General features: G+C 36.3%; 1 protein-coding gene across 1 annotated transcript; it reads right to left on the reverse strand.

Moving 5' to 3' along the window:
• Positions 1–28,487: 28,487 nt before the first annotated feature.
• Positions 28,488–49,114, reverse strand: TMEM167A (transmembrane protein 167A; the record flags this gene model as incomplete). The annotated part of the gene is made up of 5 exons (XM_080706664.1): positions 28,488–28,558; positions 34,507–34,541; positions 38,080–38,189; positions 45,171–45,186; positions 49,011–49,114. 5 exons carry the CDS (start codon positions 49,112–49,114, stop codon positions 28,488–28,490), a joined length of 336 nt encoding a protein of 111 aa, XP_080562790.1.
• Positions 49,115–65,502: the final 16,388 nt, after the last annotated feature.

Genomic DNA, 65,502 nt, shown 5'->3' on the forward strand with positions numbered 1-65,502 from the left:
AACAACTTAGTGAAACCCTATTTACAAATATGAAATAAAAAAAAAAATAGGACCAGAGGTATGGCTTAGAGGTAGAACGCCACTGGGTTCAATCCCCAGTATTACAAAAAGAAAAAAAAAAAATAGAAGGTGTTCAAGAGAGTATATGTTGCTCATTTATTCCAAGGAAATTTTATTACAAAGTTCTTTTTTTTTTTTTTTGGCGGGTCTGGGGATGGAACCCAGAGGCATTTGACCTCCGAGCTACGCCCCCTGCCCAATTTTTTATTCTTTATTTTGAAACAGGGTCACACTGAGTTGCAGAGGGCCTCACTAAGTAGCTGAGGCTGTCTGCGAACCGCGATCCTCTGGTCTCAGCCTCCCAAATGCTGGGATTACAAGCATGCGCCACCACGCCCAGCTCACAAAGATCTAACAATGATTTACAAAAAGGTTAAACACTTAAGCACCCAAATATTGGTTTTGTTGTTGTTTGTGGGTTTTTTAACCATTATTTTTTAAAATTTTTTATTGGTGCATTGTAGTCATGTATCTTAATGGGGTACAAGATAGAAGAGGCATACAGGTACACATCACTCAGCCCTTCCGCAATTCCAACCCTATCCCCTACCCCATCCCTTCTTCTCATGTTTGGCTTAGGGACTGACTTTGATGTGTTTGTTAATGTACATCATGTACATTAGGGAATTTTCCGTTTCCCCCATCCATCCCCCTTAGTTAGGTGGCTTTATTTGTTCATCTCTAGTTTCTCCTTCTTCTAAGGTTCTTCCTATGCCTCATTTTCTCCCTAGCTTCCACATATTAGGGAGAGTATTCTATTTCTTATGTTTTGTGACTGACTAATATCACTTAGCATAATGTTCTCCAGTTCCATCTATTTCCCTGTAAATGATGTAATTTTATTCTTCATTATATCTGACTTAATTTTCATTGTGTACATATCCCATAGTTTTGTAATTCATTCATTTGTTGATGGACATCTTGGCTGGTTCCATAGTTTGGCAATGGTGAATTGTGTGGCTATGAACATAGAGATGCATGCATTACTTTGGTATTTTGGTTTCCATTCTTTTGGGTAGATATGTAGAAGGGCTATTGCTAGATTATATGGTACGTTCATTCCCATTTTTCTGAGGAGCTTCCATATTGTTTTCCAAAGTGGTTGTGTTGCAATAATTTGCAATCTCAACAACAATGTATTAGAGTTTCCACTTCTCCACATCCTCACCAGCATTTGTTGTTTTTTGTGTTTTTAGTGATTGCCATTCTAATTGGAGTTAGGTGAAATCTAACCATCCTTTAATAAAAAAAATTAGATTTTCTTGATAAATATCTGATTCTAAGACTATGGTAGGAAATATACATATTAGCCTGGAGTATCTTACAGTGCCATAAATTTTTCTAAAAATAATTTTTAAAGCACAAACAAAACAAAAAGATCACAGTGTTGAAAGCATGTCACAGAGAAAATAGAAGCCAACATCAATACTGAAACATTTAAACAACAAAATTAGAACTATTAGATTATAACCCAAAGTTCAAATTAAATATTCATGAATCCAAACTTATATAAACAATATGATTCAATAAAAACTAAATGAGAGGGGAACAAATTCCTACTGCAAAAAAATTATGTAGGTAGTCTGGCCTCCAGCAGCACTCTTCTGCTCTGTAAGTTTGTCCTGTGTTTAGTAATTTTCTTTCAAAGAGCATAGCAAGGAAAAGGCAACAGAAGAGTAATTTTAGAAGGTAGAAACTATCCCAGCCAGGAGATCAAGGCTAACATCAGAAGCACCTGGCTGGGCGTGTTGGTGCACGCTTGTAATCCCAGCATTTGGGAGGCTGAGATAGGAGAATCGTGGTTCGTGGACAGTCTCAGCTACTTAGTGAGGCCCTTTGCAACTCAGTGAGACCCTGTTTCAAAATAAAGAATAAAAAACAGGGCTGAAGGTTTAGCTTGGAGGTAGAATGCCTCTGGGTTTCATCCTCAGTACCGCAAAAATAAATAAATAAATAAATAAAAAAGGAAGCCCAAGTCACTGAAAGAGTAGGTGCAGTTGGCAGGATGTGGTAAGAATGACACTTTACCTTCCTGACCTTCCTTCTTCAGATCCTGAGGATAGGGCTGATTGTGAAAAAACATGTGGAAGCAAATCACAGTTGAGGGACATGCTACAAAATACCTAACAGTACATCTCCAGTCCTTCAAGTTGTTAAAAAGGAAGGAAAGTCATAGACACTCTCCCAACCAAAAGGAGCCTAAGGGAATATGATGGCAAAATGTAATCAGGTGTCTTGGGTGTGACACTGAAACAGAAAAAAAAAAAAAAAAAAAGACGAAGTAACTAAAGACATTTGAATAAATCATGGAGTTTATTTAATAACCATGTGTCAATATTGGCTAATTGTGACTGGTGTACTATACCAATGTAAGTTACTCATACTTAGGAAAACTGGAAAGCTTTGTATTATTTCCAAAATTATCTGTAAATATAAAACTACCTTAAAATTAAACTTTATTAAAGGGAATCTAAACATATAACCCTGTCAGTAAGGAGAAATTCACCTATTTACCTTTAAAAGTTGTGAGGTCAGGTATGCTTGAGATGATTATATGGTTCAGTACATCTAAGAGGCATTTTTTCCAATAGGACTTTTCAAAGATTTGGTAAAAACAAAAGGCAATGAGTTGCTCTTAGTTTGGATATGTATTCATTCCCGCTCATCCCTCAGGCACTATTAGATATCCTCGTTAAAAGCAGCAGATTAAATTTTCCTTTTCCAACATTTCCTGGATTTTAGCCACATGTTACTACTGAACACTTGAAATTGACCAAAGCAGAATAAGATGTGCTGTAAGTGCATATAATTAAGATACGGCTTACATATTGAAATGATATTTTGAATATGGGGGTTAAACACTATATTAAAAGAAAGAAAAGGGGCCGCATGAAAATGAGGGGAGAGACCAGCAGAGTAGTGGAAGGGAACTGTGGGAGGGAGGAGAGGAGGGAAAGGTAAGGTTTGGGGAAGGAAACAGACCAAATAACGTTATGTGTATATATGAACGTATCACTATGAATCCCACTGTGATATACAATGACAGTGCATTGATAAATAATTAATCAAAACAATATACTAATTATTTATTAAAATTTTAACTTATTTTAATATTGCTAGTAGTAGCCACTTAATTTTTTTTGTGTGTGTGTGTGGTACTGGGGATAGAACCCTTCTACCTCTGGGCTACACTCCCAGACCTATTTTATATTTTATATGGGAACAGGGTCTCTTCAGCCAGTGAGGCTGGCTTCGAACCTGCGCGATCCTCCTGTCTCAGCCTCCCAAGCGCCAAGCGCGGGGATTACAAGCATGTGCCACCACTCCCTGCTAAATTTTTAAATTATATTTGTGGCTCACATATTTATATTAGACAGTGCTAATCAAATGGATTTCAGGAGCTCAGAAGAGTTCATGGATCTCCCCAAAATGCATAGAAATTTCTCTCCTAGAAATTTCCAGACCCAGCTGTGGGTTTCTGAGCCCGTACTACAAAGATCTGGGATTGTGCTGTATTAAGTAGCACTTTCTCTGAGATGACTTTTCCTACCATGAAAAACTGCCTACAGAAACAAGAGGCTTTCTTGTTTTTTTTTTCTTATTTTTTTGAAGATGACACTTTAAAATGAATGTTGGAGAGCCACTTGAACAAGTTGTGAGTGAGAAATTAAAATGCTTAATCAAATATGTGTCATTACATACAGCACTTTGTGTGTGTGTGTGTGTGTGTGTGTGTGTGTGTGTGTGCCTGCGTGTGCATGCTACTGAAGATGAAACTCAGGAGCAACCTCTGAGCTACACCTTCATCCCTATTTTACTATGTATTTATTTATCTATTTATTTATTTTTGTGGCACAGAGGATTGAACCCAGGGGCATTTTACCTTCGAGCTACACCCCCAAAACTATTTTTATTCTTTATTTTGAAACGAGGGCCTTACTAAATTTCGGAGGGTCTCAGGAAGTAGCTGAGGCTGGTTGCAAACCTGTTGCAGCCTCCCAACTACTCAGATTACAACAAGCTTGCACCATCACACCTGGCTCTTTTTATTCATTTACTTTCTTTTGAAACAGTGTCTAACTTGATTGCTAAGAGTCTCCCTGTGTTGCTGAGGCTGTCCTCAAACCTCTTCTCTTCCTGTCTTAGCCTCCCAAGTGCTGGCATTATAGGTGTGCAATACCACATCTGGCTTCCAGAGAGCCCTTCTAAACTTCTAAAAGTGTGTGTGTGTGTGTGTGTGTGTGTGTTGGTTTTATGAGTTTTCCTTAAAGTTGATGTTTTTTCTTTCAAATTACGTTTGGGACAGCATTTTTAAATGCATGAAAATATTCTAAGGCAGTATCCAGTTAACAAATTAGCTGTTTGGACTACAGAGACTATCAGACAACCAACAAGAGCAATGAACAGAAGACATATTACTTTTCTCTCAGTAAATTTCTTCTAGAAGATGAGTGAAAAAGAACAGGATCCAGCTGGTTAGTGAAAAATGTGTTTTGGGGGATTATTTTATTTCATTTTATTTTACTTTTGTGTGGGGCCTGAACCAGGGGTGCTCTGCCAGGGAAATATAGCATCAGCATTTTTTCCCTTGAAACAGAGTCTCTCTAAATTGCTGAGGCTGACCTCAAACTTGAATTTCTCCTGTCTCAGTCTCCCAGGTGCTGGGATTAAAGACATGGGCCACCACGACTGGATGAGTATTTCTTAACAAAATTACACTTCTTAAATTATATTTCCTTGAGTACATTATCTTGAGAAAAAAATAAAGACAGGATATGTAGAATGTTTTAGTTTTATATAAGCAATGCAAACAGGTCTGATCATAAATTGATAATTTTTACTAACGTTTGTCTGTATACGCAATAGGTATTTCATTTGCCATATTTATTGTCATCATTTACTCTGGATGGCTCTGAGGAATAAATTTTCTGAAAAGAAATACATTTTTTCATGTAAAAGTCTTGGAAAATAGAGTTCATTATCTACTGCAATAAGTAGAATGGAGGGTGGGATGTGGAGTGGGATGGAATGAAACTATTATGTTATAATTTATGACCTGATTACTTACACAATGTCATTTATGTTGAAACTGCAAGGGAATCATCCTGAAACTGTTGGAAATAATGTGGACTGGCAATCTATGTACTTAAACAAGCAGAAGCCAGATGAGTCAGGTGTGGCCTAGAAAGCCCGTTAGTTGCCGTCCTCTAGCCATAGGGGTGGACAGTGGGACTGGTGTCCGAAATCCTTTCTGTGAGTCATCTCTACCTTTCTCACACACACATTACTCAGCAAACACCCAACCAGGGTACAGTACTAAATGACTACAGGGCACCTAATGCTAGGTTAGGGAAGCACAAGTTGATTGGTCTTGATTCTTTTCTTTAATAGAAGGCAGAAAAACCACTCCTACCCTTGTCCTGTACAGTCTTTTGATGAGACATCCCTCCTCCGCTTTATGAATGCAGCTCTCATGCTTTGTTAATGACTATAGGAATGGTGCTACTTTGCCTCAGAGGCTCATTTCCATCAACTCATACACCTGTGCAAAAACTACTAAGCTTCTAAAGCAACCACATTAGGCTAATGGTGGGAGTCTCTACATACATCCTCAAACACGTGAAGAATGGGAAACGTGCTGTGTGTAATGGTGCTGCCTGTAATCCCGGCTACTCTGGAGGCTGAGGAAGACTGCCAAATTCAAGGCCAGACCAGCTGGCCAACTTAGCAAGACACTGTTTCAAAATAAAAACTGTGAATCACTGGAGATGTAGCTCAGAGGTAAAACACCCCTACAGTCAATCTCTAGTATCAGAAACAAAACAAAACAATAACAATAACATCAACAAAACCCCAAACAGGAAACATCCATTGTTTTTCTGTACCTGTGCCAGACAGGCATGCTCTCGCCTCTGCCTTGAGCAGAAGCCTTTTCAATTTGCCCCTCCATTCCAGTTCTGAAATTCAAGTGCCAGGTTAAGGACCAGAAAGGCTCTTGTTACATCAGGCCAGCCCTGCTGTGCACGGCTGGAGCAGCACATCAGAAAGAATCTAGCAATCTGCAGTGGTAGGAGCAGAGGCCCCTGCCAATTACCAGTGTCTGCTTCTCCTCCTCTACCAGGCAATAGTTGGTTCATTCCTGGGCACACAGCCACATTACAGAGAGAGCAGGACTGGTGATGGCTGGGACAGCTCAGGCACACGGATCCCTTAACAAGACACCACTCTGAACAGGACTGCTCCATTAACAGCGCTCGAGAATTGAGCCCTTGGCAACTGAGAGGATACAGAGAACAGTCCACTTAAATAATTGTACAGCTGAGGATATAATATAAAGTTTTAAATAAACATTATAATAAGCAGAACATGATTTAGAATTCTTGCTTCTAGAGTGGTTTTTAAGACCAAATTTTAAATACATGGATCCTGGAACTTTATTTGTTTTCTAATTAAAAAATAAATAAACAGCCTGCCATTTCCTGTCAGATCTCAGGGTGGTTCCCTGGAGTCCAAGGGGCATCAATCAATGGATTGGTGTGGGGGACGGGGGTAGGATTTGTGAAATCTTTACCCTCTATGCAAGGTAAAATCTCATTTATATCCTCCTGAATTTTTTTTTTTACCCTCAATCTCCTTTAGATCAGATTTGTGGTTTTGACATCAAATACTGCTCATCATGGTGTTACTGCAGCCTAATGCAGTTTTTATTGGAAATGACAGCTCTTTTTCCAACAGACCCCTTGCCTTCTGTTAATGGCAATCTGTGTTTGTGTTTATTGTCAACCTAAGGGGTTAAAATTTACTTTAACTTACAGCAGGATGGATGCAATTCTTCCTTTCACTCAGGAACAGTTTGGTAATTTGCATAAAATGTCACAGAGTCTACCTGGGCTTGAGAGCAAATTTTATTATAATTTTTTTACAAGATTCAGGGAAAACTAAAATGGCAATTTAATAGACATTGAGCTAATACGGCATGTTGCAGCAATAGAATTTTCTAACAATAGACTAATTCTATAATAGATGACAATACTACAGCAGTTGATATGTTTTTAAAAATCTACACACATTTTTCAGGAAAGTAAAATCTTGAAGCATCCTGTGGTCAGTATCTTAGAAGTTCTAAAGAATGCTCAGGCCAACTAATGAAGCATGTTTTCACTCTGAAAGTCTTTGAAAGCCAACATTTGTGGTGAACAGGGAACATCGGTTAATCACACATTACAGATGATTCCTTTGTTTGTTGTGTGAAAGTGGTTCCTAGCAGACATTCTTACATTCCCATACATAATATTTATCTTCTGAAAGCCAAACGAATTCAAACAAGCCACAGTGACCTTTAAATAGGGTTCTTCTTTCTGTCTCTTGGAAAACAATTTAAGGGGTTTCACTATATGAGTGGGATTTCCCTTTTTTCTAGTCTTCAAAAGATTTCTTTCATCTTCATTTTTGTTCTCTCCAGCTACAAAATGTGTTCATTATAGAACTGTCAGCTACAAAGGGGAGGAGACTCCTTCTATTTCAGCAGGTACAAGTCCCAATAGCTGCTTTAATCTCCAGAGAGCCCACTTCTGCTCTATTTAATAAAACCCAACACTGCGGTTATCAGAGTCATTAGGAGGAAGCAGGATTAGAAGAGGAAAGCCTTAATTTATTTTGGTGTCATATGTAATTATATAATTTATTTTCCCAACAGGCTTGGCACTTTTCTAATACCTTCTCTTTGTTCTTTGTTATTGCTTTTCTTTTTAAAGAATATTTTTTAAAGAAAAGCCCCTCAAATGAAAAAATGAAGATGAAGGAGTAACACAATGAAAAATCACTCCTTCAGAAATTGAAGTCTTCCTATTAACAGGCAATTAGCACAAGTAGGTGTCAGGATGCTACTCTTCCCTAAATAAGCCAGATCTTCTTGAGTATCATTGACAATTTAATTGTTTTTTTTTTCCCCACAACTAATCTGAGTTATATTTTTTCACCCAATATGTCATATAGCACATAATATAAAAGATTTAAATTTGGTCACTTTAAAGGGTTACAAGTCTCTGTGCATTGTAGAAATGCTCATATAAGTTATAAAATCCATCTTCCAAAGCTTATATCAGAAATCCAGTATACAACAACCAAGGTCAATTTATTACTTATTACTAACTTCCTTAAAAATTAAGAGAAGGTTTTAAATGTTACCGTTAATTGAAAAATGAAAGTAACTTTTTAAAATGAGTGATCTATGCAATAAGCTCACCCCAATTTTAACTTATGATCCATTTATATTAAAAATGAGATTACATAAAAATTTTTATTCGGAAGAAATCCTGAAAACCTATGCAAGTCTGGAAGATTTTAATTTGGAGTTTACCTTCCTGAATATGGAAGCAGAATTGTTTATAGATTTGTGTAAACTTCTAGGAGAAAGATTCTTAGGTTCTACCAAACTGTTCTAAGAGATCTATGACCCAAGAAAACATAAAAACTTATTAATTTACTTTATTTTACATCTCTATAAGAATGTGACATAATATATACTACTGTGTGATAATATATAATAATTTTAAGGCTTTTCTCCTTATGTACCAGGCTAGTTCGTCAATTGATGGCCATTCTACATAGAGGTTGTGCTGTGTGACAACCTCTACATGTATTTGGTTCAATGGATTTAATGAACAGAATCAGAAACTCGGCAGCACAGAGCAAAATTTTTCTAAATTCATTTCCTAGGTCAATTAGTTTATTATAGCCATACAGGTTAAATAAAAAATATCTATTCTTTAGAAATCAGCGTTAGTTCTTAATAAGTCTCTATCCTACATATAAAACATACTAAAAGTTAGTTTTAATACACTTTTCAGATATTTCACAGTCTATTATTAATGCATGCAAGGCTATAATTTTCAGTGTTTGTGGACTGAAATTGGAAATATGAATTTTATTGGAGTACACTGGAAACCTGTAATGATTATAGGTGACATATGCAACATATGGAAAACATTATTCAAAATTCAAATTGTACCTTTCAAGTGTCTCTCACATCTCAACGTGGTTTTGTTTTTCTAGTGTAAAAAGGTCAGCTCACTGGTATTCAGCTTCTTTTGCTGAGATTTGACATTGTGCAGTACCAAGAAGTCTGCTTTTGTTTTGTTTTCCTGCTTCCACTTCTCCTGGTATTACTTTACTCTTTCTCTCTCCCCAGTCTCTCTCATCCCATGTTCCTGCTTAGCTTTCCCAACCAGAAAAAGATAATGAAATGTGTAATATCATGGAAAGGTCAGCCAATCTACTCTGACAATTATGTGTAAAGCAACAAAGGCTTAAGTAATTATACTCTAAATATAGGGTGAGTATTCCTTATCTGAAATGATTGAGATTAGAAGTGTTTCAGGATTCAGATAACTTTAGATTTTGGAATATTTGCATATACATAATGAGATATCTTGAAGAAGGGACCCAAATCTAAAGAAGAAATCCATGTCTCATATATGCCTTATGCTGCACATAGCCTGAAGATATGAAACATTTTTAGTATGCCTGTATTTGGCTGGGACCCACTGTATAAAGTTAGGTGTGAAATATTCCAGTTGTGGTATTATATTGATATTCAAAATTTTCAGATGTGCGAGCATTCCAGATTTCAGGTTTTCTGAGTAAAGATGTTTAATCTGTAGTAAAGAAAGAGTCAAAGATTTCCAACAATCTGAAAATAAAAGGGAAATCCTACGTGTGTGTGTGTGTGTGTGTGTGTGTGTGTGTGTGTTACTAGGGGTAGAGCCCAGAGGCTTTCTACCTCCTGGGTATACTCCCAGACCTATTTTATATATTATTTGGAAACAGGGTCTCACTAAGTTGCTCAGATCTCACTAAGTAGCTAAGGCTGGCTTTGAACCTGTGCAATCCTCCTGTCTCAGCCTCCTAAACGCAGGGATTACAAGCGTGCGCCACCATGCCCAGCTGAAATCCTACTTTTTAAATTTATATAAGCTGTACAAAGAAAAGGAAATAGAATTCAGAATAGATGGTGGTGGTGTTTTGTCTAAATCTACTTAAACAAAGGCCACATGTCTGGTATAGTTGAAACTAGGTTTCCTGGCAAGAAGAGAAAGGTGTTAAAAGTGCCTGCTTTTTATATAAATATATTCCGTGGTTTCAACACTGATGACATTCACATGTGGCTGTCTGTTCTATGCTAATACTTCCATTTTTCTAGCTACAGAATTCTGAGACATATGATATGAAGATGTCTGACCCTGGTGTCAAATCATATGGCTCTTAACCTGGAGTCACCACTTAATAACATTGTGACTCAATCTTGTGAAGCCTTGGTTCATATAACTACAAAATGGGGACAACAAAAATACCTATTTCAAAGAAATTTTGAGATTTTAATAAGATGATGAAATAAAAATTTGATAGTCCTTAAGTATGCATACATATCACAATTATTATTACAACTATTTTTATTATTGTTAAAGTTTATGTGCTTTTGTATCAAAAACACATCAGTGTCCCTTCAGTTGGGGTTGCAACTTCTGTACCTTAACAGCCTTCTATCCTGCTGGTTCTCAAACTTTAGTCTGAATCAAAATCATCTAAAGGCTTGCTAAAACACAAATTCCTGAGCTCCTCTTCCAGAGTTTCTTATTCAAAATTCTGGGGCTAGCTCAAAACTTAGCACTTCTCACACGTTTCCAGATGGTATGATGCTGCTAGTCAAGGATCACACTTTGTACACCAGTGTTTTATGCCAAGAATTGGGGAACTCTTTTTATAAAGCACAAAATAGTAAATATTTCAGAAGCAGTCATAGACAATATGTAGAAAAATGAATGTGGCTTTATTTTAATCAGCTTATGTATGCACATTTAGATTTGGATTTTGGGTAATTTTGAAGTCATGAGACTTTTTCAATCTTGCAAACATTTAAAAATATAAAAGGCATTTAGAGCTTGTGGGTCATAAAGAAATCAGTTGTGGGCCATATTTGGTTTGTGAATCATAGTTTGTCAGTCTCTGTACAGCACAATGGAGACCCAGGGGCTCTTTACCTACCTAGTCTGAGAAATAGCCATGTACCTCTCTCCCTGGCTCTGCCTGAGCCTCGTGGTATACCCATGACCAATAGTATTCTCATGCATATTTGCATTGAATTACTGATGAGACATCCTTCTTAGTATTGTTACTTTTAGAACATGCTGCTCACAGTATTCTAGCTTATTAGAGAAAGCTTCAACATCTTAGAGCTTTTGTTTATTATATGTAGTAGAATCAGTAGTCATCTTTATAGCATTGGTATTTCCTTTTTTCTGAAAAATGTACACTGATTATTCTTTGTGTACCTTATTTTTTTCATTGATAGGAGCCTTGTGATTTGGGAAAGTTAGGCTAATCTAAGCCTCTGATTTTCCCTGGGTATAGTCATTAGTTTAGAAATAAATATTTGCTGGGTGTGGTGACACACACTTGTAATCCCCGTGCTTGGGAGGCGGAGACAGGAGGATCACGCAGGTTCAAAGCCAGTCTCACTGGCTTAGGAGACCCTGTTTCCAAATTTAAAAAATATAAAAAATAGGTCTGGGAGTGTAGCCCGGAGGTAGAAGGGCTTCTGGGAACCCCAGTACCACCAAAAAAAAAAAAATATCTTGGGAACATGAATGAGATCTCTTGTTCATATTCTTTCTCATTTCCTCTCTGTCACTCTTCCATAGCTCTTTTACTTTTCCTCATGGGATGATACAATAAGGCCCTTGCTAGATGACGCCCTCTTGATCTTGGACCATCCCAGTCTTTATTAGCTAATAAATTTTAGATTTGTCATAAATTACTCAGCCTCTGATACTTTGTTTGAGCAGCACAAAAGGGAGTAAGATAGTCATATTATGCAGAATTTAAATAATTACTACTCAAAATAGGAGTCCAAATTGCTTACTATTTTCTCCTTTTATGACATTAAGAAATTATGTATAGCTTTGAGGATCACAGTTGAAAAAAACTTATTCTACAAGCAGATCACCCAGAACAAACTTGCTGGGCAATCCCCAGGACAAGAAGATGGTACTCTGAAAACTTTCAGCTCAGCTCCTGGTACTGTGAAAGCTCAAATGTAAACTGTGATTAAAGTTCTTTATAAAAAAATTTTTTTGATTTAAGCAACCATCAAAAAAACTTCATAAGTCTTTCTCCCCTCCTCTTTTCTCTTGTGGGATACACTTCAATTAGGCATTACACTCAGGAATAAGGGATAAAAGGACAAGTGATTAAACCTTTTCTATGATCTTAATTACCACTAATTTAATGAAACCCTTGGTGTAGCAGAATAAAATGGTTGCAGCCAGGCTTTTATATCAAAAGACTATTTGGAGAGCCGGAGATTTTCAAGGCAAGCTGGCAGGAATTATAAGCATCCTTTGATTATCTTTCATATGTTGTTTCTCATTATAGAATGATGACCTATGACTTTTCTAGAAACATTTAACTACTTTGAGGGATCTTCTAGGAACTCTCTTCTTATTAAGGAACTTAAACATATATACAAAGTATACAAAGTACTTAACAAATACAAAGCATATTTTTGACTTTTCAAGTAGAGTTGGATGTCACTTTAGACAAGGCTCATGGTAGATTTTTCTGGTATTTAAAATTAATCACTAACCTGTTGCTTGACTATCTAGTTGTCACTTTTCTAGTAAGGAGATGGGAGACATTCTTCTAGCCACCTGTTTTAGAGGATATTATCAGGAAAGGCACTTGACAGTGGGCCCTTCCTGGATTCTCTAATGGCTATAAAATGATACTGCATAATTGTAAGAGTCTTTGTCAAGCTTGCAACTCTTAAACGAAGAGAAAAATTCCACTTTTTGTTGAATTCAATCAGACTGAAATGTTATTTGCTAAAGCAAAACTCAGTACTGAGCAAACCTTACATTTTGATGGCCAAGCCAAACCAGAGGCTTCCTTGCCTCTATGTTTAATACCTCATGTACACTGAACTAATAGGAAGAAAGAAGCTGCTTAATTAAGATGATCCTTAGAGACTGTGTAAAGTTAGTGGCAGATACTTGGTGACTTCATCGAGTCAGTTTGGAGCCTGTTATCTGGAGAAATTGGTCTCACATATCGTCACCAAGAGCAATTGCAGCTTATTTATAAAATTTGGCCGTCTCATGAGTCCTTTTTCCATAGCACCAGCAAGAAAATAACTGGCCGAGCTCTAAGCCTATAAACTTCTCCCACTTAACATTACTAGAACGTACTCTGGCAACAAGTTAGATAAGCATTGTTCTGGTGGATGATGGTGGTGATGGTGGGAGTGGCTGCATCCAAATTCAATTTCCCATGGGAACTTGGATCCCTCTTCTCCAGGTGCTGAAAAGCTAGTTTGTCCTATTACTTCTGTAAGCTACAGATGGACTTACTTTGTTTGACAACTGAGTTTAAAACACTTATTTCCTCTAACTCTAGTTAGAATGGCAATCATCAAGAATACAAACAATAATAAATGTTGGTCAGGATGTGGGGAATTAGGAGCCCTTATACACTGTTGGTGGGATTGCAAATTAGTACAGCTGCTATGGAGATCAGTGTGAAGGTTCCTTAAAAGACTGGGAATGGAGCCACAGCTATACTACTCCTGGGGAATCTCTCCAAGGGAAGTGAAGTCAGAGAACTATGGGTATATGCATATCCATGTTTGGAGCTGCGTAATTCACAATAGCCAAACTATGGAACCAGCCTAGGTGTCTGTTAACAGATGAATGGATTAGGAAATTATGGTATATATACAATGGAATTTTACTCAGCCATATAAAAGAGCACAACTATGTAATTTGCAGAAAAGTAGGTGGAACTTGAGAATATTATCCTAAGTGAGACTAGCCAGTCACAGAAAGTGAAGGGTCATATGTTTTCATTCGTGTAGAAGCTAGAGAAGAATTAAGAAACAAAGAGGGGTTCAGATAAATGAGGGGAGACATTAATGGAATTGTGAAGGAGATTTGAGGAGGGAGGTAGGAATGTGAAAGGGGATATTGGATGATGGAAACAGTTCAAATAATCCTTTGCTCATATATGAAGTTTTCAAGTTATCTATATCAATGCTAATACTATGTATAGGGAGGCAGAGGGAGCAAGGTGGGACATGGCGGGAAACATGCAAAAAGAGTTGAGTGTATGTTTATTTCTATCACACTGAACCTCACTATGATATATAATTACAATGCACCAATTAAAAAAAACATTTATTTCTTCCAACCAAGATTGTTTCATATTGTCTCATGAAAAAGAAGAGAAAAAGCTGGGTGTGGTGGCACAGGCCTATAATCCCAGTATTTGTGAGGATAAGACAGGAGGATCACAGTTTTAAGGCCAGTCTCAGCAATTTAGTGAGGCTCCCGCAACTTAGTGAGCCCCTATTTCAAAATGAAAAACAACTTAGGACTGGGGGTAGAGGCAGAATGCCCCTGGGCTCAATCCCTAGCAACACACACACACACACACACACACACACACACACACACACACACACCTGAAGAGCAATAGTGGCAATATCCCTTTTTGGACATAGCTGCACACCATTTCAACCACACCTCTCTGAAGGATGTGTAGCAATTGATTACCCCAGAACCAGCTTGTCTTTCTGTCCCTAGTTTCTCATCTTCATCAAGTCATGTCATTCATGTGAACTCTGGACACTGCCCAACACACAGCTGGGTCTGAAGTGATATATAAAAAGTTTACAGATGTCAAGAGACTGGCGGTAGAATCAGACAAGATTTGCCTCAAATTTCAGTTTTTGTTTCCGCAGAAGAGTCAGGCTAATGATTGTTAAAATTCTTAAGAGAGAAAAAAAGGGATTTGACAGGGTAATTCTATGATGTGTTTTTGAGGGAGTTTCATTTTTGCTTCTGGGATGTTTGCATGGGGACTAAACATCTTCATAAATAAGAAGGCTCCTTTCTTTCCATTTCACATATATTTGTTTCCAGTAAAGCAGGGTTATGAGGACAAGGGAATAGTACATTGACTCAGGGTTCCATGCAGAGCCAGGCTAAATATCTTACATGTATAATAATTTCATCATTATTCTGGAGAAAATGACATTTTCCTCTTCACTACTCAAATTTCCAAATCCCTTCTCTGATTTAATTTCCACTTTTCAGGTATGTAAATGCTTTACTATCTGTGGGGAGCCAATAAGGTTTTCCCCTTTAAGAATACTTCTGACTGTCCTTTGCCCAGAGCCAATGAGGTTTGGGGTCATGGAAAGTTCAACGTCTGAGAGAAGCTAAAGTGGAATTGATTGGTTTGGCCGTTAAGCGCACAGGTGGTGACGGCACAGGCTTGAGTGGTTTGACCATTACGTGCGTAGGTGGTGACGTCACGAGGGTCGGTTGACCGGGAGCGGTATAAATAGGACGAGAGTGATAAAACCAGGATAGGTCAGTAGAGATATCGACCCGGGAGTGTACTGCCGATCCTTCCATGAGAGAATAAAGTATTCTATGAATAAAATTCATTGAATAAAATTCTTTTCATCCTCACTCCTCTCTTCAGAACCCGTACTTTTGCCGGCTGGCTCCGGCAACTATCTACCTGAACTCGCTGAAGGGAATGGGAAAGGGGAATGATCAGGCACTTTGGATGCAAATTGATTGCTCTGCTGTCTCTGCTTGGCATTCGAATGTCTTTCCTGTAAACGAGGACTCTGCCATGATGTGAATCTTGGTAGAGGATAGGACCCCTTCTTCCCCATGGAAATATAGTGGACCAGAACTGTGCACTCTTCAATCCTTAGTAGCTAGGCCACTCTCACAATATCTGATAGAAATTGCCATTTAAATAAATTAAAATATTTGTCCCAGTTTTTCACCCCATTCTTTTTGTATAGGCAGGGAGTATGTGAGACATCTCTAATGCCCCTCCCTTGCAGTCCTGGGGATGGAACCTAGGGACATTCTACCTCTGAGCTGCACCCCCAGCCCTATTTTTTATTTTGAAACAGGGTCTCACTGAGTTGCAAAAGTACCTCACTAAGAAGTTGAAGATGGCCATGAACCACAGTCCTCCTGTCTCAGCCTCCCAAATGCTGGGATTAGAAGCATGCACCACCATTCTCGACTTGCCCTTGTTGTTTTTAATATGCTTTAATTGGTACATTGTGTCTCAGTGACACTTTTGTTCATCTAAGTAGAGATACTTAGACACCCTTTTTGTATGCTAAGAACTTGAGGAAAGGTGGAATAAATCATTCAGGGAAAAAAATGTTTCAATGGTTTGGCAGAAATCCTATATAATACAGTCCTTCAACGTGCCAGTCATTAACTTTATTTCAGTAATTAATGCCATTATAGAAAAAACACATTTAAATGTTCAAAGCCAAACTTCACTACTACAAACTCATTCATGTGCAGATTTTCTATTTTTTTTCTTATTTCTTGGGGGGAGGTTTGGCTTTTGGAAATGTTTCAGTTTTTCAAGTCTCAAAATGTACATAATTGGATGGCATAATAAATGCCAGATTCTCTAGTATTTTATAAGGTACATAAAATGAATGGAGATATGTTTGCCATTATCATAAACCAGAAAATCAAGGAAAATTTACAAAGTTGAAGTCTTTGTGCCATGTAATCCCAAATAGATGAATTTCTTTTAAGATAGAAGAGAATTGAGTTTCATCCTTCAAAAAATAAATGAATTTACTTGGCATTAACTTTATATTTAATGGAAGGCATTTGTTTCTGAAAATTGAATCACGCTTACTTTGTTGTGTATGTAAAACTTTCATTGACTAGTATATACATTTTAAGTTTATTATCTTTTGTCTTTACACAAAATCCTTGGCAGGCTATTCTTAATGCATATATTTTGGAGATAACTGAGTCTGTTTCTTGTCAGTTCTAAATGTAAATTATTTGCTTTTCTTGGTGGTTGAAAATGCTTGAAGTCAGGGCATTAGAGGGTAAATTCAGTCCATTTGTGCTTCTTCAAAGAATTAAGAATTTACATGATAGATGAAAGTTTACTAAATCTTGTTCACATTCTGGATTTCCAAAGGCAAATAAGGAGTGACCACGCTTTAAAGACTTCCAAAGCATATAAAACATTTAGGTTAAAAAATGAGTGTGGGTAAAAGTAGAAAAAAGGAGATAGAACAACAAATTCAGAGAGAAAAATGTCAAAGACCTCCCATGTTCTCATGGGAATGAAACAAAGAGGGAAAAATCAATAAAGCAAGTTGCAGTGAAAGTCTGAAGATGAAAAATATGAGGTATGTATAATAAACCAGGACACTAAGCTCAAATGTACATAGTTGCTATTTATTTTATCAGGTATTTATGCAATAGAAATAGAGATTTAAAAGAGAAAAAAATAATATTTTTTTTCTTCTTACCTACTAGGTAAAGCAATTCTTAACATACTTGTATGTATTTTGACAGTTCTTTTCTTGTGACTGTGTGTGAACATATACATAAAGAGCAATTTTTCCACTAAGGGATACCACTCCATGAAGTATCCTTTAATTGTGTGGATGGTAAAAATTTATTTCATGTGTACATTTAGCGATTATATAAATACTGCATTTTGCAGAACAAAAACATTAATGAATTATATCCTTTTTTTCCAAATTGATCCCCTAAATCCCCTACAACTTCCATTATTAAACCGGAGTTACAGCTGTACTATATCCTGAGTGAGTGAAAACTGCAATCAAAGGCAACAGGACGATGGCCAGGTGACATTCAGGCTGTTGCATCCAGAGGTGCTTGGCTCAGCCGGATTGTTCTGTGGCCGACCTACAGCCTCAGCTCACTTCTCAAACACCTGTGTCTGCTATTCTGTCTCTTATCAGTTCCCAGATGCCTAATTCCTTTTGGCCAGCCTGCGGCCCATCAGTTTCCACCAAGAGCATTGGAAATATAGTTGCCCTTCTCTCTTTTGTTCAGTGTCATGTAATGTTTAACAAGACTGGATTTAACTGTGGTAAAGTAGCTGATTCTCTCACCTAATGCACATAGGTACAACATCCAGAAGCTCATGGTGAAGGAATGGGATTATTTTAAATGTACTGCACTCTCACTTCTCTGAAGGTGTGTAAAATATGAATGTTAAGCTTTATAAAGTGTAATTTCAAGTTCCAGACAGGGTTGGAATGAAGAGATATTTCTACGTGATGTTACATCATCAGAAGTAAGCACTGACAGTTTGGCCTACATGTGAAGCTTATCTTGAGTAAAACTTGCTCATTCAGATCTAGGCAGAAATTTGGGATACTCTTAACTTAATTACATGTATGACATAAATTAATCTTAAGAGGACACCGATGTGATTTATGCTATGTTGTCTTATTAAATATGTTATTTCCATGGTGGAAAAATATGTGTCCAATAACAGGCCATTGTCTAAATGAATTGTCTTATACAGTGTAATACTTTAAAATTATTTTAAAGTGGTATAATGGTATAAATCTGTAAGTTCTGCAAAAAATTCATAATATATTGTTAAATAGGGGTGAAACACTAATAAATACTATTTTATTCCATTTTTGTGAAAATAGTTTTATCTCTCTATGGATATTTTTATATGATCCATTAATGGTGGTTACTTTGTTTTAGTAGGGTTTCTGGACATCATTTTTTTCATTTTCTGTAACTCATAGATTTTGTTTTTGTAATAAAAAAAGAATCATTTTTAGGTATAAGATTCAGGATGTCATGCAAGTTTTTCTTCTATATGACTCTGAAGGGGCTTGATGCACCATCTCTTGGGCATAGGACTTAAAATTCATAGCCAACTAAGAAGCGTATCTTGGGGACTCATAATATCCTAGGGTAATTATAGTTATTGGACAGCCATATGAATGTGCTTCCTTGGGTCACCGCAAGTAAAAACACAAAGAAGGGAAATAACTAATTAAGGGCCTAGAAGTAACTTTCTGATTTTTTTTTTTTTTTTTTTTTGGTCTTCTTTCAAGTTGATGTGGCTATTTCCTGTTGCATGGTATAGCCAATGAGCAAGTTGATTCTTGCTGATATTACTAGATAAAAGGTTAATGTAAAAATGAGGACAAGACATGAGTAATAATTATATGCTCCATGAATGCTTCCTTCTGAAATAACTCCTAGTGTAATCATAGAATGTCTCCTGTGACTTCAAAAACAGGAGTGAGCTCTCACATAATTTCTGGGAAGGTGAATTTCTGGGTACAGAAAGTGAAGTTCTACACATATAGAACTTAGGTTATCATGAGATTGAACCCAGGGTTACTTTACCTGTAAGCTATACCCTCCAGCCCTATTTTATTTCTAAACAGGGTCTTGCTAAGATGCTGAGGCTGGCCTTGAACCCATGCTCCTCCTGTCTCAACCTCTCAAGTACTGTGATAGCATTCTTGTGCTGCCATGCCCTACTCTTCACTCTTTGTCTGTGTTTAAGTTACTGCTAAGTGGGGACCAGAGGACAACTTGTGCTATAAATACAGGACAGTCTTTGGGTTTCTGTGGTGGAAAGGCTTTTAGAAGTCTAACTTAAATCGGGGAAGATGACTTTTCCTCAAGTTCTGTACCTACCATCTCAACTGTGCCTCCCTCCTACCACTTTCCCCTTGTGTAAATGGAACAGGAATGCTCCACTCTCTCTACTCATTTCCTTAGGTTGAAGTTCTATTCTCTACTCGTTGCTCATCATGCCTTTTGGCATTTGTGTTATAGAGACTACATATCCTTTGCTGAAAGGAAAAATGGTAGTAGGAAATTCATCATGAGCTTTGACTAGATTATGTGGACAAGAATAGTAAATATAAGTTCTCAGTGATATTTGTTTCCCTTAAAATAAATATAAGAATTGGGTGCTTGTTTTAAAGCTCATCAAGACTTCTGAGAGCCAATTTTTCTGGCTTTCCATGACTAATTAAGATGACAAATTTGGATGGAGCAGAAAAGGTCCCTATGGGATAGTTTGGGGTGTCTTAAACATACTTAAGGAGAAAGAAAACTTTTGTAGCATTGGTGATAACATGACAGGTAATTGTGAGGTTTTGCAAAGGCTGCTGACCACACATGCCAGCACCAGCTCATGAGTACCTTCCCTTCCTATGGCCACTTATTTCCTTGTAATTCCACTGGGTGTGATGTGCTGAGTGTCCAAGGTCATCTATCATTTTGTTGGACTTCTTCACAGCCTCTCGTTTCCTGGCTGAGTTATTTATGTAACATTATTCCACATGGGAAAGCCCAGCTGTTAAAGTTTTAGAATCAAGAATAAGAACACATTTTTATTAGATCTTTCATCTTGTCTACAGTGTGTTTTTCTTGGTTTAAATAATGATAACAGCATGCTAGCTCCTCCACCATAACTCACTCCCCTGTACACACTTAAGGAAGAATGGCCTTTTTGTACTTCTGTGTCCCAGAAGGGGGCTTGTACCAAACTAAGTATGAAATCAGCGTGTGGGACTGTATGGCTGCTGGTAAGTTTGGACTCATACATCTGAGGTGGGCATTAACAGAGGCAAAACAATAGCACTAGATTATAATTGGTGGTAGCAAGAGGAGACATAGGAGTTTAGAAGATTAGAGTTTTGAAATGAAGAAAAGTGGAACTATTTATGTCTAGAAGGGAATGTAAAGAACTGTTTGGCATATACAGAGCTTGAATTGCTGAGGGGAAACCCAGTTGAAAGGTCTTAGTGGGTGGGGGTGACTCTGTAATATTGTCAACTTGATGAGGTTGTGCCACATTTCCTAGAACTGCTCTTTCTGTAAAGTTCTGGTTAGTTCAGCCTCAGGAAAGAGACTTGGGTAAATTTTATTCAGCAGACATGAACCAGCAGTCATTCAGTAGCTCACACATAATACCACAGGTTTGTTGACTAAGTGAGGCAGCATGTGGGCTTATAACTGACTTTGCTACGTCTGGATCCTCCAGCCTTTTCTTCCTTTTAGGCCACACATTCTTTAGTTTGGAGATGAAGGACACTGGCTTCTTCTTTTTCCTTTTTGTGGTACTGGGAGACTGAACCCAGTGGCGCTCTATCACAGACTACACCCCGAGCCCTCTTAACCTTTTTATTTTGAAACAACAAGCACTGGCCTACAAACTCTTTCTCCTGTCTCAGCCTATCAAGTGCTGAGGTATGTGCCATTGCTCAATGGCTTTTTTCTGTAGGACATCCATGGTATCAAGATCAGAATAAAAGTTACCATGTTTCTGTTTCAGTCTACTCCTTCCCTCCCCAAAGACCTGCCCTGTGGATTTAAGCTCCAGCATGAGACATTAAGACAGCAGCCTTATGGACTACTATAGTAGCTCTTACAGCTGTGAGGTCAAATCCTTTGCATGAGTCAGTCAGGTTCTTTTATGGTTCAAAGCCCTGCAGGATTTGGCCCATTTCCTCCCACCCTCTCCAATGTATACCATTTTTTTTTTTTTTGCCTCAGATAGTATATTCTTCATGCTAGTTTGCTGTCAAATTTTCCACTCCATTATATTTTAAGCTCTTTGTTGTCTCTGGGCCTTTGAATGCACCATCCTGTCCTGCTTCCTTGCTCATGTTCTGTATGAGCACAATCAATTCATGGACTGGCTTTAAATGGATCACCCCATGTAAACTATTACTCAGGTTTATTTTACTCATAGTTCTTATAAGTTGTGTACGCTTATTATTATCTATTTTTTGGCTAGATGGTCTTCACTAGAATCTAGGCTCCATGAACTCCAATTTTTCTTGTTCTACACTGAACACTGTGACCTTGCACAATCTGACAAATACTAGTTCTTGAATCAGAGAACTCATTTAGAAGTAAATGGGAGATATGGAGTATATAACTTGTGGGTTAGAAATGATAGAAGATATTCCAGTCTTCAGCAGGCCTAAAGATTATCCTGGGCTCTACTTTTTTTGGTACCAGGGATTGAACAGAGGCATTCTACCTCCGAGCTACACCTTCAGCCCAATTTTATTTATTTGAAAACAAGGTTGTACTATGTTGCTGAGAATCTCGCTAAGTTACTGAGGCTGGCTTTGAATCTGAAATCCTCATTTACACCCTCCCAAGTACTAGGATTACAAGCACGTGCCACCAGGCTTTAGTTTTGAGATCTTTTATTTCTGTTCTTCATGGCAGGCCAAACAAATTTTCTAGGGATTCAGGGACCATCTCAACAATATTCTACGTTAAATTTCACAGATTTACTTAGACTTTGAAAATACTTGTGATAGAAATAATGAAGAAATAAATTTTTCAACTAGCATTATAGGTTTAGAACTCTCATTATACTCTGGGCCTCTGATGTACCTTTAGAAGACAGATGGTGATTCATGAACATAGATTTGAATGTTTACTTATAAGACAGAAAATTCACCAGAATTTCAGAACATTCATCCAATATTATTATCCAATGTTCTATAGCTCACTTCATTTCATATTGTAAATTTCTTAAAGCCATAATTTACATGTCACAGTTCTTTCATCATTTTTCATGAGGATTAAGTCCTATTTTTGCCTAACATTAGTTAGAAAGCAAGCAGAGTGGTAGTAGCCAGAGGTAGATGAGAGTTTAGAAGATTAGAAAGTTTTTGAGATGGAGAAAAATAGAATTGTTTATAAAATAGGGCAACTCTGAAGAAGTAGGGTTTGAAGGGAAGATGAGTTGTTTGGAATAAATAAAGTTTCAATTGTTGGAAGGAAATCCAGGGTGAAGGAATGCATCAGCTTGGATAGACCGCACATTTCCTAGAACTACCTTCCTTCTAATGTTCTGGATAATGAGGACCACAGGAAATTTTTGTTGTTGTTGTTGTTGGTCTGGGGATGGAACCCAGTGGCATTTGACCTCCAAGCTATACCCCCTGCCCTGTTTTTTATTCTTTGTTTTGAAACAGGGTCTCACAAAGTTGCAGAGGGCCTCACTAAGTAGCTGAGGCTGCCCGTGAACTGCGATTCTCCGGTCTCAGCCTCCCAAATGCTTGGATTACAAGGGCGTGCCACCATGCCCGGCTAGGAATGTCTTGAGTAAAGTATCTTTGATAGTATTTCTACCAAGTAATATGAAAAGGAAAATAGTATCTTCTGCTTTTCAGCAGCCCAAATATGTGTGATGTAGAGTATTCTGTTGTTTTGATACATTTATAATTTCAAAGGCTACATCTTTTGGTGTAATCTTGAACCTGCATATTACTTTAACATCTGGATACTACAAAGGTTCTTTGATGCTGGCCTTCTTGAAACCCTTTATTACTTAAATGTTTCCTTATTTCCTTTTAAGCATCTTAGTATCTTTGCCCAACAATTCTTTAGTATTTAGTTTAGAATGATCAAAATATGTTGGAAGTGGCTGATAAGTTTCAGGTTTCGATATTCTGGAAACAAGCCTGAGATCCATATACATTTGTTCCTAGGCTATTCAACCTGTCAAATAAAACTTAAAACAGTAGTATCTGGATATTACACATCACTTGAGCATTCTTATGTTCTAGAAAGTGTTTGTGAAGTAATTTACTCATATTCCCAGTCTTTAAATTTTCACTATCCTCCCCTTACAGGATTGTTTTGATCAAGTACATTAATGTAAACCCTGAGAACTGAAGACAGATTTTGTTTCCCTAGATATGTTAAGTTCAAAGCCATCTTAAGTTCTTCTGAGTTGAATTAGAAATAAAAAATTTAGTGATCTTTCTGTAAGGTCTTATATCAACTAGTAGATATAATAAGCAGAGAGGAAGGTTTATACTGAAAGAGACAACTAAGATATTGTGTTTTTCTATTCACATACAAAATGCGTTTTTGAGCTTTAAGCCTAAGTAAAAACAAAGTTGTTGTGATTCATTTGATTAGATAAAAAAACTTTTCAGGAATAGGTCAAACGGTTTGTTTCGATTCTGGGAAGAGTGTGAAGATTATGCTCCCCAAAGCAAGGTGCAAACATTTTCATATTTCTAAATAAGTTACCTGCTAGAATGTTTGGGTTCTAAAGGACCTCATGTGAGAACAAGGCTGAAAGTTACCTGTCAATAATAACTGTCATTTTCATTAGAATCAGATTCTGAGCATCTCTGGGGAATTAAAGACTTTGTATCCAAAGACAACCAACCAAGTAATTTAGGCTGTTAGAAGAAATAGCAGTACAACAGCCTAGCAGTTTTAAGAGGCAAATAATAAAACACAATCACCCCAAAACTAATTTTGCCTTATCATTAAGATATAGTTAAAAGGAATAGAATATCTATTCCCATCTTATAAAAAGGTGACAATTTTAATCTCAACCTCTGAAAACTGCTTTCATTCATCTGGCAGTAAGACAAAGCCATGAAGTTCTTGAGTTCATTTTAATTTTTATTACACACCTGATATAGGAACTAGCCAGAAATTGAGATGAGGATTCTCTATACTCTTTAAAAAACCACAGAAAATATATTACCATTTGCTCCCTTTTCTGATACTGGAGTGGCTTTCAGATAATTTGGGATTAGTTTGGAGTGAAGTAAAAAGAAACCACTAGAAGGCAGTTTATAAATAAACACTTATAAAGTTATTTTCACCAGCTATTAGTGAATTTACTGAATAAAATGAACAAGGCTGTATAGTACTCAAAGTGCTGATATTAGTCAGCTATATATTTTGAATATTTATTGATACTGGATGATACCAGTGAAAGTTAAGAGTGATCCCTAGGAATCTTCATGCTTGTTATAGTGTGTTAGGATTCAGTAAGTTTTCAAAGGCTTTGAGAAAAGCACAAGTCCTTGCTTACTGTAGATATTTTCTGTACATCTCGACAGTGGTACAATCATCTCTGCTTCTTATGGAGGTATGTGCTTTTAACAATCTAGGCTTCTTTGGGCATGGAACATAAAGCTTCTGAGTTCCTGAAAATACTGACCTGACTGGCTATTTTCCACTTACATTCTATTGGTATGAATCTCTCTTGGATAAAACATTTTTGTATTCCAAGTGAAAAATAAGATGAGTATGGATATATTTAATCTTGTTTACACATATTAAGGAAGAATTTCATTTTCTTCCTGAAGGACTTTTTATACAATGTTTTCCAAGATCTTATCCACTGCTCTTCTGGAAGGAATTCAAATTTTGACTGAACTGTCACTCTTCTTTTAGGATCCTGGGATTACCTCAATAACTGTTATCTCCTTTTTTTTTTTTTTTTTTTTTTGCAGGTCTGGGGATGGAACCCAGGGGCATTTGACCTCCAAGCTACACCCCTTGCCCTACTTTTAATTCTTTATTTTAAAACAGGGTCTCACTGAGTTGCAAAGAGCCTCACTAGGTAGCTGAGGCTGTCCAGGAACCAAGATCCTCCGGTCTCAGCCTCCCAAATGCTAGGATTACAAGCATGCGCCACCACACCTGGCTCTATTATCACCTTACAATTTGCATATATAACTTTTTTTTCTCTAACCTGCTACTTCCTAAGAAACTTAGTACTTGCCTTTTCTCTTTTCAGTAACAATATACTATATGCATTCTATGGTTTTTCAGAGAAATATAAATATTTTATTTACAAATGGTAAGCCTTTTTCACAAAAAAAGGCAAGAGAGCTGTTCATTTTTGACTCAATATACTTGGAAAAGTTAATCCATTCAAAGCTCTATTTTGTCCTAATGCAAAACTAGATTATCTCATTACTAAAATGAAAACATCTATTACAAATTACATATTGCTATCTTACCCGGCATGAAAGTTATTTGGAGTCTGGTCATGTAAGAGTATTCAGTGTAGTGTCTGGCACAGTAAAATAAGCATTAACAAGATGCTGTTGGACTTGAATCTTAACTTTTTTAAGCCACAGGGCGAATTCTGTAGACTGTGGCCTTTTGATGCACCATCTTTTAAGACTTCCTTGAAAGAAGACAAGCTTCCGCCATTAGCACAGCTGAAGCCAATCAGGGACTAGATATTAGCACAAAACAAATTCTGAAAGAGATGAAACCTAAGATTTGCGAGGCATAGGGAGGCTGGGGGAAGCATCTGAACCTAGCAAGCTGTGGTCTCCAGCATATGTCCTCCTTTCAAGTTCTATGGTAAGTCTATGTTACAGAGGCAGAGCATTTGATGCTTAAGTTGATCTTTAATCCTCTTCTACAGCCCACTCCCTCCTACTCACCACAAAACGCATTATCTGAGTACTTTGTGGGCTTAAAGCCCACACTGCCCTTTGGGCTAAAGAATAGGACTCAGTGCAAACTCTTTGAAAAAAATACTTCATTGGAAAATGCTAATTGCTTTTCTTCGTAGGATCTTGTGTTTTCCCCCCACTTCCCAAAGAGCTTGTGTTTTAAAAGGTCAAATGGTTTGGGTTAGAAATAAGCTGCCTTCTACCCTGTTCAGCATCCATACAGTAAAAAGTTTTGTATGTTACCACAAATTTTTCCAAGGAAATTATTTCTTCCTCTACTTTCCACCTATCTTCTCGGAAATGCCGAATGTCTTAGAACTGATTCTTTAGATTATTCATCTCTTTTCCAAATTAGATTTGTGTTAGCATACCAAAAATAGTTGACAAAGTCAAAGCCCAGTTGGCAGTAGAGCTGGACAACAGATGGTCCCCCAGAAATCAGACTCAGAAAGGTGACTTCTCTGCATGGATATGCTGACAAGACAGTCTTATTTTGGGGACAGTTTGAAAATCCTTGATGTAATGTAAAGCCCAAGAGGCAGTTCAAAATAGAGAGGAATGATTATCATAATGTGATTCTCTGTCCAAAGCTAAATATACTTTTTGTGTGTCTGTGGTCAGGGGGATGGAACCCAGGGACCTTCTACCTCTGAGCTACACCTGCAGACTTATTTTATATTTTCTTTGGAAACAAGGTCTCATAAAGTTGCTGAGAGCCTCTCTAAGCTCCAGAGGTTGGCTGTGAACTTGCAATTTTCCTGTCCTAGCCTCCCAAGTACTGGGATTACAAGTGTGTACCACCACACCCAGCAAAATATACCGTTTTTAGCCAACCACAGATATGTAAAAAATAAAATCAACACAATAGCCAATAAGAGCTCTTGCAAAGACAAAAAACCAGCTTCTGCTAAAAAAGGCAATACAGAGTAAGACTTACTAGATGTCTCCTATAATGCATTCCAAGCAATTTAAAGTGGCCTTTAAAAACTGGTACTTTCCAATTGTATACTTTGTTTCTGTACTAATAGGTACTAACAGATTTAACATAATTTCTAAATAATTTTCTTTAAAAAGAAGACTGCTTTTTTTTTAACCTTTATAAAAACTTTTAATAGCTGAGAAAATTATTATCTATTTAGTAAATACTACCTGTAATGGAAGATTTAAGTTGTTCTTGGCTTTGAAATAATAACTAAATTTCAGTTAAAAAAATGTAAGAAATGTAAACCATAAAGCTATGCTACTGTAAAATAGATTAAGTCTCATTCCCAATATTTCTCTTACCAATACTCTAATTGCTAACTGCTGAAAGCCTTCCTTCACTATCAAAACTCAAAGACACTTATTTCACAGAATGAAGATAAGTGGGTCTGAGATCTGTTCATCACCTTCAAAGTTACATAAGAGATTCCAGCTCAAGATGACAGATAAAACATGAACAAAATATAAAGTGCTGTATTAAAAATAAAACAAAATTCAGTTTAGTTGATGTAATTAAAATAAATGTCTCATTTTGAGTTATTGACACAAGAATAAAAAACACAAACAGAATTATCATTCTATAATTGTCTTATTTTGTTCTTTTCATTTTAACAATACTGTCTTTTTCAGAGTGACAGCTAGCTGGTCAAACGCATGCTCAAGACATGTATCCATCCTTGACTAGAGGCTCCAGAGGCTACTAAGCCAGCTGGCTAGTCTAAATCTTATGTTAAACACAGACATTTCCTAGTACTACGCTTAAACCACAGCTCATTCATCTTCCTCCTTAAAAACTGCACAGACTTCTTTCAAATATTTTAGTAAGCTAAAAAATTTGCTAAGGAGGTACTCTGGTTAATGATCAAACTGGTGTGGCCGGAGAAGCAAGCATTATTAAATATGAATGTAATCCCGACTATCACAAAACTGAACTTTTTTTTCTCAGTTAAAAAAGCTAGTCCGAAAAAGATCTTATTCTATAAAGATTTATCATTTCCAAATCACAGTGAAAGGAACTTGAGTAATTTACCAATTTGTTTTCTACCCTGTGTCTTGGTAGTAGACACAACAGAATGACATTTGCAGAATGTAAAATTGTTGTGATAGTACTGAAGTTGATTGTTATAGACTATTACACTCTTTGCATATTAAATGGTTACATCTTAATTATTTGTGTAGAACATTGGTCCAGTAACATAAAAATAGAAAATACCATCTGGAAATTTATCTCATTCAGTGAAACACTCTCTTTTCATTATTTTCAGCAGATAAGTCCTTTTCACACTGAAATCCGATGGCAATTAAATTCTGGCACTTTTCCAAGCTACTGTGTGAAGAGGATACTGAAGGCCATCACTATACAGCATACTGCAACATAAGGACTTTTTCGTTCACCTGTTGAAAAAAAGATAATTCATGTTGATTAAACAAGTGACTAACATGTATATAAACTTAATACTATGAGATATTCATATATATATATATATATATATATATATATATATATATATGAATCAAGATAAAATTCTTGCCTATGAGGGTCCATACATTGTATGTGTGTGTGTGTGTAAGACAAGGAATTAGATAAAACCTAAAAACATTTCTAATACAGAATGGACTAAACTATACTGATTTACTTCAGAGTGAGTAACTCAGAAAACAGAATAACTCTGCCTTCTTTTCATGTCTTTAGATAATCCTGAAAACAACATTCATGTGCCAGTCTGTTAAGTCCAAATGTTAAAAAATAGCACGCTAAATAATGACTGAGATCCAGTAGAAATGATCTCTAGCAATTGAACAGGAGCCAAATAAAGTTTATTTTCTTCCTATAAAAAGGAAATTTCTACCTATACAAAGAAATGAAATATATAATATTTAGTCTTCTGCATTTTAACAATGGAAGTAAAAAATGCTTAATACAAATGCAGAGAACATATTTTTGAAGCAGAAATTTGTCTAAGTTTAGCATCCTTTGAAATGCTTGAGATGAGAGGATTTCAGAGCTTTTCTAATTTTAGAACATTTTATAAACTTTACTGGTTGAGTATCTCTGATCTGAAAATCTGAAATCTGAAATTTTCTAAGCATTGTGTCTGAATTAAAAAATCTGTACTTTTGGAAGTACAAATTTCAGGGATTTTCAACCTTAGTATGATTATTCTGGGTTAAAAATGCAGAACTTAAAACAAATACTGATGTATGAGTCACTTCACATTTGTGTAAGCAATGCTGATATCTGGAGACTTGATGTGGACCTGAAGTAGGCTTGTGAAATTATCTTATGAACAAATAGAGATCATTTGACAGTAAGTAAACTCAAACTCATATTAAACTTTTCTGTTTTTTTAAATAAATGCATGGCTGTACTAACTCACAAAGCATAAGGCATAAAAAGAAATTATAACTAAAATAATTTTGGGATATATCTGGTGTACTAATTTTAAATAAAATTCTGAAGATCACTTTCATTTTAGGAGTTTTCCTCAATGAGCTCAAGCTATACATCATTATATGTTTGTGTTTGCTCAAAGAGAGTAGTCATAAAAAATATTATGCATGTATACACAAAAAAATACTTAAGTGTTTTCCTGGAAGCGTTTTTATAGTTTCAGACATTTAATGAACTGAGTTAAAGAAAAATTTAAAAAGTGAGAAAAAGTATTTACAATACCATCACCTTAACTGGAATTTTTTTTTTTTTTGGTTGTACTGGGTTTCCTGGAAGCCCTTCTACCTTCGGGCTACACTCCCAGATCTATATTATTTTTGGAAACAGGGTCTCTTAGGCCAGCGCGGCTGGCTTCGAACCTGCGTGATCTTCCTGTCTCCGCCTCCCAAGCATGGGGAATACAAGCGTGTGCCACCATGCCCGGCTAACTAGAATTTTTTAACCTAAAAAGTATGTTGTAGTCATAATTTTAAACAATGTTAAATATTTTTTGAGGTGAAAAACTCAAGTCATCACACAAAACATACATTTCACTCATAAATTTCAGATCGATTTCACAAACAAACACATCATTTACTAGATACTTTAATTGTTTAGGATAGTTTTATAAACACCTAAAGGAAGCAATTAATAATGTCCTAAGTTTCCATCTGCTGCAAATTAATTTTTGAGGATGTTCTTCTCTTCCTTATCCTCCAACTTAAAATGTTATAATTTATACACGAGTTTCATTTTCCTGTTTTTAATTTTCTTAAGAGATTGCCATGTGGTAGAGCTAAACATCTTTGGTTGAACTTGTCTAAGAATGTTACTTCTTGTCTGTTTTAGATCTGTGTAAGTGAATACAAAACAGCTGCTGTAATGGGATGTGTAACATGATAAGATGATCTGGCTTGGCCTTTTCCCATTAAAACTGGATCCTCCTTTGTGGATACACTTGTGTCAAGAAAAGAGGATCATGTGATTAAGAAAGCAACATATCAGCATCAACATGTTCAAAGCCACTTTGCTAAAATAAGAAGCTAATGCTTTCACATAATTGGCAAGAACGAGTAAGTTTAAGCCAAATCATTTAACCTGTCGCGTTCATATATTCAAGAGAGGAAAATAGTACTATTTATACTTAGACATAAAAATAGATTATATTATAGATCATTATGAAAGCTATAAATTTTTTGTTATATATATGTATTTTTGATACTGGGGATTGAACTCAGGAGTGTTCTACTTCTGACCTAGACCCCCAAACCCTATTTTATTTTCAAACAGGGTTTTGTAGTCAGATGTGGTAGCACCTGCCTGTAGTCCCAGTACTTGGGAGGCTGAGACAGGATTGCAAATTCATGGCCATTCCTAGCAACTTAGCAAGGCCCGTAGCAACTTAGTGCAAAATAAAATGGGCCGAGTATGGTGGTGCACCCTTGTAATCCCAGCATTCAGGAGGTGGAGACCGGAGGATCATGGTTCATAGACAGCTCAGTTACTTAGTGAGGCCCTCCCAAATCAGTGAGACCCTCCCAAATCAGTGAGACCCTGTTTCAAAATAATGAATAAAAAACAAATGCCCCTGAGTTCCATCATCAGTACCGGAAAAAAAAAAAAAAAAAAAAAAAAAAAAGGCTGGGGGTAGCTTAGAGAGGTAGAATGTCTTTCTATGCAAGCCCTAGTACCACAATTTAAACAAAACAAGAGTCTTTCTAAATTGCTAAAACTGGCTTTGAACCTGTGATCTACTAACTTAACCTCCCAAGTACTGGGATTGCAGGTGTACATCACCATACCTGCCTTGTAATATCGGAGTCTTACAAACTTCTAGCTGTTATTTTCCTTCCAAGTAATAAGTGTAAACCAAAGGACAACTTGGATTGGGTACTAAGTGGAATTGTATATTCTCTAATTTACTACTAAAATACCTTAATATTTCCTTTATGAGTTAGCAAGTTAAAGCTAAACTGAGATGGAGCTGGGTATGGTGGCTTACGTGTGTAATCCCAGCATTTTGGGAGGCTTAGATAAGAGGATTGCAGTTTGCAGCCAGCCTCAGCTACTTATTAAGGCCCATTTTCAAAATAAAGAATAAAAAAGAATAAAAATTAGGGCTGGGGGTGTAGCTTAGAGGTAGAATGCCCCTGGGTTCCATTCCCTGCACTGAAAAAAAAAAAAGAAAAAAAAAAAAAACAGGGATAAACAGAGATGGAAACAGCCTCTTAATTCCAAACCTACAATTCCATTACTTTTCTCTTTGCAGTTAACTTGAGGTATTCTTACTGCTGTTGCCTGGCAATTTTCTTTCGTTACCTTGTCAGGCTGAAGTGCTTCTGAAATAGTTTGGTTTAAATAGATTTATTTAATGGTAAATAGCTAATTTACCATTAGCTATTAGCATTAACTATGAAGGGTGACATTTTGTCATTATCTTTCTCTTCTTGGTTCCCTTTTAAGTACTTAAGATTTCTTCTGTTATTTCAGGGTTTGCAGCTGTTGTGTCATGACTGTATGCCAGATAAGTATGCACCATAAATCTCTGTAAATCAAGGCCAGGCCTTCTCAACTGTGGCACTACTGACATCTTGGCCTTTTCTAAGGGGCTGCCCTGTGCATCCTAGAAAGTTTAGAGAGATCCCTCACATACACCCACTGTTAGGGAGACCTAACAGCAAATTTGATGATTACAACCTTCTTCAGATATTGCCAAATGTCTCTTGACAAATAACCATTTATTTAGGCTACATCTTAGCTTTTTTTTAACTTAAGGGTCAATAAACTTCTTACAAAAGAAAAATTCTCATGCCCATTTCCACAAGAAAAAATAAAATGACTATCACAGAGGAAGGACAACTTAATGTTAAAAGCACATTATATCTATTTTAAGTCATATTAGAATGAAGGCCTTGAAAGAGATGCTTTTTTGTGAAGTCCTTTATGCTCATATTATCCTTTTCTATAAACCTGAAAGGACAAATACTCTTAAATCTCATCATCCTAGATTTAGAACGGACTTGTGGATAATTTAGTTTTATGCATATAACTTCTACTATTAATAGGCTATTGCCTAACAAAGTAGATCAATGAAAGAAAAACTGTTCTCAAAATTTTAGTTCAATGGATAACTACACATGAATCTTAGAAGATGCTTTAAAAATGTGAAAGGTAAGCCAGGCGTGGTGGCACACGCTTGTAATCCCAGTACTTGGAATACTGGGACAGGAGGATGGCAGGTTCAAGACCAGTCTCAGCTACTTAGTGAGTCCCTCTGCAACTTAGTGAGATACTGGTTTTAAAATAAAGAATAGGCCGGGCATGCACGCTTGTAATCCCCGTGCTTGGGGGGCGGAGACAGGAGGATCGTGCAGGTTTGAAGCCAGCAGTGCTGGTTTAAGAGACCCCGTTTCCAAAAATAAAAAAATATATAAAATAGGGCTGGGAGTGTAGCTCGGAGGTAGAAGGGCTTCCAGGAACCCCAGTACCACCAAATAAAATAAAATAAAGAATAAAAAATAGAAATGTAGCTCAGAGGTAGACTGTCCCTGGGGTTAATCTCCAGTTCCCAACGCCCAAAAAACTAGTACTTTGGTGGCTGAGACAGGAAGATTGCAGGTTTGAGGCCAGTCTTGGCTATTTAGCAAGGCTCTCAGCAACTTATACCTTGTTTCAAAATATAAATAAATAAACAAACAAATAAATAAATAAAATGGGGCTAGGGATGTAGCTCAGAGGTAGAATGCCATTGAGTGCAACTCCCTGCCTATTTGCTTGTCTGTCTGTCTGTCTGTCTGTGTCTGTCACACACACACACACACACACACGCGCGCGTGCACACACACACACACACACACACACACACACGAAGACTGGTTTATACTATAGCAATCTTTAGATATATTACACTGATTCTTCAATAGAAAAAATTTTAAGTATTACAAAAACTTATTTTTCAATCTCCATTTATTTTTATCTTCTAAATTTCCCACATTTTAAAGAGGTGAAAACTTAATGACAGTATTTAACTCTTAAATCCCCATGCGTTTTAAAACTATAGGTTTCAGGTATTCAGATTGTTACTAGATTGGTTAACCAGATTGAATGTCAACATGGAATTTTTTTCTGCATTATGAAAGTCCCCGTCCAAAGTAGTTAAGTATACATTCAATATTAGAGTAAGAGTCCTAAAAATAAAAAAAAGTTTTTTCTTTTTTGGTGGTTTGTAAAAATTTCCAACCAAAGAGAACAAGAAATATTTATTTCCAGCCAAGTGATGTAAGTACAAATGCCTTGAAGTCATTTTTGTGGAATCAGGAATGTTAAATAAAGGTATAATCTACTATTCTCGAAAATACTGATAAACTGTAGCAAAAACCTATAATTCATTTACTCACCAATAATTTGTGATGGGTACATTGTGATGGGTACATTACTATGTGATGGGTACAGTGCCATTTCATATACATATGAGAATGGGATGAGTCTATTATTATCTATATCTAGAAACATACTCAAGATTTGAATGTTAAGTTTTTCATTATATGAGAAATTCATCTTTAGTTACTGAAATTGTACCCAAGATACAGAACAGCTTGCAATAGTACACATCAAACTATACATTTGTTTAATATTTCTTCAAAACTAGGGTGCATGGTGTTTGACATATGAATTACACAGATTATTCAATTGTTTCCCATCTCCCTATTAATAAAACATTTTAAGTATGCACTGAACCTGGTGTCAAATAGCATGAGAAAAGTACTTCGTGAAACGCTACAAACTTTTGCCAAAATGCACATAATTGGGAAGTCTGCTTTTGTAAACTAGACATTTGATTTCAGGAAACATGACAAATAAATTGATCAATAATTTATAGCTGAAGAAATGAAGGGAGATTATAAACACTTACCAATTCTGGCGCACTTCCAAAATATTCCCAATAGTCTATGTAGAAAGAAAAAGACAAATGTGGTTATTGACTACTGGGAAGGGAAATCATTATGTCAATATTTTTCAGAAAATGAATTATATTCTGGCATATTAACCTTTAATGCTTTGCTTCAAATCTAAAATCTGCTTGTTTTGATGCTGAGTCACCATTTATGTGTGATGGTAGGACACAATAGCATATCCACTGGTGGACAGAAACTGCTAAGAACTGGAATGTAAGTGGGATTACAGGTCAAAACCACATAAAATGAGAGCAGCAAAAATCTTCATAAGGCCTTACAGCATTAATGCAGTCAACTTCAAGTACTTTCCCACCTAGAAAAGCAGACAATTGTTACAGTGGTACATGTCTAATCCCAGCTACTCAGGAGGCTGAGCCAGGAGGATTGCAAGTTTGTAGTCAGCCTCCACAAATCAGTATGCCTTTGTCTCAAAATAAAAAGACATAAAAAGGACCAGGGAAGTAGCTCAGTGGTAGTGCACTTGCCTACCATGTGCAAGGCCCTGAGTTCAACTGCTGGTTGTGCAACAAAACAAAACAAAAAAACAAATGGAGAGGGGCAGGAATTTTATATGCCATTTGATTAAGTACTCATTTTTAGAAAATGGTAAATAAACACATGTTCTGGAGAAATCCTGACATGATACTAAAAACTTATTTCTTATAGAATATAGTTCTATATTAAATAGTCTACAATCATAAGGTACAGTGAATAGTATATACTTATCTGTGTAATCTGTGTAATTCAATAAAAAGGAATAAAAAAATAGTGACTGCTTTCATTATAAGAAAAAAATTTCCTAGTTTATGAGATTAAGTATATGATTTCACTAAATATTACATTTAAAACATATATTTCAGAAATAAGAAATAGATTAAAGATATCCCTTTCAGTTCCATGAATAAATATATTATAAATTAAATACAAACAAATGGACACATCATTTATTTTGTATGCATCAAAAGCAAAAGTTAAAAAAAAATCACCAAGGTAGCCATCAGAGAAGAGAGATCAGAAAAAATAAATCAGAAACACTTTTGCTGGTTTGACAAAAGACTAGAATTATAAAAAGTTCTGCACAAATTAAGGTACATCAACATTATTTGAAGCTTACATTAGGAGTGGCTCAACAGAATCACAGTACTTAAATAACAGGGAAATTCATATTATATTTTCTCTCCTTTTTCATTTTTTTGCCCAGAGAAATGGCTGACTAGTGAATTATTATATCTGAATAGTTAAGACTAAAAGAAAATACTGGCTCAATCAAGCCCTATATACCTTCTTCCTACAAAGTGTAACAATTTCCTGATGTCAAAGCAAAATGTCTCTCAGTTCAGATAAAACGTAATAGACAAAACCAGACATTTATTTCAAAGAATGAACATTCTGATAAGTAAAGCAAGTTTACGACAGGAATAAAGGGACAATAGCCAAACACACTCTGAAAGTAACACAAGAAAAAGGCCAGACTGTGCTTAAATTCAGTTCTACTTACTGGTTACCTAACAGTGAGCAAGTTATTTTATCTCTTTAACAGCATAATCACCCTCATAGGACTGTAATGAGAAATGAGTGACATACAGAAAAACTTCAGAATGATTAACATGTGCTATGTTCAATAATACATAGGTTGAAGGCACATGTGACATTAACTTTCAGAAACTACTTAAAACTTACACTTCTTCATAAAAAAGGGAAGACGATAGGTTAGGCATATGGAAAGCTACATATGGTCTTTCTTTCTAAGAACTTATTATCCATAAGACAAAATAATAAAACTACTTTGGTTGAAAAAGAGGGTTGAGGTGCTCAGAAAAGGTTATCTGAAGGTCCTCCATAGGAAGCTTAAGCTCAGAGAACACAGTCTGAAATCATTAGATCAGAGAAGCAAGGTCTTTCCAGGGATAATACTCTAGAAATCACAAAGTACCTCCATGAAGTTGGTATGAAAGCATATTAAAAGCTTTTTAAAACAATAAAGAGCCGGGCGTGGTGGCGCACGCTTGTAATCCCCGCGCTTGGGAGGCAGAGACAGGAGGATAGCGCAGGTTCGAAGCCAGCCACGCGTGCTGGCTTAGGAGACCCTGTTTTCAAATAAAAATGTAAAAATAGGTCTGGGAGTGTAGCCCGGAGGTAGAAGGGCTTCCAGGAACCCCAGTACCACCAAAAAACAAACAAACAAAAAATAATAAAGAATCCTAACTTGGCAATTCAGACACTTATCAGTACCATTTTGGATTTTTCAACCCATTTCTTTACCTAAACATATTTCTATAATATCGTAAACATTATTTACTAAAAAAAATAGCAACTGTAAGTTGAGAGAAACCAATACAATTAATTATATTGCTTAGGTTCTTCGGCTGCATATTGTCTGCTGATGTCAAGTGTAAGAAACTAAGAAAACAAAAAAGAAGCAATATTTTACTGTTGCTTAGATCTTTAAAACATGAAGCAGAAAACATAAAAGTTATTATATAGTAAAGCCATCAAGAATTGTTTAGAAATCTCAACTTAACCATGTTATACATAATAAAAGAAGACTATGAGCTTCATTAAAAAAATGTAATTGTTGTAGAAAGGAATGGTCTTTATTTCTACAGAAAGCATTTTTCATGTATAAATCAAAATAAAATGATGCTTTATAATGTAAAAATAAGCATGCTTTCTTTGAGGATTGTTCATGTAGGAGAAATATACTACTACTCAACCTCTACTGTAAGGCTGGCAGCCCTGAGAGCTCCTTTGTTACTGTAGCATGTTTCGGATGCACTTCTGCCCTCAAAGGAATGAAGGGTAGACACTTCCACATGCAACCTACTTTCTTTTGAAATACAATTCTCCTAACAACAGAAAAGTATAAGTTCTACTATTTTGTGATTATTCGTCAATAACATATTTTATGAAATATTATGTATTACATTAGAATTCAAAAAACTGATTAATGAGAATAAATCCTGAAGAGCAAATATAATGGATATTCAGAGATAAAGGTGTAACAGGGAAGACAATGTCTACAAAAGAGGTGGGGCACAGTCACAATAACTGAGGGGCCACTAACATTTTTTCAACTTCGGTGGATTAATATACTATCTTTTGGGGTTTTTGTGGTACTGGGGGTGGAACTCAGGGGATTCTACCTTCGGGCTATACTCCCAGACCTATTTTATATTTTACTTGGAAACAGGGTCTCACTAAGTTGCTGAGAGCCTCACTAAGCAGCTGAGGTTGGCTTTGAACCTGTGTGATCCTCCTTTCTCAGCCTCCCAAGCACTGGGATTACAAGCGTGCATGACCACGCCTGGCTTATATGCTATCTTCCAATAATTAAATTTCAGATCACATTTCAGGTTATTTTTGAAACTTTTCTGTTAATAAAATATTGTGAATATAAAGTTTTTGGATTTTTGAAAATAATGTTATTATAAACTAAATTACAAACAGAATTATCTAATCACTTTTATGGTAATTTATATTCGATGACTATAAGAATTAGTTTGTGTGATTAGACATGTTTAGTAACATACCCAGTTTTATTTCTGTCCAGGAGGCTGGGTGCCAAGGATCGGATATAAGCACAGGTACATATAAGCAGCAAGATTACAGTCAACAGACTCTGAAAATTGAAAATGGCAGACTAAAAAGAGAAAAAAAAAAAACAATTAATATCACAAGAAAAACTGCCTAGGTAAAACATGCCACACAATTCCACACTAAGAATCATGCTTTTATTTCTTCAAGAAGGCAAACAGAATGACATGTAGGACAACACAACACTTAAAACCAGAATCACGAGGTGCTCTATGGTGTACTTTTCTCTCTATTATTTGAGCTAACATATGCAGAAGGTACAACGAAAATTAGGTTTAAGAATTTGGAAGATGTCATGAATTCAAAATAGTGAACAAAAGCTGGATCAATATGTGATTAACACAGATGTTCTGAGGGCCTAGACTACAAAACACAACACTACAATCTCCATCTTCTACCAGTAGCTAGCTATATGACGAGTGCAATCACTGGCCTATACCTGTGTTTTCAATCTATAAAGCTGGGTGGAAAAAAGATTAAATTCTGACTAAAGTTTTTCAATTTTGAACTTTTTCTATGATAAATGTGTTTTAAATTTAAGTGCTCATGCTCTATGCCCCGAAAAATACTAGGCTATCAGATACTGGTGAAAAAATAAGAACCTGTTTTTCTTTTTCACTGCTGATGCTTTAAAAGTCATTCATTACTTAATAGTTCACTTCTTATTGACACTTCACAAAATAAGAAATACAAATGCTCAGTAATACATGAAAATATGTTCAACATAATTAACAACCAGGGAGATGCAAATCAAAACTCTACTGAGATTCTACCCAACCCAATTAGAATGGCAATCACCAAGAAGTCAAACAATAAATGCTGGCAAGGATGTAAGGAAATAGGGAGTCTTCTACACTGTTGGTGGGATTACAAATTAGTATAGCCACCATGGAGATCAACGTGGAGATTCCTGAGAAACTGAGAATGGAGACATCATATCCAATTGTATTATTCTGGGTATCTTTCCAAATGGAAGGAATTCAGAGTAGTATAGCAATATATGCATATACATGTTTATAGCAGCACAATTCACAGCAGCCAAATTGTGGAACTAACCTAGATGTCCCTGGCAACAGATGAATCAATTACAAAATTATGGGATATATAAATAATGAAATTCTGGAGCTGGGCGTGGTGGTGCACGTTTGTAATCCCAGCGCTTGAGAGGCTGAGACAGGAGGATCGTACGGGTTTGAAGCCAGCCTCAGCTACTGAGTGAAGCTCTCAGCAACTTAGTGAGACCCTGTTTACAAATAAAGTATAAAATAAGTCTTGGAGTATAGCCCAGAGGTAGAAAAGCCCCTGGGTTCTACCCTCAGTAACACACACACACACACACACACACACACACACACACACACACACGCACACACACTTTTACTAAGGAAAAAATAAGAAAATTAAAATTATGTTATCTTCAGGAAAATGGATAGACTTGGAGAATATTATATTAAGTGAGGTTTGCAGTCATATGCAGAAGCTAGGGAGTAACTGGGATACTTGAGGAGTTCAGAAAATGGAGAAGAAACTCCAGGGGAGTGAGGGAAGTGGTCAGGGGGAGGGAGGTAGAGAGGAAGGATCAATTACATTATGTATATATGTGAGAACAAAATGTCAATCTTAATATCATGTATGGGGGAAAGGGAGTGGGGAGGGAGCCATGGAAAAGATCACCAAGTGCTGTGTGCACGCTTTTACTATTATTAACTACATTATGATGCGAGCCTACAATGCCACCCATATGGTATAAAAAAGTTAACAGAGGGATCACATGAAATTGTAAGTTTCCATAATCAAGCATAGGAACCATAGGTTTCTAGTCAAAGTAAAACAGGTAGGCTTACTCTTCAAAATCTTTTCCAGGAAGTCTCCTAGAATCCATCTGCTTCTCCTCTCCAATTTTATATAGAACTCTTTTCTATTCCCATAGCAAACTGACACTTTTATTATAATGGTCATCACTGAAGGGTGGACACTGTCATCAGATTTTAAATTTCTAGCAGCTGAATATGCACCTGATACCGTAGAAGCCCAAACAAAAAAATTTCAAATAAATAAAACTTTAAGAAAAGTGTAGGAATTACTATCAGGTTCTGATATTGGAAGGTAAAACTGTAAAACTAACTTATACATTTAAAGTGGATTAATAAATTATTTTTTTAAACAGACAATTGTGAGGTTTATATGGAAATATAAGCAGGAACATCCAGGATAATCTTAAGAAAAGAAGTAAGTATTTAAGTACTGTAGAAAAAAATAATAACCAGTTACATATTTTTATTATGTATAAACTACTGAAAATCTGAAATGATCATGGATGTTACTTACCATTATTCTTAATGACAAAAAAAATGTACAGGTACACACTAAGTGGTGGAAAAAACAGGATGCACGATTTCATGACCAGCACATTTTTATCTATGTAAACCTTTTATGCAAAAGTAGAATGTAGTGATTATCTCTTGATATGTTTTTATGTAATTCTCTAAGTATTACTTTTAAGTTCTAACAAAGAAACAAAATGATTTATAATTATAATTTTATTACTTTTTCTATGCAAATAGCTTCATGGACATAGCAAAGGTAAAGTTTAAGATGGCTTGCTTTTTAATTAAATTGGGTATTCATTTTGCATTTACAAAAGTGACAACTACTCATCGCTTCTAGATAGAAAATAGAATATCTCACAATGCTTATGTTTCAAAGATCATATTTTGAACATGTATGTTAACATATTAATATAGTATTAGAGAGCAACATCATAAAATAAAGTATATGGCAAGATTCTTTCCCTCCAGGAGTTTATAGCCAATAAGAAGATAATTCAGTGCTTGCTTTTGCACTATTTATCATTATTTGTAGTAGACATTATTATTTTTACATTAGAGTTGAGACTGAAGCACAAAGAAATTACAAATAAGCTAGAAAAGGACGTGTACTTTCAAAACTAAATAGTAACACATTGTAGCATGTGCAAGTGATAGCTTGAGCTATGGGGAAAGTGTTTTCATAAGGAAAAGCTACAGAGTCAGTTGTAGAAGGAACAATTTAGATGGATGAAGAATAAAACCAGGCCCCAGAAGAGACAGAAACAAAGGGAAAATAAACTCCCTGAATAAGGAACTTGTATGTTCAGGAAATAATGAGCAGACCTATTGCATTAAATATAACAAAAGAGTTCAGCAGTAGTTGGAAAAGAAATTTTCAAAGTGCTCTTATAAATTAATGGAATAGCTAAACTCATGGATTTGTCACATATTCTTTTTCTTGCCCTAAATGCCTTTTAAATAATATGATGCCCAACACTGAATTCTCAGTATGTCTGTGGTGGAAGAGAGGTGGGAATGATGACAAAATGCTGTGTATATGGAGGTTCATCTTATCCTTTTTAAACTTTTGTTATATTTCAATTTTATTCAGAACTAAACATAAAAGATACCTAAATGTGTGGCTATTATTAGAGTGCATGTATATGTGTATTTGAAATAATTTACCAATAAAAACCATTTATAAGTAATACAAAATATATGATACAAGCTGGGTATGGTGGCATATGACTATAATCCAATACTTGGGAGGCTGAAACAGAAGGATCACAGGTTTGTGGCTAGCCTCAGCAACTTAGCTGAGATGCTGTTTCAAAAAAAAAAAAAAAGTGAGACTATAAAACACCAATAAAAAATAAAAGAAGTCAGGGTTATAGCTTAGAGGTAGAATGTCCTTGTGTTCACTCCCCAGCAGCCCCCCGTCACCGCAATTTAAACACCTAATATTAGATGGTAAGGTCTTCTAGACATACTTAGACTCTGGTAAAAAGACTTTCTGTAAGTTATAGATATTAGCCTGTTACCTATAGCATTTCTGTTAATGCTTAGCATCTGTTTTCTACAGATAGAAAATGGCAGTCTCAGGGTTAAAGAAAACAGATGTCTTTGTTCAGTAGAAAAAATACTAGGATTTTCAATATGAAAGTGTTATTAAAGGGAAGCAAGGAATCTAAGAAAATAAGTATCTATGATCACAAAATGAAGAAAATAAGGAAAATGATAATGAAAACAAAATTTACTGAGTTTAATAAATCATGATTATCTTTTTCCAAAGTACTGTTTTTGAAATATGCCACCTATTCTAGCCTAATTGGCGAGCAGACTCATTCTTCCAGCCTCAAGAATCGTGCTCTATGAAACATCCCTGTCCCCACTCTACAAACCAAGCCAAGCTGGGACTGCTGTATGTCTTCATATTATACATACACCTTCCTATGACAACACCTCTTAAACTGTACTATAATTGTCTTCTCTATTTTATTGAGTATTATCATTTCTATGACTATTAAGTGAAAGAGTATATAGTTGTCAATGAGAAATGAATGAGCAATAATATTTTAAAGAATTCAGGAACATACTTAGATTCCTAAGAATGAGCATAAAAAAACCCCAAAATCTCTATGTAGACCAGACTTCTGAGTACATCATTTTATTGATTATTCAAAAGAAATCTCCACATACTGCTGTACTTTTATATTTACTTGCCAAAGATATTTTGGAAAGCCAAGCAGGAAGAAACAAATTTCCTTATGCTTACGTGAAAGACCTAGGCTGCAGGGTATAAAGGAAGATCTGAGGTAATTTCTACCTAAGTATCCTCATCTTCTATTTCCATCTGGAATTCAGATGTTCTATCAACTGGCCAGCCTTGAAGATGCTCACATATTGGAAGTCTATCTTTTGATTCATAATTCATAAGACATACTCTCTTTAAAGAGGTATATGTGACTAAATAGGAAAGAGAATACAATTTGATATATAAAAACAAGCTGTCTTGTATCTCATAACTTCTTAGTTCCAATTTATACTAAAGTTTGTTGCTAACTAAATTTATTAAACTAGATACTAGGCTCTTTTCCTTTACACCTCTCATATATTGTCACAGGGTGTGCTGCCTCTCTCTGAGGCTGCTCATCAACCAACTCAAAACTAGTGTGAAAAAGGTAATGTATATTTAGAGGCCAACCCTGGTCATATCATCTGGCAAACCTGTAAGTATCATTTGATTTTATATTTTAAATAGATTTTTCTCTCATATTGGCACTGTATTTCAGGATTTATTTAATAAATGAATGGAAATATAGGTAATAACATTTTTACAGTATTCTCATAGCTACTCGTTAAAGCTCCAAATAGTGAAGGCAGATGTTGGAGAACCACCTTCAGATCCCTCTGCAAATTTGCATTAATCTTGGTTTGGGTTTCCCTAAAGAAATAAATGCTTATTTTTCCGTTGGTGAGCAAAATAAGTGGACTTTGAAAAGGAATTCTCCAGGGAAAGCAGATATTTCTGTACAGTTTTCTTGTTTCCTAAACGTCCTCAAGAAATAACCGAGGGACAGCATTTTATAACCAAGGATATTAATGTTTCATAGATTTGTCTTAGCACAAATGTATACTGTTCTTGACTAAAAATGTATTAATAGGTTCTGTGTTTTTTAAACAAGAATACTACTTTATGTATTTGTTTTCTAAAACTTAAACAGTTTGCCATCCGTACAGAGAAATCTTTATTCCTTCTAGTAGCCTAGGACAGTCTTATGGCTAAGGGCGATGGACTCTAGAGTAGTTCTGCATTCTGGGTAAACTCTTCAAAGCTGTAAGACCTAGGCCATGTTTACTTTATGCCTTATTTTCTTATCTGTTATAGTTATTTTACTAATCCTCAATGATAGGCAATTTGTTTCTTATTTTCGCTTATAAATAGTGTGCAGTAATCAAATTATTCTTGTACCAGTGCAGATACTTTAGAGTATGCTGGGGAGAAGTAGAGTATTAGAAATCCTGGATCAAAAAAACAAATATTTTGCATTAAGAAAGAACCCATAACCTATAGTCTATAAATATTGCTAATGAATTTATAGGAGCTTTTGTGACAGAATTTAGATAGCTGACATACTCTTTAATGATTTGTGGTAGATGCTGAAAATAAAATTTTCCTCCCTAGTAAAATACTAGTTTCCTATTCTATGCAAGCTAACACAACTTAGTGGCTTAAAACAACAAAAACTTATTATAGTTCTAGGAATTAGAAATATAAACAGGTTTGGTCGTTCTTCCAAAGGTGCTAGGAAGAAGCTGTCTCCTTGCTTTCTCCAGCTTCTAGAGACCATGTGAATTCTTTGACTCGGGGCCCCACGTTACGCTGATCTTGCTAGGCACAATTTCTGTGACTATAACCCTACAGCCTCCCTCTCATAAAGGTACACTATCACTATCTTCTTTCCCATAACTCAAGATAATCTTCCCATATCAAAATTCTTTTTTTTTTTTTTTTTGTGGTACTGGGGTTCCTGCAAGCCCTTCTATCTCCGGGATACACTCCAGACCTATTTTATATTTTTTATTTGGAAACAGGGTCTCTTAAGCCAGCAAGGCTGGCTCCGAACCAGCGTGATCCTCCTGTCTCCACCTCCCAAGCACGGGGATTACAAGCGTGCACCACCACACCCAGCATCAAAATTCTTAAATCATATATGCAAAAAATCCCAAATAGGCTTGGGATGAGAACATTCCATCTATCACATCTATAAACATGTACTTTTTTTTTTTTTTTAAACAAAGAGGCACCTAATCACATTCCCTTGAAACCAGACTGCTTGTGGTACCTTTTGGAATATAATTCCAAATATAATCAGAAGATTAACTCTTAGGGCTGAGAAATGAAGCAGCTGGGACTTGACCTTAGATCGTTACTCTCAAGAGTTGTGCTCATTCTTCTAAAGATGACACTGGAGGCACCAAGACTATTTTTTTTCCAAGGTCCTTCTATTATTCCTCTGTACTACAGACCTATCCTACTGTTCATAACGAATCAGAGCTTCCTCTATTCTTGAAATACCTAGTGCTATTACACTGAGTTAATTTATTCCAACCAGAAGGAAATAAACTTGATGAGTCAATTAATTACTTTATGCCATCATTCTGAACTAAATCACAATTACTTACATCTTTTGAAATATTGGTAATAGTTCACAGACTTTCACTTGGTGACAACTATAGTAAGCGCAAAAATTTATCAATATATAGAGGTTAATTAAGGCAAAGCATACTCTTTTGAATATGAAATTACTTGTAGTGCTGACAGGCCTTATTCTTTGTTTGGAAAGTTAGGAATATGAGAATCAATTCTATCATATTTTATTTATTAAAATATAATTTATTTCCAGAATCATTTTCCCTATTAAAACTATAATCACTGAGTTTGTATAAAATTCATTTTGTTTAAAATTCAATACAGAAACATTTTTGATATATAAATTAAATACTAATTAAAAACATAATATTTTTCAACAAAAGTTTGAATTAGAAATCTTAAAAAGGAAGCAGCAAAAACATTAGAAATGAGGGTAGGGGGAGAGTTAAGCAATAAAAGGTGTGTGCAAGAATACACTCAACTGTGAGAGATGAAGAAATGGACACACACATGTGCTTTGCCTAGAGAATGCTCAATGATTGGCTATTAGCTATGTTTAATTTACAGGAAGGACTTTCATTGACTCTATAGTATTTTCATTAGCATTAGAACACTTTGGCTCCATGTAAGTTATGTATTTTTTAAAATTATCAGAACAAATTGTTGACCAATTTATTGAATAAGGGCCTTCTTTGGGCATAACTGTCTTAGAGCTTCAAATGTTGACTGCCTTCTACGTTGGAAATAAATTTTTACTGACATATTCATTATTCCAGTTTAAATCAAGTTCACTTTAATAGAAAACTGAATATTAAAGACAGAATTTTAAAACTGCTATCTTTCACATGAAACTAGTTAATTCATCTCTAGGGGTGGAGAAAAATACAGAAATGACACTCCTGACCTAATTATGATAAAAATTATACAGAAGAAAGTGGGTCAACATTTTATCACTTACAAATCTAGGTCAGGTCAGCATTTTTCAACTAGCTTCTACTTGTAAATTCATATGTACCACTCAAGTCTCTGAATATGGAAGTGCAGGGACAAATGTTAGCTTGAAAATTAATGTACACACATACCATTTGCTCAAGATAAGTTACCATAAACACAACCTACCTCTTTAGCACTGGTGGCTAGTAAACATGGGAAATACTTTATAAATTTGTTCCTGGATAAATAAATATTTCTACTCACCAGTTTCATTTGTAAAAACAAGCTTAGGTTAATGATCATTTAATTTCACTACTCCTGTTTCAAAAATGTATAATCTTCCCTATACTTTCCACTTAAGAACTTCCATGTTTACAAGTAAAGCTATGTAAATGCAAGGTGACTCTGTTTTCCGCTGGCAACACTGAGTCATTTGTAGTTATTGTTACCTCGCTGTCAAAGTATCTACAATGAATTTGCTGATTTTACTGCTGTTTGGGAGCTAATTGATGTACCCCTCAGATTTAAATGTAAAGCAACAAGAATGTCAAAAAGTATTAAGAGAAAGCATATGTAAAACTATGACGAATAGTAGAGAGAAAAAATGAATAAATGCTTCCTATGAGTCTTGATAAAATAAATGATTTGTCAAGAGGACAAAGGACAATGGCTTGGCATCCCAAAGGACAAAGAGCAAATCCTGCTAAGAAAGAGCACTTTGACCATGCAATCAGGAAAAGACAAAGACTGATAAAATAGAAAAGTTTTCAAATACTGCAACCAAGACATGGTATATAACCTGGTTGATCAATAGAATCATTTGGAGTTTTAAAAAACAATCAATTCCCGTGCCCCACCCCCCCAATGTTCTTGGCTGGTCTTGAATCTAGTTTCTCAAACTCCTTGAAAGTTTTTACTTGCAAACAGTTACAATCACTTTGCTAACAGATCAACATCTCTATTAGTTTCCTACTAGTCTAATGAAGTGGCTCTCAGAGAGGTTCATGAACTTTTTCATGTGTTCTTGAGGTCAAAATGATTTTTACAATACTAAGTAGACATTTGCCTTTCTACTGTAATGCTATTTTCTCTAAGGATGGAAATGGAAGGCAACAAATTATTACCTTAACCCCCCCCCCCATTGCCACCCTATTCAAACCCTGCTTTTCTTCTTAAATCTCCTATGAAATTAAAGGTATTATTTCATAGTAGAAAGGGCACAGAATTTAGTGACAGAAGGTGTTAAGTTTAAATCTCTGCTTCATTATTTACAAGTGACATGAGCCTGGTCAAAGACACACATTTTCATTTGCTTTTCTATCTGAATGTTAAAAAAAATTCCAACAGCTTAAGGGAAGATTCAGCAAATATTGTCTGTCCAAATTTCTCTGATATAACCAGTCATTTCTGTAATCTTCTGGAGCTAATCCAGACCTATAAAAATACCTACAGTTGGCCCTTTTCTTTTTCTTTTTGGTGGTACTGGGGTTCCTGGAAGCCCTTCTATCTCCAGGCTACACTCCCAGACTATATATATATTTGGAAACAGGGTCTCTTAAGCCAGTGTGGCTGGCTCCGAACGAGCGCGATCCTGCTGTCTCCCAAGCGCGGGGATTACAAGCATTCGCCATCACGCCTGGCCAGTTAGCCCTTTTCACCTGTAGGTTCCATTTCCATGGATTCAACCAAGAATAGACTTATATGTGACATTTTCCTTGTTATTATCCCCTAGACAATACGGTATAGCCACTTACAGAGCATTTATACTGTATTAGGTATTACAGATAACATGAGATGATTCAAAGTACATGGGAGAGCCGGGTGTGGTGGCGCACGCTTGTATTCCCAGCATTTGGGAGGTTGAGATCAGAGGATCATAGTTGGCGGACAGCCTCAGCTACTTAGCGAGGCCCTTTGCAACTCAGTGAGACCCTGTTTCAAAAATAAAAAAAGACTAAAAAACAGGGCTGGGCTGGGGCTGTAGCTTGGAGGTACAATGCCTCTGGGTTCCATCCCCAGTATGGGGGGGGGGGGGAGTACATGGGAAGATGTGTGTAGATTGTTAAGCAAACACCACCCCATATTACATACGGGAGGTTAGCATTTGAAATTTAGGTACACTTGGAAGGGATGGTCCAAGAATCAATTCCCCAGATAATATGAGACAACTATGTTTGAGAGCAACAAATCACTAGGCTCTTTTTATCCACAGTGTTGTCATAGTTCTATGAACAACACCAAGACTTTGGCACTTCCAGTTTTCTAGTGTGGGGAGGCGGTCATGGTTGCCTTTGTCACTATAATGATACACATGCACTTTTCCCCTAGAAATATACTCATAAACACTGCATTTGGCACACCGGCTTCATAAATTCATCATGAGAGCCTTGTGTAAGGCTGATGACTTTTCAAAGTTCAAAGGTAAACCGCCTTCATTCACAGCTTCATTATTACTATCAACTGTAACATTCGTCCCCTGGCTGTGCTGGCTTTACTTCCTTTCTTAGCCTGGAATTTTTGCCAATTTGGGGATTACTGTTCAGGCTTTTCTGTGAGGCCTAAACTATCAAAGGGATCTACAACACTACAAAATAAAACATATGCATGAAGACCTAATGCGTGGAGGATGGCAGGCACGAGGCTAAACATCATTATGCAAAGTACAATAAGCTTCCAGGAGAAATTAACCTTTGCGGAGAACGCCAACCACTGAAGCCTACAGTTTGAAAAGTAGCCTCTTCAGGATTTAGAGAACGATGTAGAAAGAGCCCGAAAAGCCATTGATTCAACAGGTGAAGGTTGAAGATGGGAGTATGGTATTAAAACAACAAACACAAAACAACTTGGGTCAAGCAGGTAGGGAACGACAGGGAAACACCATAAATAAATAAGGCAGACACTCGAGAAGCTCTATGTCTCAAAGGCTCAAGGCCCATAGATAATCCGAAGTAACAAGCGCGTTATGCCAAACTGGCGCATTTCTCCTCCACAAGGCGGGGGAGGGGCCGGACTCCGCGACCCCGGGGTCTTCCCAGGGCTGTCGGCCCGGGTCCTCGGTTCTCTCTGGCTAGGCATGTGGGGGGGGGGCACATGATTCCATGGCCAGTGCCGCTTCTGAGCCTCGGGAGAATCTAGGCAGTGCCCAGGCTCCTCGGCCCGCGCACCCCGCGGCCGCGCACCTCTCCAGCCCCAACCCCAACCCCAGCCTCGGCGCCAGCCCACAGCCACTTCCCGAAGCTCCGCCGGGGCCGAGCAGCCCCAATTCTTACCATAGTGAGGCCAGCGATGCTCCAGCCACATCACCCTTCCGGGCCCAGGGCGGAAGAGGCGTGCACTCCCCGCCTGTCCTTCTCGCGCTGTCCCGCGGTCCGGTTGGGCCCGTCACGGCGCCGCCAACGCGGACGGGAGATCCGGATGCTGGGATTGGTTCCTGTCTACCGGAAAGGGCGGGGTTTATGTTAGTCCCGAGGTTCAGCGGAAGTAGCTGTCACTCCCATTGGCGGGCGTTTATCTGGGAACCGGCGTTTTGCCGGAGACCGGAAGTGGAGTCACTGAGAGGTAGGGTCCGGAAGTGGCCGCGGCCTCTCTAAGTAATAAGTAATTGGCGTTTCGGTTGTGTTTTCTTTCTGGTTCCTGCGTTTACAAATTTAACCCCAGCTCCTTCATATTTGACTTTAGAGGCACTCTGTATGCGGACTTTCCCCGTCTCGGATCTGCAGTGTTAGAGCCCCGGGGTGTTGTGCTTGTGGGCTCTTGCGAATGCCAGGGTTCCAGGCCGCATCCGTGGGGCCTGCCCTCGTGGGTCCCCTTTTTGTTTCCCCCTTTGCGCTTGAGGGAGTTTTAAGAATGCAGAACGCATTTAATATGCCCCGGGTTGGTTGTGGGATTAGGACACTTGCACCCAAAGGGTTGTGTTGAGTAGATTGAACATTTCTTCAACCCTTTCCCCCCCTCAGTTTCTACCTCTTTAGCAGACTGTCAGTGGGTCCCAAGGCCGAAATGTCGTAGGCCCTTTTGGGGTAAGGAAAGAAAGTTATGTAGTAACCAATGAAAGGAACTGCCCTTTCTTGAGTACAGTAATTGATAAGAGCATCAATTCCTGGGGTCCAAGATACTGTCTCCCCTGGGTGGGGTGGATGCTGGAAAGATCTGGGGAGATGTAGTAATTGAGGAGAGTTCAATAAAAATAAAAGGGATATGGAGGCGCCCAAGGGGGAATTGTAACGTTCTTGTAATGTATCAATGTTGGTTTCTTAATTTTGATAACTGCACCATATTAATACAAGATGGTAACATTAAGAAAAACTGGATGGGGTATGTGAGAACTATTATCTTTGCAACTGTGGTGTAAATTCAAGATGATTTTAAAATGAAAAGTTTATTAAAAACAATATAACTTTACTTCTTTGCTTATAAACCTTTAGGAGTCCACATGTAATTCATGGTAAAAGCCAGCACCTTTATACTGACTTGCAAGACTACCTGTGATTGCAAGCATGTACCACCACACCAGGTCACCCTCTTTCTTAAATATATTGGGTCCACATATACCTTAGTGTGTGTGTATTGGCTGTTTTCTTTACTCTGGATGCTCTTCTCTAGACAGTCACTCATGTAATTTCTTCTCTTTTAAGTATTTGCTCAAATGTCAACCTTTTCAGTCTCCCCATTTAAAATTACAGCATTGCAACAGTCCACACTCACCACCTGCCTCTGCATATCCAGTGTTCTTTACTGTTTTATCTTCTCTTGTTACTATAGCAGTTATCTTTATCCCATTTTGCATATTTGTTACATGTATTTTTAAACCACATATTCTTTATTTTTTGAATTTTTTTGTTTTCTAAAAAATATTATTTGTGCATTGTAATATCATCATAATAAAGTTCGAGAGAAAGGGACATCCATACACAGAGACAGCACTTGGTGAGCCCTCTTCCCCTACTCCCACCCACTCCCTCCCCTTCCACATATATAATGTTGAGATTGGCATTAATAATTTCCTACATGTCATTGGAAATGTTCCCTTCATCAATTCCTTCCCCCACTACCCCCTTCTCTAGAACTCCTCCATCACTCCACTGGGGTTTCTCCTCCTTTATTTGGAGTTACATGTATTTTTAATTCTTTATCTTCCGTTTTTAAATTCCAATGAAGCAGGGATTTTTATGTTTTGCTTCCATAGGCTGACTTCTAAAACATTGTCTGAGGCACAGATGTATTCAGTAGTTTTTGTTTGAATTAATGAACTTTAACTGATTTTTGTGACTCCTTATTTGCAGTCTAAGAACTCTCACTTTTTAATTTTCATTTATTATTCTATTTCTTGTCCCCAAAACTTTGCTTAGGCAGTCTCTTGTGCCTGGAATGCCCTTCCTTATCTTTCTTAGACTCCTATATCCCTTTGACCTATCCATTTGTCTCTTAAGATTCATATTAGTTGTGCCTTAAAGAAGCTTTCCTTTAAATTTTAGGCTGGCTCAAGCCATTTTTCAGAGGAATTCTCACTTGTCCTCTCCACTGTATAAGCTTATATTACAATTCATTTCATCTAAATAGAGAGGTGGGAATGTATCTTATTCATTTTTGGAATATTAAAACTTGGTACAAAGAAAGTAGTCAATGAATGCTTTAATGCATTAATAGTTTGACCAAAGACACTCAGCTATGAAGCAGTAGAGCTCTAATTTCAAGATGAGTTTTCTGAGGGTAAAATCAATGTTGTATTTGCTATACCTCATTTGCCATGAAAAAAGTGACTGTCTTAAAAATAATTGAGATACATTATTTTTGAATAGGTAGATAATTAGTACATTTTATAGCACTGGCCAATATGCTCTTTTGACATTTGTGAACTAGTCACTACTGACAAGAAAGTTGTGTTTTGTGTTTCCAAAAAATAACAAATCCATGTTAGAATGCCAAAGTGCTTATGAGGCACTCATGTTTTTGTTAGATACCATTACTACCACTAATATTATATTAAATTTGCTTGTGAAAAATTGGGAAATTCCAGCCGGGCGTGATGGTGCACACTTGTAATCCCCACGCTTGGGAGGCGGAGACAGGAGGATCGCGAAGGTTCGAAGCCAGCAGTGCTGGCTTAAGAGACCCTGTTTCCAAATAAAAATATAAAAAATAGATCTTGGAGTGTAGCCCGGAGGTAGAAGGGCTTCCATGAACCCCAGTACCCCCCCCCAAAAAAAAACATTGGGAAATTCCAAAGTGTTTAGAAAATTGTGCAGAGATTTTCTCTAGTAATATGGGCATTTGCTCTTGAGGTTGACATGAACATTTGCTTTTAAAATTGATTAGTTTCTTAACCATATTTCTGACACTTGACACAAAAATAGGTAAACTAATTTTTCATTTTAAACACTCTTTAGCTGGGCATGGTGGCGCTCGCTTGTAATCCACGTGCTTGGGAGGCAGAGACAGGAGGATCACGGTTCACGGACAGCCTCAGCTACTTAGTGAGGCCCTCTGCAACTTAGTGAGACCCTGTTTCAAAATAAAGAATAAAAATAGGGCAGTGAGTGTAGCTTGGAGGTCAAATGCCCCTGGGTTCCATCCCCAAACCTGCATAAATAAATAAATGAATAAATAAATAAATACTCTTTTATCGTCCCCTAAGACTCCGACCCGCAGGGGCTTAGAGAACGACACAGACACCTTTTCAGCTGAAATATGAATTCTTCTTTAATGGATCCTTAATATGTCTCTTCTTCCTTCTTTCTGGTTTAATGTGTACAGCAAGTACAATATATAACAGCATCATAATCCCTCCTTCTATTTCCTACCAACCCCAAGCTTCCACAGCTAGAGCATGCACATTTCTGACGTTCTAATAGGCAGGCTGGTGGTAGGCGTCACTGATCATTCTGCAGGCACGTAGCATGGCACACTGCGCATGCTCAAGGAGACGTCCATCTTGTGAGTCTCATGACTTGGCTGCAAGCCTAGGCGCCATTTTGAATCCACGCTGGCAACAAGCCTGGGTGCCATCTCGGTCCAGCCGAGTGGGCCCCGACACTCTTTAATCTTACGTAATGAGCCAGACTTCTCAACCACTTTTGACATTCTGAATTCACACTTTCCCCTCTGCACATCATCATCATTTTTGTAGCCTATAACCCAATGTAGGGGCTGAGGGAAATCTTTTTGAAGATTACCTGGTATAAAGTGACAAAAATTTAAAAAGGAGAAAAGGTGTACAAGTTTATTAACATGCAAAACAGGAAAAAATACAGCAAGAGGAAATGATATCAGTGTGATATCTCACCAGTCCAAAATTATTCAGAAAATTATATACTCCTTTTTCAATAAGGGGAGCACAAGTAGGGAATGTCAGAGGAATAGTAAGTGACTTTTAGGGGGACTTGATGTGTTTGGTGGACATATGATGACCTGAGACAGTCTGTTTAATCTGCAGAACACAGAATGGTTTATAAACAGTCTTTGGGGCTGAAATAGAAGACAATGATGTGTGACAAAAGCCTGTCCAGGTGTGTTGACAGACTTCTGTCCCTGTGTGATGTGAGTTTAGTTAATGAAAACTTGGAGAAGGGACCAAAGGTAATTGTTTTCTTCCTTCAGGGTTCAGCTTTTAAGCAAAGAGGTATCAGAGGAAAGTCTCTTTGAGTGTTTAATGTTTCTTAAATTCTTTTAAAGTAACGTACGAGGGAGACAATTTCTGAACTTTTTCACCGGTGCATTATATCTTCATCCTATGTTTAGGACTAACAAAAAAGGAAATAATTGAACTCCGAATTTTGAAAGAGCTTCATCCTTTTTAGTAGGACAGAAAGTGATGATTAGGCTTGGGATTAAGTGACCCAAAACAAATATTACTTAGAGCACAGTATGTCCTAAATTTTTGTCCACTTATAGAGCTTTTCTAACCCAACTAAAGTGACTAAAATGTTAAAATAACTGGTATTTGTGTAAGAGGATATTAGTTTACTAGAATTTTACCTGAGCAGTGAATGAGAATTTTATTAGATAAAGAACTTTAATTAATTGGAATAGAAATAAGTGACTGCTATGGAATAAGGTACAGACATTGTTTAAGAAACTTATCAAGGTCCAGACAGTATAAATATTGACCTACTGAGAAATGTCAACATTTACCATAGAATTTGGAAGTTCCTGTTTAAGAAATGTGACCCTAGCATTGAACACAGTGTGTCAATAAATAAGAAATATGTCTAAATGTGCAGCTACTTTGAGAAAAGTGGATTATATCTGTATCCACTTTGGAATACTTAAAAAGTTAAAGTTTAAAAGTTTATGATGTTTCTTTGTTGTTAGATGCACTAATATAGTTTTTAAGTGTTTTTTAAAAAATGACAGCATGGTTATTATTATTTATAACTATTTGTTTATTTTTTTCCTTTTTTATTGGGTACATTGTAATTTTACATCATGTTGGTATACAGAATGTTAGTAAAATACATGCACACAAATCTTGTTGTCCTCCCCATTGGGTCCTCCCTCCCCTCACTTCACAGGTCTTTAAAATTTGAATTAGTTTTGTATATATTCATGGCATTATTTCTAGTATTGCATTTTTTATTCCTTTATCTTCCCCCTTCTCTAACCACCCTTAGTCACTCCCCTGGAGTCTCTGTTTATCTACCTGATGTTGCCCTTATTTCTGAATATTTCTCTAGCTTCCACATACAGGAGAGAACATATATCTACTCATTGTTTGGGACTGGGTGTGCTCACTTACTATAGTATTCTTGAGGTCCATTCATTTTCTGCAAATGGTATAATTTTGTTCTTTATGGCTGAGTAAAATTCCCTTGTGTGTATACACAAAAGTTTTCTGATCCATTCATCAATGGATGGACACCTATGCTGGTTATATAAGTTGGTTTTTGTAAATTGTGCTGTTATGAACATGGATATGCAAGTACTATTATAATATTATGATTCCATTTCCTTTGGGAAGATACCCAGGAGCACTATCACTGGATTATATGATAGTTCCATTCCAGTCTTCTGAGAAACTTCTACACTGATTTGCAAAGCAACTGTACTAGTTTGCATTCCCACCAAAAATGTAATAGGATTCCTATTTACCCACGTCCTCGTGAACATTTGTTGTTCTTTGAGTTTTTGATGATTGCATCCTAACTTGAGTGAGATGGAATCTCAGTGTAGTTTTGATTTGCATTTCCATGATTGCTAAAGATGATGAACATTTTTTTCATATATTTGTTGACCATTTATATTTCTTCTTTTGAAAATTACCTATTCAGTACAGTTGTCCATTTTACAATTTTCTTTTAGTGCTAAGCTTTTTAAGCTCTTACTATATTCTAGGTATTAGATATTTGTCAGATGGGAAGGTGGTGAAGATCTCCCATCCTATAGGCTCTCTGCGTCGAATATTCATCGTTTCCTTTGCTGCACAGAAGCTTTTTAATTTAATGCCATCCCATTCATTAATTCTTGTTTTAACTTCCTGAGCTTTCATGCTCTTATTGAGCAAGTTTCTACTCATACCTATATGTTGGAGTGTTGGTCTTATATCCTCTTCTTGTGGTTTCAAAGTTTCTGGTCTAATTTCTAGGTCTTTGAACTATCTTGAGTTGACAATAAATTAGTTGTGCTATGATACTCACCTAAAACTTGAATTAAAAAAAAAAAAAAACTTTCCGCCAGGTGTGGTGGTGCACGCTTGTAATCCCCGCGCTTGGGAGGCGAGACAGGAGGATCGGGCTGGTTGGGAGCCAGCCTCGCTGGCTTAAGAGACCCTGTTTCCAAATAAAAAATATAAAATAGGTCTGGGAGTGTAGCCCAGAGATAGAAGGGCTTCCAGGAACCCCAGTACCACAAAAACAAAACAAAACAAAACAAAACAAAACAAAAAAAACAACTTTCCTGAATATTTTGTGTAGGTACCAACTCCTTTTTATTTTTTTGGTACTGGGGTGTTCTACCACTGAGCCATTGTGTTGGCTTTGTACCTGACCTGTGATTCTCCTGTCTCAGCCTCCTAAGTAATAGGATAATCAGCATGTTCCACTTGGCTAACTCCCTATTTTTAATATTATTCTTTGAGAGAAATTGGCTAAAATTATAATTTAGATATTATTTTTGAGAACCAAAAGTTTGTGTTCTCACAACTTCCTAAATAGCAGTAGGAAAAAAAAAATGTTTCCGAAGTTTAGATATGATGAAAAAGTCTTTCTTGGTTTTTATATGACAACTATATCTTAGAAAAAAATCTTTGGACTAAGGAATGAGTAAAGTTGATATGTTTGGTTGAATATCATAGATCAGTTTTGATTCTCATATGAGTATTACTGCAACTTAACACAGATGCAAATTAGAGAGCATTTGCAGCTTTTATATCAAGTCATTAGAACCACACCAACAATCTTATATCTGTTTGCAGGTTTTTAGAAGGTTAAACATAACATTCTTTAAATGACAGTCTTAAAACAGTCTTAGAAGAATATACCTCATGGATGTGAAGATTTGTCCTCTCATAACTTTGAATTGCTTTTCAGATTAGCTTTTTAAATTTTGTCTTGCAATATTAAACTTGATTCTCTTGTATAAAATATCTTCATTTGTTACTAGACATTTCATTAATTCTTTGGGAGAGTGTTCAATTAAATAATTAAATAATTATTTTGTTTTTTAATGCATGTAACATTTCCAACTTCTTCTGTAGGGTAGAAGTGTGTGATACTCATCATAAGGGTTATCATCAACAGCCCTATAAGGAAAGGCAGAATAGCAAGAAAAAAATAACAGATTTATTTAATCAAAGTTTTATAATACCTGGGCATCTTCAGAATGAAGACACAAAGAGCCAAGGAAAGCTGTCTATTTTGATGCTTAAGTTCAATGAAGAATGGACATCTATGTAGAAATGTGATTGGAGAATAGGGTATGATATAAGGTAATAGATGAATGGGGGAGAATTTTACAAAGTCTCTCTGCCCAGATTCTTCAAGACATTCCTTTCTTTCTGGTATGGGGCGGGTCACTTAGAGAATTTGTATCTGGCCAGCTTTTACACATATATGTGGAGGAAGGTTTGAGTAATATTTCTGGGGTTTAAAGCAGGCTTTCAGGAGAGAGTTTCTAGTTTCTGTGACCTGGAACTTGCTTTGGGGGAGAAAAGAAAGACAGGAGAAAGAGGGGCAGGAGGAGGTTAGAAAAAACTTGGCTTCTGAGGCTTTTCCAGTGTCCTTCATTTTAAAGTACTCAGCATGACAAAGTAACATTCTTTTGTGTATCATTTTCTGAGACTCAACACCTTATTCAGTTTTGAAGAGGCCAAAATATGGGAATTTAGCAGAATGGTACTAGAATTCTGAAGCTATCAAAGTTCATTTTAAAGCCCCTATCTACATTATACTTTATACTCCCTACAGAGTAACTCTGACTGCATAATTTAGGTTAGTATTCTTTTTATGAGACAAGGAACTGGGCAGAGATCTCTGAGCATGATTATCTTGATACCCTCTCTACATTAGATTTCTTCTCCCATTGGTAGAATAAGATGATTAACAGGTGAAATCCTTGCAGGCAGATGAAAACTGCTTCAGGACTCTTGAACTTGATAAAAATGAGTAGATTTTGACAGGTAAAAACTGGTTGTGGGCATTTCAGGAAATGTGAGAGCATAAGGAAAGGCAACAACAGTGGCATTCAAAACCATTCCTAGTCATCCTTTTACTCTTATATTCCCTTCCTCCAGAAAGTCTAGATGTGAATGAGGTGGGTTCTGCTGTCACCTTTAATACTCTGTTGTAACTCTCACTACACTGTTATGTATTATGCTTATTTGACTCTATTGTTATGAGAATATAAATGTTCTGAGGCCAGGAGTTATATCTGCTTTAGTTACATGTAATATTTCACAATTTCCCAACACCTAGCTTAATACCTGGCATCTGGGAAGATATAAGTAAATATCTATGCCCACCATTTCAAAAGTCACTCAGTTGGTGAAAAGCTACCTAATCCTTTTTAGCCAGTGAAAATGGATTGATTTGTCAGTAAATAGTTCTTATTCTAATGGTTTCAAACTAAGAACTTTTGTTTTTTAATTCAATGGAGGTTACACATTGATGGCTTTAAAATTTAGACTGAAGTTGTTTTGTTCATCACACAATATTTCTCAATACCAATAACCAGTTGTGAAAAATTTTAACACCAATTGTATATTCAGTAACTAACTCAATTCTGACACTGTGTATAGTATTGATGTCAGTTTCTATAGGTTAATGAATATAGTCCTACAAGATAGCCTCTTTTCACATGCTAGTTCCAGTCCTGGGGCACCTTTACTTCTGACCAATGGCTATAAATTCCGATAATCTTTAGGTCTGATAATTTGCTTGAATGTCTCAGAAAACTCAAGAAAATACTTACATATTTTTAACCTTACTGGCTTAATATAGGGAGTACAATTAAGGATGCTGGATGGAAGAGGTGAGTAGGGCAGGGTATGGAGTGGGAACACAGCTTTGTTGCCTTCTGGGTGTTCTACCCTCCTAGACCTTTGATGTATTTACCTACTGGGAGCTCTCCAAATCTTGTTCAAGAGCTTATAGGACTCAGTATCCATCCTTGGAGTGGGAGAGGGGAGTGGGAGTGGGAGACAGGATGGAAGAAGACTCAAAGTTTTCTATACACTTCATTTTTCTTGTGAACAACTCCGTTTATCTGAGAATTTTTAGGGGGCCAACTCTGTCAGCTAATAATATATAAAACTCAAATGTGGACCAATGAGGTTCATTTATAACAGATCATTCCTATCACCAGGAAGATCAAGAGTTTTAGAATTCTGTGACAGGGACCAGAAAAAAAGACCAAATTATATTTCCTTTCTTCCTTTCTTCTTCCCCTCCCCCTGCCTCTTCTTCTTTTCTTTCCTGTATGGTATTGGGGCTTGAACTCAGGAGCATTCTACCTCTGTGCTACACCCCCCCCCCCAGCCCTATTTTTAAACTTTTTATTCAGAAACAGGGACTTATTAAGTTGCTAAGAGCCTCACTACACACTACATTGCTGAGGCTGTTTTCAAACCAGCCTGGGATTCTCCTTTCTTAGCTTCCCAAAGTATTGGGATTAGAGGCGTGTGCTACAACACCTGGCCCAAATATATTTCTTATATTATTAAAGCCAAGTGTGTGTGTGTGTGTGTGTGTGTGTGTGTGTGTGTGTGTGTATGTGTTACTGGAGATTGAACCCAGAGGCAGTCTACCTCTGAGCTATACCCCCAGCCCTATTTTATTTTTATTTGTGAAACAAAGTCACTCTGTCACTCTCTATCGATGAGTATCTCACCACTTGCTGAAGCTGTCCTTAAACCTGCAATTCTCCTGTGTCAGCCTTCCAAGTACTGAGAGTACAGGCATGCACCACCATACCCAGCATACCCAATGTTCTTTAAAAAAAAAATACAAGCCAACATTTATGTGGGGTGATTTCTGTGTAAAAAATAGGGATTTGTCAGTTTCTTGAATAATCAAGAGTGGCAGATCTGCAAGGGTGGATACCAACATTTGCTAACAATCTTCCCTGTACTAAGAGCTGCCATAATCTTTTAAGATCACTTATAATTTTCCAATTTACCATAGTCCCCATCCCTCATATAGACATACATCCCTCAGATAGGTATACCCCTAATCAGTATTTAGTCCTTGGAGGTGTTAGATCTTGCCATTTTGCTAAAGAGAACTTGATTTAAGTGTTAGGTATAAAGTTTAAATTCAGTTTGAAAATAAACCACCTAAGAATTCAAGGTATAATTTTTTTTGCCTATATTGGAACTTCCTCCCACTAGAATTGTCCAGAGTATGTTCAGGGATATGGCTGAAAATGATTTAGGTTCAGAAATTGCAGCCTGGAAATGAGTAGATATTCATCCAATTAGGATAAATACTCAGATGCAGCTTATAATTCTCAGTATTAGTTGAACCATATGAAACGGCCACTTTTGTATACTAAACTTTTGAATATTATCAATTTTATATGGTTTCTTAATATTTTTATATGGCTGGAGTTAGGTAGTATCAACAACTGAGGATGTCGTAGGGTTTCTCCCACCCCTGGATTAACTTCCATTTCTCTTCTACTCCAATCTTGTCATTCAGCTCCTTGTTTGCCATTCATAAGTAGGCAGATAAATGGGTGTAGTTTTAAGTAAATAGTGGGTTTGTGAGTAGGGGAAAAAGTACAGTGCAAGTCTTGTTCCTTTCTATTACAAGTGCTTTTAGTTACATTTTTGGTTCTGAGCAACACATTTTTCATGTAAGAGAAAAACTATATGAACTTATTTGGAGTTTCCTGGTGTCTCATTTCTTCAGAAATTATAAGAGAGTTGTCACAAATTTTGAGTCTTATGAAATTTCATTTGTGAAGTTATTATTGAAAAGACTGTTGCTTAGTTAAAGCCATATTTCAGGTCACTATCCTTATCTCTTTAGTTTTGTTAAGTGTCATTCTCACATGAAACTGCAATTAGAACTAAGGTATTTCTGTATTTCTGTAACAGTCTAAACTAAAGTTTCCAAAATGATACGTATACTCTCATTTTGTGTGTGTGTGGTGCTGGGGATGAAATCCAGGGGCCTTCTACCTCTGGGCTATACTCCCAGACCTATTTTATATTTTCTTTGGAAACAGGGTCTCACTAAATTGCTGAAAGCCTCACTAAGTAGCTGAGGCTGGCTTTGAACCTGTGTGATCCTCCTGTCTCAGCCTCCCAAGCACGGGGATTACAAGTGTGTGCCACCACGCTTGGTTTACTCTCATTCTTTTTGCCAATGTTATTTGTAATTGAATGACCTTTTGATGAAGATGAAGGAAATCATAGTCTTTGAACTTTAGTTTCAATATTAAGGGCATTTTGTATCTAGGTCTTAGATTCGAGTGATAAATTTATTTAGGCCTTATATCACTTTATAAGTTAGTGAGTACTAACTTATAAGTGAGTACTTGTTAGTACTTACTAACAAGTACTCACTTCATAGAGATAGAAGAGAGGAAGTGGAGTTTAATCACTGAAACTCATGACTATTAATGGTGTTTGTGAAAGATAAGAGGAAATGATCAGTAATGTGATATTTGGAATGACATTTGCCGGGATTCCACAGTCTTGAGAGGCAATTAAAAATAAACTGTAGCAGTGATGCTTTATATTTTTTATTTTATAGTTCTAATGCCTTATTTTTGGAGCATCAGCTGTATATTACAAGTTTTTGAATCAGATTATGTTAACAGTCTTAACTATATGTTACTATTTTAAGGTAGCCAACTGTCTTGATTTCCTGGGATATCAGATTTTCAGTTATAAAACAGAAGAAATCCCAGACAAACCTGGACAAGTGGTTGCTTTACTTTCATTTTGAAAATTATTAGAATGAAATCAATCCTGACATTATTAGGAAGGTATTTAATAATCCTGTAAACTCTTTGCCTTTAAATTTAGAAAATTCTAACTTCTAAATATTTCAGGAATTTTTTTTTTCTATAAGAGGATTGCTTGAGCTGAGTGTGGTGACACATGCCTATAATCCCAGTAGATGGGAGATTGAGACAAGAGGATTACAGGTTTGAGGCCAACTTCAGAAATTTAGAGTGAACCCCCAGCAATTTAGCAAGGCCTATTTCAAAATAAAAACTAAAAGGGAGTAGGCCTGTAGTTTGGACGTAGAATACCCCGAGGTTTTAACTCTAGTTCCCTTTTCCCTGATAGAAACAATTCTGTTGCTTTGGAAATCTAAAGATAAATTGTGGTGGTTTTTAAAGGAAAAATTTAATATCCCTTTATTAACACCAACCAGTAAATATATATGTCATTTATAATGGGAATTCAAGGATTAACTTACTAAATTTTCTTTTATTTCATTTTCCTGAAATATTGTGTGATGTTCGGCTTATCAGAAGTAAATAATGTAGTGGTTGTTGCATACATTTTTCCTTTTATTTAGCAATTATATATGTTCCTGCCTTTGAATTTTATAAAGTGGTAGGATTTTTAAAAAGTCTATTATTATGCTGGGCATGAGGACACACATTTTTAATTCCAGTACTTGGGAGGCTGAGACAGGAGGATCTTGGTTTGCAGACAGCCTCAGCTACTTAGTACCCCTGCAACTTAGTGAGACCCTGTTTCAAAATAAAAAATAAAAAATAGGCCTGGGGGTATAGCTTGGAGGTCAAATCCCTCTTGGTTTCTTCCTCAGACCTTCAATTAAAAAAAAAAAAAATCTGTCACCATACTTTTGGTTTGCAATGACATTTTCTTTTTTATTTCCTTTTTTTTTAAAGCCAAAAAGAATAATGTCAACAGGAATCTAATCACATATGATTATAGTTTGTGCTGTGTCCTAATCTTTATTCTGAATTCACTTTAGGTATGAGTCTACTTTTCTCAACAAGGGGCACTTAAGTTAATTGCTTCTTTAGAAACATACATTTAGCCCTTTCTGATTTGTAAGGACAACTCTTTGGCAGAGCTGTAGAGGTCTGAACACCTGCAGCCCAAGCAGCTTGTAAAGGAGCCATAACTGACTCTACAGGAAATAAAAAGCTCAAGTTGGAAATGGTGTTATCAATGATACAGTGTTGTGACTAACTTGAGCTGACCTAAGAATTGGCTTTTGCACTGCTCCTTATCAGCATCCAAAAGGGCATACACAATTCTTTGTAAACTAATTTAAAAAGTGTCTTGTTTATTCACAAGCAACTGTGAATGGTATTTGTTCAGACCCTAGATCACATCAACTGCATACCAGCCAACAACTTATTTCTCTTCTAAGAGAGAGGCCAAGAATCAAAGACACAAAGTACTAAAGATAAGCTTCTCAATTCTCAACTGTTCTGAGCTCTCAATAAAGCTACTGATGTACAAATTGGGGTGGGACCCAAACTGTTTCCACCTGCAGGCTTGTCTTAGGTCCTTGGCTCTGACTGGGAGAAGTGCAGATACTAATGTGACCTTTAGTGCCCTTAGCAAACAAAAAACAGGCTTTCTTATAGCCCTAATTAATCAGTCTCTCTAAAAAGGATTCAGCCCCCTTTTAAAAGTAGTTCTGGCAAAAAATTACGGTTGACTATTGACATTTATAGGGCTTAGGAGTGCAAAGAGATGGTTGATTTGATTTTCCTGAGTCTTGAAAGACCTTCATTTTTCTTTTCATGATATTTTATATTTGATTTTAGTAAGAGGTTATCCTTGGTATGTAAAGGAATAGAATACTTTAAAAACTGGTTCAAGTAGTATATTATCAGGAAATGAAGATTTATTTGATTTAAAGAAAACATTTCTGTGGTTACTAAGGCACAAAATACAAGATATTGATTTATTTAATATACCTTGAACTATTTAATATATTAAGTACTTAAATTTGGTTCACAGCATCCAGATTTCACAACCAAGTCTATTGAGATAATAGACTCTTTAAAATAAGGTTTAATTTTGTGGTGAATACCTAGAATTAATCTGAAAATTGGGAAATACTTAAAGCATGAATAATTTGAAGATATTTTTAAAATGAATCTGATCCCCAGTTGTCTTTTTTAAAATTATTGAGATTAAAGCCCTTTGTATTAGTGTGAAATTAGAAAGAGTTACTGACAGATATCTAGAATATTGAATTTTAAACAAAATTTTCTCTATAATTAGAAAATTGTCACTCATTCCAAATATGGTAGAAACAAAAAGGAATGGAATCTAATACTGTTTTAAAATAATTTGAAGTGCTATATTTTGCTTTCACACAGTTAATGCTAGCAATAGCCAGTGGTTTTTGAGAAGAAATAAGTTATGTGTTTGTGTGTATCTGTGAATTTGTACTATACTATAGAGGAAAAACTGGTATTTTATAAATAGTTTTTGTAATCCTCTTCTGAAAATTTTATGAGTTTTAAGCCCATTAGAATTCTGTAAGCCTAAACTGTATGTAATTTTTAATGATTAGCATCAAAAAAGGAATACATTTTCCAGTAATTTTAAAATTTAAGGATTACAGAGTATGTAAATATTTTACTGCATGTTAAATGTATTTGCTAATTGATCTAAAGTAAATATTTATAAATGAATAAATCACTTAAGAATTACGCACATCTAGGCAAAGAAGACTTTGCTCTAAAATAAGTGTAATATATAAAAATATATTTTTATATTCAATGATGATGTAAAATGTATAAATTTAAATAGTTTTTTTTTTTGTGGTACTGGGGTTCCTGGAAATCCTTCTACCTCCGGGCTACACTCCCAGACCTATTTTTTATCTTTTTATTTGGAAACAGGGTCTCTTAAGCCAGCGAGGCTGACTTCGAACCTGCGTGATCCTCCTGTCTTTGTCTCCCAAGCGCGGGGATTATAAGCATGCGTCACCATGCCCAGCTAAATTTAAATACTTTTTAAAACTTTTTTACATGCTTAATTATGAGGGCTAAAAGTATTTTTTAAAATAAAATCTTGTATTGGGGAAAAGAAATTGTTTTCTAAGTAAACCTTAGGTGGGAAGTACAATGATTGCTAATTTATTGATTTGGAGTGGCCTTATACTCTTAATTTTAGATTTTTATTTTTCATTCTGGTATTTTCTTTGTAGTAAAGAAAATCTGCTCTTTGTAGGAATTTAGTCTTGCTTTGTGAAGTGCAAATGTGTTCAACTTAGTGAGACTCTGTCTCTGAACAAAGTAAAATAAAATAAAGGACTGGGATGTAGCTCAGTTGCCCTTGTGGCCCTATATTTATTCCCCAGAAAATTTTTGATGCATTGTACTTCATTAAAATTAAGGGAGTTTCATCTCAAACTACTATTACAGGAATGAAAGTAACCAAACATTGGGGAAAATACAAAATATGTACTTATAAAAAGATTCACACCTAAAGTAAAGAACAAATAAAAATAACATCAATAAGAAAAAGATAGCTAAATTAAAACATTGGTGAGATTTAACAGATATTTCACAAACAAGGACATACAAAAAGGGCTCAACATCCATTATTCATTAATGAAATGTGAATTCAAACTACAATGTAATACCACTACATACTCACCAAAAATCAAAGTCAATCACTAAGACAAACATGAGAAGGAAGTAATAGGAGGAAATTGGGGAGAAATTGGGGAAGGGCTAAATGAGTGATGTATGCATGTATGCCTCTACCATCTTGTACTCCATTAAGATATATGACTACAATGCACCAATAAAAAAATTTAAAATAAAATAGCTGAAATGAGAAAGATGGAAAATGTTTACAGGGATGTGAAGTAATCAGAATTCTCATACATTGAGTATGAATTGGTGCAACCATTTTAGAAAACTGTTGGCAGTGTAGTGCTCAGACTGAACTTATGCATGTTCTTTTATCCAGCCATTCCACTCAGGCATATTACAAGCAAAAATACATAGATATAGCCAGGCATGGTGTCGCATGCCTGTAATTCCAGTACTTGGGAGGCTGAGAA

This window comes from Muscardinus avellanarius (assembly GCF_963383645.1).
Source record: "Muscardinus avellanarius genome assembly, chromosome: 1".
Lineage (NCBI taxonomy): Eukaryota > Metazoa > Chordata > Mammalia > Rodentia > Gliridae > Muscardinus > Muscardinus avellanarius.